Source organism: Rhinolophus hipposideros (genome assembly GCF_964194185.1).
Source record: "Rhinolophus hipposideros genome assembly, chromosome: 9".
NCBI classification, from domain to species: domain Eukaryota; kingdom Metazoa; phylum Chordata; class Mammalia; order Chiroptera; family Rhinolophidae; genus Rhinolophus; species Rhinolophus hipposideros.
In genome coordinates, this window is record NC_138055.1 from 26,092,599 (window position 1) to 26,164,687 (window position 72,089).

A 72,089-nucleotide genomic window follows, 5' to 3' on the forward strand; every position below is an offset into this window, starting at 1 on the left:
TATTTATCCCAAAAATCTAGAGGGAAAAAAAGAGAAAAATAAGTAGGCACTCAGAGACTTTTGAAGCAGTATCAAGAAAACCAACATCGGTGTAAATATACACTGAGAACAAGAAGAGAGACAGACATAGAAAAACAACTTGGAGACATTATGAATAAACAACTTTTAAAATTTAATTTTAAAATTTTGTAGGCATATGCGATTCAGAAAACTATAAATAGAAACAGAAAGTAGAAATCTAATTCTCAAAATATTATAATCAAATGGACTGAAAAACATTGAAGACACAGACAAAGAAATAATTATGAGGAAAAATGTAGGAGCATTATGTACCTTGAGTCCCTGTGAAAATGAGGGAACGGGGGCCATATTTCCCAACTTCAGCAGCACCTGGACCACATATCACACCCAGAATAAACATTTGTCATGCACCCTATTCCAGATGAGGGAGATAAGTAGCTAATAGGAGTATATAGAAAATCTCTGTCTCGTCTCAATTTTGCTATAACCTAAAGTACTCTAAGAAAATCAGTCTGTGTCTTTTTTTCAAATTGGTAATGATAAATTTTATCTTAAGGTTTTTTTTGCTACAATATAAATGTAAGATAAAGCAAAAAATAAGAAAAAGAGGTAACCTTGAAATAAGCAAAAGAGAACTTACCCATTATATATAGGAAACAACAATATGATTAATAGATGAGTTCTAAAAAGAAAGAAAATAGAATAGAAACGGGAGTGACATATTCAAATTGCTGAGAGTACTGGGGGGGGGGGGGACAACAAAACCTGTCAAACAAGCATTCTTAATTCAGCAAAACAGTCCTTCAAAAAAGAAGTTGCAATAAGGACCTTACAACATACACATAAACAAAACGGAGAATTACTTATTAGCAGACCTGCCCTCCAAAAATGTTCTTCAAGCTAAAAGTAAATGATACTAGATAGTATCTCATAGCCACAGGAAGGAAGAGCAGTAGAAATGGTACATATGTGGGTAAACTTAATCATCTGTGTTTCTGTTCTTGTGATTGCTTTTAAAAATGAGATTATTTAAGGCAATAATTCTGACACTGGGTCTCTATGATTGGGTCTCTATGATTGCAACTTTGTGCTGGAAAATGGGAACCTTGATCAGGGTCAGGGGAAAAAACCTTATTTGTTAGCATACATTTATTTTTGTTTTGCAAAAATCCCTAAAATGATTAATTTCAAGTCATCTTTGTGTAAATCATGAATGCCAGGTCACAAAGGATGTGCATTACTGTTTGTTCACAAACCAGTGCTGGCTGACTGGGTACAACATTGTTAGAAGGAATAGTAAGACCCCAAAAGACAAGAGAGGAAATGGAGCTATATTGATGCTAAGTTTCTATATTTCACTGGAATTTAGTCAGAATTAACTTGAAGTAGACAGTGATGAGCTAAGGATATATGTCTTATATCTACAACAATTAATAAAAAAGTATATATCCAAACCATCAATAGAGAATTAAAATGGAACACTATAATAATACATGTTTAAGACAAAAGATGTCGGGAATTACGGAACAAAAACCTAAAGACATATACACTAGAACAAAGAGCAAAACAGCAGACCTAAATCCACTATACAAATAATTATATTAAATGTGAATAAAATACATACTTTAATCAAAAGATAAAAATTGTCATACTGAGGGAAAATGTAAGATCCACCTATATGCTGTCTATCATAAATGCATTTTATATTCAAAGGTCCAAAAATGAAAGTAAAATGGTGAAAAAATGATATACCCTATGAACTATAATTATAGGGGAGCTGAACGGGCCACTCTAATATCGGACAAAATAACTGTTAAAACAAGAAATATTATTAGAAATAAAAAGAAACAATTCAAAATATTAATGATATCATTACAAGAAATACATAAAACCATTGTAAACATGTGACCACTTAACAACAGAACCCTCAAACACATGAATAGAAACTGACAACATTAAAAGGAGATACAAACACTTCAATTATTATAGTTGGACATTTAAAAGCTCCAATATCATTCCAACCACAATAAGATATCACTTCACACCAGTTAGAATGGCTATCATCAACAAGACTAACAACAACAAGTATTGGAGGGGCTGTGGAGAAAAAGGAACCTTCATATACTGTTGGTGGGAGTGCAGATTGGTGCAACTGCTATGGGAGATAGTGTGGAACTTTTTCAAAAAATTAAGAATAGAATTACCATATGACCCAGCAATCCCTCTCCTGGGTATCTACCCAAAAAACCTAAAAACATTTATTCATAAAGCTATATGTGCTCTGAAGTTCATTGCAGTTTTATTTATGGTTGGCTTTGATAGATGATTATATAAAGAAGTCATGGTAAATATACACAATGGAATACTATTCTGCCATAAGATGAAATAGTATTACTTGCAACAACATGATGAAACTTGAGTGAAATAAGTCAGACAGAAAAAGTCGAGAACCATATGACTTCACTGATATGTGGCATGTTAAACTGAAAGGAACAATAGAACAAGACAAACAAATAAAGAAACAAAAACTCATAGACAAACACAACAGCTCAGTGGTTACCAGAGATTAAAGGGGAGTGTGGATGGTAGAAGAGGTAAAAGGGGTCAAATATGTGATGAGGGAAGGAGAGCTGATCTGGGTGGTGAACGCACATTGTGATATATAGATGATGTATTTACAGAATTGTACACCTGAAACCTATGTAACTTTATTAACCATTGTCACCCCAATAAATTTTAATTTTAAAAAAGGAATTCATTGAATACCAATGGAAAAAAATAGCTCCAATGTCACTCCAATAAATTTAATAAAAATGTTTTAAAAGACATAAGGGTGACAAATAAGTACATGAAAAGATTCTCAAGACCATTAGTATTAAGAAAATTAAAGAAAAACTGCTACAGATCAGACTTTTTATTCTGGTAAGATGAAGGTGGATATTCTTTATTTCTCCCACTAAATACAGCTAAAACCCCTGGACATTATACATAAAAAAAACTCCAAAGATTAAAAGATTCAAAACTGTGATGAGAAAGATGACAGAGCTGGGAACTGAGGACCTGAGGAAAGAGATGGCAGTAAGCTCCCTGGAATTCTTTTTTCCCTCATTTATCCTGGACTGGATGCTGCAGAGGCCAGAAAACCACAACACCAGAGGGCAGACAAAAGTCCCAAGGAAAGGCTTTTTTCTCCAGTCAAAGGATCGGGAAAGCAGCAGGCTAGAAAGACAGAAAGCTTTCGGTGCTAACTGCCTTATTCCAACCAAAAAGCATAGAGAACTGCAGGGAAAATACCACTCAGGAATGAAGGGGAAATCAAGACATTCTCTGATAAAGAAAAAGTAAGAAAACATTTCAGCATGGGGCCCACACTAATAGAATAGCTAAAGGGAATTATCTAAGCAGAAATTAAAAGATAAAAGAGGGACTCTTGGATCATCAGGAAGGAAAAGATAACAAAGTATAAAAATCTTATTGGATATATAGACTATTCACTTCTTTTGTTTTCTAAATTGTTTGATAGTTGAGGAAAAATTATAAATTGAAGCAAATTATAACTTTCTGCTACGTGATTTTATATGTACATTGATAAAATATTTAAGAAAATTATATTATAAATGGACACAGTAAAAGAACAAAAAAAAAGTTTTCTCCATGTTACTCAAACTGCTGTAGACTGTGTAGACTGTGATTTACATACAGTAGTGCCCCTTTATCTGCGATTTCATTTACCTTTTTTCAGATACCCATGGCCAACCAGTGTCCAAAAGTATTAAAAGGAAAATTCCAAAATTTAAAAATTCAAGTTTAAGTTGTATGTACTTCTAAGTGTCGTGATGAAACTCCTCCTGTCTCACACTCCCTTCCGCCCAGGATATAAAGAATATCTTTGTGCAGTATATCTACACTGTATATCCTCCCCTTCCCTGATTGTTAGTCACAAGTTGCTCTTGGTTATCAGATCAGCTGTAGCAGGATCTTAGTGCTTGTGTCAAGTCTCCTTTATTTTCCTTAGTAATGGTGCTAAAGCATGAGACTAGTGATACTGGCAATTGAATATACTAAACAGAGGCTGTAAAGTAATTCCTGTACGTGAAAAGGTGAAAGTTCTTGATTTACTAAAGAAAGACAAAAAAGTCTTCTGCAGAAACAGCTAAAATCTACAGTAAGAAATCATGCTCTATCTGTGAAATTATGGAGGAGAAACAAATCTGTGCTACTTTTGCTGTCATACCTCAAACTGGGTGGGTATAGGAAACAGATATTTTAAGAGAGAAATACGAGAGAGCCCACATTTACATAACGTTTATTACAGTCTATTTATATAATTGTCCTATTTTATTATTGGTTAATGTTCTTAATCTCTCGCTCTGCGAAATTTATAAATTAAACTCTATCATATGTACTTATGTACAAGAAAAACCATTGTATATATAAGGTTCAGTACTATCAGTGATTTCAGGCATCCACTGGGGTCTTGAAACATACTCCCCACAGATAAGAGGAGAACTATTGTGTGTATGCTTATGTATATACATATAATATTATATACATTATCATCTATATAAAGATATATAATACCTACTAACTATATAAAGCAGATTAGCTCATATGTATATATATAGAATTATATGTTCATATATAGTTATTTACGAAAAGATAATCTTTGCTATATATTATGATCCATCAATGAGATAATGATAATAAAGGAAAACAATAAAGTCTAGAGAGTAATGTAGGGGATTATCTTCATGAACTTTGACTGATTTCAGAAGTAGTCCAAAATGATCATAACACCCAAAATGATATAGTAAACTCTGCTAACATTAATAAATTCTGGTCATTAAAAGACTCTAATATGAGAATAAGAATGTAAGTCACAGAGTCAAAGAAACTACTTGTATCTCCTAAATTAAAAAATGAGCTTATATCCAAAATATAACAAGTACTTCTTGTACTGGTTAAGGAAAGGAAAATGACAGACAACATATAGGAGAAATGGTAAGATAAAAAATTATAACATTAAATTCCTGATAGTAGTACGTTTAAATCAAAGGACTATTGGTAAAATGTGTATTTACTCAATAAACCAAAAAAATAATGGAATCATTTAATAAATTTGACATACACATATGTTTATGGCCCTGTAATTTTATTTGAAAATATAGAAGACTAGTTATATTATAATTACACTCATATACAATTATAATCATATAACTTTATCTGTAAGCTATTATAAATATTGTATCTATATTATATAAAAACAATATGATCTACATTACATGTATGTATAATATATTAATTTAAATATATTGTAATAATTTGGAAAAAGATGTACACTAGGATTTCCATAAAATATTATTCATAATACGCACATTAAAACAACTGTATTCTGAATGGTGTAGATTAAAAATGTCATGTACATGTAATACATCAGCAAAAATTAACTACAGATAAATGCAACAGTGTGGATGAATTGCAAAAATATCATATGTGAATGAAACGAAACATAAAATGCACACTGAATGATCCCTATCATATGAAGCTCAAATTTAAGCAAAGATAATTTGGAATATTAAAAATCAGAATAGTGATTAAGTGTGGGAGGGAAAATTGAGAGAATACACAGGAGTGAGCTCTCGTGGACTGGAAACTTCCTTTTCATGATCTGATTTGTAATTACATGGGTCCTTCCAATTTATAAACAATCTGCACAAACATGATGTTTAGTTTCTTTGACATAATTTAAAATTGCATAGCAAAATTAAATAGCAAAACTTATTTTAGACAAAAGGTATGTATAGAAGCATGGTTGTCTATGGAAAGTAAGAACTAGAAATTATTAAATGTGCATTAATGACATGAAATATAAATAAAAGATTAAAGAGTTAAACAATAGAATATTAATAGACTTTAAAACAAACTACAAATGTATACAAAATTATGAATGAATACTGCAATCATAATATAGACCAAAATAATCTTTCAATAAAATGTTGGAAACATTTAAAATCTTACCACTTCTTCTTTGTTATCGATATAAAGCACGTGTGAGTTCTTAGAAGCACAGGCCATCTGACTCTCACTCCATGTTTTTCTTTCAGTGCTGATGTAATAGCAGTTGTTGGAATACATAATCCACTCCTTTGGACAACGACCACGATGATATGCTGAAGAAACTATGAAAAAACAATTTGAATTAAAAAACAAAAATAAATTTACATATTTGCATAATTATAAACATATATGCATAACATTTCTATGCACCCTCACTGGCTGGTACATATAAAATAAAATGCAATTACACACACTCACTGAGAATGGTCAGCCTCTCACCCCTTAATTTATGTGCCCAAACATGAAAAAACACAAACATAAATTTCTATTTTAATGCAAGTCATGACAAGTCAATGAATAAAACCACTTTTTTAGAAAACAAAATTGTTTGTCTCATAGCATAGCAGGAGAAATGTAAGCCAGTCAGTGACAATGGGTACAGTGATTTAAAATGAACACTTCTTCATATTCTTCCATAAGAAGGACCATTCTCGTAAAATCATTATTTATGAACATTTATTGCCCAATGTTATAATTATATATTCCAAAAAAATGTAATATTATTTTTGCCTATCTTGAGATACAAACTATAAACTGTACCAATATCAGAACTTTGAAAATTCTTCTGTACCTTTCTGGACCCCTGTTGTCAAGGTGTAATTATTCTGCTCTGGTTTTTCAGTAGCTAGGAAAAAGGAGTAATTCTTATTAAAAAGTTAATATTGATCTGCATAAATCATAATACTTTGGTTTCTTACTTTGACATTTGGTGTAATGTTTAGGATTAGAATAATCTGAAATAAAACTGATTTTACAAGAAAAATTAATGAATTAATGAACAGTTAAGGAAACATATTGCTAAAGCATAATGGATCAAATTCCACTACAGTATTTGATTTAATCAATCTCAAGAATTAGTTTGTATTTCTCAGATAGGTCATTAGATGATCATTAGAGTGGAAAGTTCCCTTACATTCTTTCAAAAATGTACTTACTGGGAATAAAATGTATCATTCTTACTGCAGTGTACATCAGGATGACACAAAGGACTCCCAGGATCCTAGCAATGAGCTTATCTGGAGGTGATCCTGAATCTGCAGAAAGAGAAATAGAAACAGTGAGAAGGAGAGATGGAGACAATTGTTCAGACAGTTTAAACACGTGGAATCATATATACATATATATATAACTTGAACTCCAAACCCATGTCTACCATTGTAATCTTTCAGAGTAAGCCATTGCATTTTCAAGAAATATAATACTTCATGAATTGTTGTTCAAAGATTGCACCTTACCATGTCGCCTGCATAAATTAGTCCCCAGATTTCATATTAGAATATTGTATTCCAACTTCAACCTCTGATCCTCACTTTGCATTAAAAATGTGTGAGCTTATTCCCTGTTGTTTCCCCACATCTCTACACCCAGCTGCACATCCTATAGAACATTTATACTCTGGGTCTATTTAATGCTTTACCTTTGCAGTTGTCCTTCTTGTCATTCCCTTGATGATCTTGACAAGCATTTTGAAGGTTTAATTCTTCATAGGATGTTTGCTGTTCGATTCGTAAAACGGAGCTTTTCGTGCCCTTGCCTTTTGGTTGCTGTCTCCTTGAGTCCTCAGCCAGATTCCATTCTGAGTAGTTTTCTAGTTGGATATCCATGTCTGCAGCTGAGTAATGTCAGGTATGGTGCCTGTGATAACTTTACTTAAACAATTAACAAATGGTGTAAATAATAGCAAGATTCTTAGGATAGTCAATGTGGGTGGAGTGTGAGATAAGTAACAGTGCTCATTCTGCAGTTAACCAATGTGAGGTCGTTTCCTAATATACTAGGGCTTTAAATAAGTTTTTCACTACAGAAGAATAGTTCTTAACATGATATTCTATGTTTGACCCAATATTATTGGTTAAAGCAATGAAAAGTAGTAAATTAGGAATAAAGAGGTTCATGAAAACTAACATCTTTATTAAAGTCAGATTCCACTGAAACATTTTAACACCGTAAGAATAACTGTGTGCAAATTAAATTGTTGCATAGGAAAGAAAGTCATGCCTTTATGACAATTTTTAAACCCACTAATGGTTAAAGATTGAGTGTTCTAAAGTTAGAGGAATAGTAGTGCTAGCATATATAGTAATTCCCTACACCAGATTACTTTTATTTAGTCACTTACATTTATAGTAAAAGGGCAGTTGAGGTATGTGCTCAATGATATTGTATTTTGAATATATGGAATTCTGACATCATTAAAATGTTAAAAAATATTTAATATGTAGAAAAATGTTACATGACATTAAAGTTATGCAAAACTTAATAAACAATAAAAACAATAACACATAAAAAGATTTTTTGAAATAGTTATTTTACACAAGTAATTTGCAATTTACTTAATGGCTGAAATTTGAAATCATAAAATGATAAATCAATGTGTAGATCTTTTATGGAGGAACTGTTTGGATCCAAAGTTCCCAAAAGGTCTTATGGTTTTCAAAGTCAGTGAGGGTAGCTTTAGTTGTGTAAGCAAGTGCAATAAACCAGAGCATAATATAATAATTCAGTCAATGGGCTTTGCCTTCAATGAGAACTAGAATAAATTCAGGCTTTAAAACTTATAATGTATGACCTTTAAAAGTTACCTACATCTAGCAACCTAGTTTACTAATCTAAAGTGGGAATAAAAATATGTAAGATACAATGCATGTAATACACAAGACAATCGCATTTATAAACTCTCGGTAATATGTTACATATTTTAATTATTACTTTAATACATTTTCCATGTTACTATTTCTGATTCATGTCAGTTAGACAATGTTTCATAATTCATTAGACAGGAGTCTCTGACCACTGTGAAATCTGTTTTTCAATGTTTTGTTCAATGTTTTATAAGTCTTTTGATTGTTTAAAATTAAGTTTAAATAAGGATTTTATGCATGATATCTCATCCTGATTTTTATTGCAAGTCAACTACTTTTATTTAATCAAAATACATCTATGAGGAATTAAGTTGACCTTCATGATATGACGAATTCATTTTACGAATCTATTTTTAAAGGCTGAATAAATATAAAATAACACACAGATATAACTGTATCTATTAATTACAAAATCCAAAGTTAACTGTCCCACATCGTGATGCTTATAAGATTTCATTTTAAGTTATATTGATTTACAAAACCAATTATGCGTGTGTGTATGGTCATTAGTAATTTTGTACAAGCCCACACTTGAATATTTGAAGCTATCCTCCAACATATTTCATATTTTATTCTTGTTTTTTGCGCAAATTTTACAAACCAGGATACCAATTTTTTTATTTGATTGCCTATTAATTATACTTCAGTTGCATCACACCTAGCATCTGTAATCTCCCACTTCATGATATGAGCTAACAGAGAGGCAGGAGAGTAGAGACACATACCTTGTTTAGGCCAGAAACTTGTGGATTCTTTAGTGGAAGAATAGGTTACTACTGCAACAAACAATATCTGTGGTCTTCACAGGCTGCATGTGAAGTCTGAGAGTGAAGCAAAAGTGGACAAAGTAGATATTTCACCACTGTGTCACTTAAAGTTTGAACAGGAAATTCTTATACTTTGGCTATTTTGAAGACAGTTTATCTTATCACATACCATCACAATATAGGAGACTGAGCTTGTGGTATGTCATTTAAATATCCATTGGCCAGTGCCTCTGAGAAGTTGTTTGCATATTCTAAAAGATTTCTGGGGACAACAGACTTGATAACTCATGTTGTTGATTCCATCTTAATCATAGGCACTGAAAACTTGGGCTTTATTAAGAGTATCTTAGATGTTTAAGTTCTCTTAGACAAGGTTGCTAAATACTGGCATTACCTACTTTTTTCTCTATATTTATGATGTCATTTCATTATAATGAAAAAATCTGAAATCATAACCCAATTAAATAGGTATTTAGTAATATTTGTTCCTGTTGTTCTGAACAATTACTGCAGTTTCAACTTTAACTGTTACAATTATCAATTCCCAAACTTGTCGTCTCAATTTCTCTGCCCTAGTTTTTTAAATTGCTGCATTTAATTATATTATTTATTTGTAAGTTATTTAGATTCCCCAGTTAAAAATTAATGTCTGTTTGAAGAACAAAAGATGAAACACTATTTAACTATATCACAACGCAAGAGATAGAAACATTAAATTACTACTCACTATATTATCCATTGATTCATCTTCCAAACATAATTAGTTGTCAGTATATTAATAGATACATTTGTTGTAAATGAAAAAAAACTCAAGCCTAACTATGCAGGAGGAAAATAAATGGGACTATATGAAACTTAAAAGCTTCTGCACAGCAAAAAATACCATCGGCAAAATAAAGAGGCAACCAACTGAATGAGAGAAGATTTTTGCAAACAGTGCCTCCGATAAGGAGCTAATATCCAAAATATACAAGGAACTCATGAAACTCAAAAACAAAGAACAAACAATCCAATTGAAAAATGGGCAGAGGACCTGAAGAGACATTTCTCCAAAGAGCACATACAAATGGTAAATAAACATATGAAAAAATGCTCAACATCACTAATCATCAGAACAATGCAAATAAAAACCACAATGAGATATCACCTCACACAAGTAAGAATGGCTATCATCAACAAGACAAATAGTAACAAGTGTTGGAGAGGCTGTGGAGAAAAAGGAACCCTCATACACTGTTGGTGGGAATGCAGATTGGTGCAGTCTTTATGGAAGGCAGTGTGGAGGTTCCTCAAAAATTTACGAATAGAATTACTATATGACCCAGCCATCCCTCTCCTGAGTATCTACCCAAAAAATCTGAAAACATTTATTCATAAAGACTCGTATGCTCCAATGTTTATTGCAGCTTTGTTTATGGTGGCCAAGACATGGAAACACCCAAAATGTCCTTCAATAGATGAATGGATAAAGAAGTTGTGGTATATATATACAATGGAATACTATTTGGCGGTAAGAAAAGATGATATAGGAACATTTGTGATAACATGGATGGATCTTGAGAGTATAATGCTAAGTGAAATAAGTCAGACAGAAAAAGCAGAGAACCATATGATTTCACTGATATGTGGTTTATAAACAAAAAACAACAAAAGAACAAGACAAACAAATGAGAAACAAAAACTCATGACAGAGACAATAGTTTAGTGGTTACCAGAGGGTAGGGGGGTGTGGAGGGTGGAAGATGAGGGTAAGGGGTATCAAATATATGGTGATGGAAGGAGAACTGATTCTGGGTGGTGAACACTCAATGGGATTTATAGGTGATATAATACAGAATTATAAACCTGAAATCTATGTAATTTTACTAACAAATGTCTCCCCAATAAGATTAAAAAAAAAATTGCTCACACACACACACACACACACACACACAAAATTTCACTTGACCAAAAAGGAGGATGGTGGAAAACGTGGACTTTGAAAACATACGTTAATTGATGCATTAATATCAAAAGAAATGAAACATTAAATCTAAATTATCTCCTGTGTATCTTTTCATTCTTCCCATCTTGTATCAAGAAATGGGGTGATGCTCATACATCATTCCTAAATAAATTAAAACTAGGAGTAAAACTTGATCCAGGAATCCTATTTGTGGGTATATATATACAAAGAAAATGACACAAATATCTCAAAGAAATATCTGCATTCCCATGTTTATTGCAGCATTATTTACAATAACTAAGGTGTGGAAGCAACCTAACTATCTGCAATAGATAACTGGATAAATAATGTTACATATATATATATATATATATATGCATATATATATGTATATATATATGTATTATATATACATTTATATATTTATATATACCAATATATTATATTTCAATGAGTGTACATATAATGCAATGAGTGTATATATGAATATATATATTTTAAATATTTTTAATACCAACTTTAATAATTATTTTAAAATAATTTTTATTGGTTAGTTACAGTTGACATACAATATTATATTAGTTTCATGTGTACAACATTGTGATTAGACATTTATATGTTTTACCAATTGATCACCCAGGTAAATCTAGTACCCATATGACACCATATAGAGTTATTACAATATTATTGACTATATTGTATATGCTATGCTTTACATCCCCATGATTATTTTGTAACTATCAATTTGTATTTTTTAATTTTTCAGTTTTTTCACCCATTCTACCTACACCTGTCCCATTTGTCAACCATCAAAATGTTCTCTGTATTTAACAGTGTGCTTCTGTTTTGTTTGTTTATTCATTATGGTCTTTAGATTTCACATGTAAGTGAAATCATATGGCATTTATCCTTCTCTGCCTGACCTACTCCACCAGCACCATACCCTCCAGGACCGTCCAAGTTACCAGATGGCAAGATTTCATTCATTTTTATGGCTAATATTCCATTGTATATACATACTGCCTCTTTTTTTTTTTTGTTCTGGCTTTTTTTTTTTATTTATTAGTTTCAGGTGTACAAGACAAGGTAATACTTAGACGTTCATCATTTATATCCCTCACACTGTGAACCCCCCTCCCCCCATCCACTATCCCTCCGACCTCACACTGAACCATCACATTATATATATAAAATTATAGTTCATACTGCCTCTTTTTATCTATACATCCATTGATGGGCACCCAGGATGCCTCCATATCTTTACTTTTGTAAATAATGCTACAATGAACATATGTCTTTTCAAAGTAGTGTTTTGAATTTCCTCATATAAATACCCTCAAGTGGGATTACAGGGTCCTTCTTTGTCTCTTATTATAGCTTTTGATTTAAAGTTTATTTTCTCTGGTGTAAGTATTGGTACCCCAGCCTTCTGTTTGTTTGTTTGTTTCCATTTTCATGAAATATATTTTTCCACCTCTTTACTTTCATTCTCTGTGTGTCTTTCAACGAACTGAGTCTCTTGTAGGCAGCATATGTAAGGGTTTTCTTTTCGTATCCACTTAGCCGCCCTATGTCTTCTGATTGGAACATAAACCATTTACATTGAAATTGTCGGTTCCATGATGTAATGGTTAGCACTCTGGACTCTGAAATTAATTGTTGATAGAGGTGTAATTTTGCCATTTTTTAATTCATATTTTTGATCTTTTTTTTTTTCTTCTTAAAGAAGTCACTTTAATATTTCCTTAATACTGACTTGGTGGTGATGATTGCCTTTAGCTTTTTAGTTTTTTCTGGTTGGATGCGCATTAGGTGTCCTTAGATTCTAAATGATAGATTTGCTGGAAAGAATAGTCTTGATTGGATGTGCTTGCTTTTTATCACTTTGAGTATTTAGTGCCAATTCTTTCTAGCCTGCAAAATTTGTTTTGAGAAATCAGCTAACAATTTTATGGAGTTACTTGTAGGTAACTAATAGCTATTCTCTTGCTGCTTTTAAGATTCTCTCTTTGTTTTTAATTTTGATGTTTTAATTATGATGGGTCTTGGTGTGGGCTTTTTTGGTTTCATCTTGTTTGGGACTCTCTGCACTTCCTCAGGTTGTATGTCAATTTCCTTTGCCAGGTTATGGCAGTTTCCCATCATTATTTCTTCAAATTGGTTTTCAATTCCTTGCTCTCTCTTTTCTCCTTTTGGTATCCTTATGATGAGGGCTGTAGGCTAGAGAAGGTAAAGCAGGCAGGGAATGTGGAGCTTCCCGTTTCTGCCTCTGCTCCGGAGGAAGGAGAGGAGGGGGAGGGAGCTCCGATATACAATAATGAACCTACTTATCAGGAAGTGCCGGATGAGCTATGGGAAGAATTAGATCTGCAAGATCAGGAAGGTTTGGAAGAGGCTGCAGCTAAGGTTGATAGGGGAAAATGTCCCCCAGTAGTGGCTGCAGCTCAAGAAAGTAGACAGCACACTGATCCAATTTATACACTTTCTCAGCAAATAAAAATTCTTCAGGGACAGCTTGTGAGGCTTAAGGTCAACAAAGAGGGAGAGAGTCGTCTCGGACCTCCCCAGGTGCCTTATACTGGAAAAAGCGTTTCCAGACCTCCCCTGATTGCTTACACCGGTCCATGGAATCCCGGGGGTAGGGATCCCCCTGTGAATAATTTCACTGCACCGCCTCCTGAGGAATCTCGCATATGGGATCCCCCATTCACCTACAGTGGTGATAATTCAACAAACTGACTTGGTAGAGTGGCTGTTTCTACCTAATAATTTTATCAAATCACTCCCAACTTATTTGGAATTAATTTCAAAGCTTGTTTTATGAGCTCACACTTAAGTTCTTTATTTAAACGGAATCTAAACTGATAAGATAGTAGTCCCGTTTAAAAAACAACAAATTATACACTTAAATACCCATTCTAAAATCTGGCAAGTTGCTATTTATGGATATTTTGAAATTATTGATAATCACTATCCAAAAAATAAATTGTTTCAATTCCTTCTAAAGACCAGTTGGATTCTCCCTAAGAGATTAAGTCCAGCTCCAATTTCAAAAGCTGTAACAGTTTTTACTGATGGGTCTAGTAACGACAGGGCAGCGATAATAAGTAAAATAAATCAACAAGTCATTCAAACTAATTGCACCTCTGCACAGAGAGCAGAGTTACTTGCTGTATTAACTGCCTTATAGGATTATACTAAACCTTTAAATATTGTCTCTGATTCAGCTTATGTAGTTCACACAGTAAAAAACATTGAGACAGCGTTACTGTCTAATAACTCAAGCCCGTCTCTCCAGTTTCTTTTTAATGAGCTTCAACAGGTGGTCAAAAACCGACAACATCCATTCTTCATTACTCATATACGTGCCCACACCTCCCTACCGGGACCACTGACGCGTGGCAATGCTGTTGCTGATTCATTGATTGCTAATGTTCTAATTACTGAGGCAACTGAGTTTCATTCTTTAACCCATACAAATGCTGCTGGCCTTCAAGCTCGTTTTCCTATTCTTTACAAACAGGCCAGACATATAGTTCAAACTTGCCCAACCTGCCAAATTGTTAATGCTTCTCAAGAGTGCAACAGATCGCTTTTGGCATCCTTCTACCGGCCCTCAGGCCTTGGTTAAATGGAAGGACCCACTTACGGGTTCGTGGCAAGGCCCAGACCCGGTCCTCATATGGGGCCGAGGGTATGTTTGTGTTTTTCCACAGGATGCAGACAGCCCTCGGTGGCTGCCAAAAAGATTGGTGCGACATGTGGACCCTCTACCTACTGACGATGCTGATGACCCTCAGCAATGCAACAGCTGATGGACACATGAAAATAAGAGACTGGGATTGAACACAGAGACTGTTCCATGGAAAGACTGTCCAGGCAATGCTTCCTTTCGTTATGACATTCCTGGAACGGACAGATATATTATTGACTGGTCAAGGAACAATCAGCCAGGATGGGCTCGGGACTTGATTGCTGGACTCTGGATTTTGATGCACAATATCAGCAAAATTCTTTATGGAAACTGATGGGAGTAATGGATGAGGTTGTTCAAATGGTTGAGTTTTGTAAATCAGGTACTCCTTGTACTCCTGTAACTGTTTTAAAAGATGGAACTAGAGACTGGTCTAATATTACTAAAACTGTTAATGTATCTGCTTGTGTTCCTTCTCCTTATGCATTATTAATTAGACATGTTAATGTAAATTTTATGAAAAATCAGTTTCATGTATCTTGCAATAATTGTTCTCTTGCAAATTGTATTTCTTGGGTACCTCAGGGAACTCAAGTTATGGTTCTTAAACAACCTTCATTTGTTATGCTTCCTGTTAATATTTCTGGACCTTGGTATACAGAAAGAAGTTTGCAAGTTTTTAAAAAAATTGAGTATGCCTTAAGTAGACAAAAATGGTTTGTTGGACTTTTGATTGCAAGAATTACGGCTTTGGTTACTATTATTGCAACTGCTGCTTCAGCAGCTGTAGCTCTTTCTCAAACTATTCAAAATGCTCATTATGTTAATACTCTTACAAAAAATGTTACTTTGGCTTTAGGGATTCAAAAAAATGTTGATGTAAAATTAAAACAAAAGGTAAATGCCCTTTATGATACAGTTCAATATATGGGAGATGTGATCCAGAGTTTAAAAGTTAGATCTCATTTGGAGTGTCATTCAAAATATCATTGGATATGTGTCACTTCTAAAAGGTATAATCAAAGTCAATATAATTGAAATCGGGTTCGTTTACATCTCCAAGGAATTTGGCATGATGCTAATGTGTCTCTAGATATGCTTCAGCTTCATAATGAAATTAAAATTATAAAAGAAGCTGAGCCATTGAAATTTGATGCTGCCCAGGCTGCTTCAAAATTTATTGATGTTCTTAACAATGCTATGCCTTCTATGCCAAATCTCACTTATTCTATTTTGATTTTTCTAACATTAAGCATCTGTGTCTCTGTGATTCTGTGCCTACTTCCCATCCTCATTAAGCATTTCATTAATCAAATGCTGGAGTTGCGAGCTGACATTTATCAACTGAAACTTAAAACAAGACCTTGATTCCCTCTTCCCCCTGTACCTAATGGGACGGGTTAGCCAAAGACGGGTAAGTCTTAAAGAGCCTTTCAACACCTAAGACAGGGCTTGTATTGCACAATACAAGCGCCAATGACGGGCAAGTTGATAAGGTTATCCTGAGACGCCTAAGCCAGGCGCCGTCACCCTGCCTTTTTGCTGTATAAAAATTTTTACACCTTTAAAATAAAAAAGGGGGATATGTGGGGAGCCATGATTTCTTGTTTCTCAGAAACCTTGTGAGCTGGCTAATATATAGTTAACTTGTCTTAGCTTCTAAGGTAAAAAACCTTGAGAATGTTTACAAGTTGCTAAGGAATGAGATGGAACTGGCCAGTTTCCCAGACACAGATAACTGGTGGCTATCATGACATTTTAGTAGTCTCTTTTCTATAATAATTATGACTAGGAAACTTTGTGATGATTCTGTAGTTTCTGTGTAAAAGTTAAAAATTTATTTTGCTTAAGGTAATGCACCCATGTTATTGTTAAACTGCACGTACCCATAGGGTATATATATTGGTAAAGGTGATTAAATCATCGCTCCAGCATCACTGGAGACCTCCAGCATCACTGGAGACCTGCAGCATCATCATATGTGTGTGTGTCTCTTTTTTCATTCCCGCTCCCCCTTCCAGGGACTGTTCGTCTCGTCGGCAGGCTCCGACACCATTTATATTCTAAGAAGTATAATTGCATTCAGAAAATTATGGAATGAAAGTATGCGGTCTTAAAACATGTACTTCATTAACACAAAAGTAATGAAAAGCCACCAAAAACAACTTTGCCTAAGTGATTGATATGCTTGTTCATCAGAAAGAACGATCAGCAAAAATTTTCCTATCTTCAGAGAAAAGTGCAGAAATACTTCAAATTATAAGCTTGATTTTCATGTCATGAGGTTTTAATTTTCTTAACTAATAAAATGAAGAAATGGTTATGGTATGAAGGAGATTATTTCCATTACAGAACTGGAGAGACAAACAATAATCTGACTGATGTTTTTACTCTTTAACCAATTGGCTTAGCTGGGAAAATTAGTCTAAAATGAGTAATCTGGGATGTGTTCATTAAAAAGAAAATTATCTAGTATTAGATGCCATGTTAGAGAGTGTGCATTTTACTATTCTTTTTCAAGTTATTTTTTCTCTCCTGTGCTGTTTCATTCTGGGCCTAAACTATCAGAATCAATAAATATTACTGGGTAGTGGAAATATGGCCTTCTAAACTCTGAAACTTATACAGGTAAAGCATTTCCATTTGGTCTCTCCACTTCTGATGGACTTAGTACAAAAGCCAATTTTAAACAGATTTTATGGTTGACCAGTGCTGAATGTTGTGAAGACACTAGGAGAAGACTAGTAGGACATCTTAAGCAAGTAATAAAACAAACACATTGTATACTATGTAAATTGTGGGTTTACATCTCTAAAAAGTGAGGCATTTTAAAGATAAGGTTAGTCTCCAAATTAAATTAAAATCTTGACAATTTCTAACCTGAGAGGATTCAAGTTAAGGAAATCAGTCTGGTTAAGGTAATTCATTTTCCATTCTTTTGCATGTACCATTAAACAACTAGAAATCTCTATACAGATGAGATCGTATGATTTTACATAATCTGACCCATATCTTGTGGATTTTTCCACCCTTTCATAAAAGAAATTCTAGTTAACCGGGCTCTATTACCATTCATCTTTTGCAATACTCTTTTATATTTGTCGGTCATTTAAATTTTATGTACACCGTCTCATTGACCCCAAAAAGAATAAAACAGTTTTATTTGTGAAAGGGAAAACACACAGCACTGATAAACTAAAGAAGTTTAAGTGTCATTCAAAATTTGACATGTGGATACCTGAGTATGAGCTAATTATTCCCAAATAATAATGATTACTTCTACTAAAACTAATTTATTAGGTTTCTTTTGTTTGTTGGTTTCTTTTTTCTTTTTTTCTTTTTTTTTTGGATTGTGATAATTTAAAGTGTTAAGAGTGTTTAAAGCAGGGGTGTCCAAATTTTTTTCAACGTTTTTTACCAAGGGCCATATGTGGCAAAATACACAAACAGTCAGGCAACTCACTCGAGGTAAAGTAGGTATGACCTCACCTGTTTATTTAAGTAAACTAAATACATTTTTGGAATTTACTGAGGGCCAATTAAAAATGTGGGCCGTAGTTTGGACACCCCTGGTTTAAAGGTATGAAATGTCATGGCGACATGAATACTAAGTGAACTGTTGCTTTCCATTTATTGCCAGGATATTTTCTTCCCTCTCTTCTGAGATCCTTCACATCACTCTACCAACCTTTAATGTATACATGGTGGGAATCCAGTTTTCACAAACACCGAAATGAATGCAATTTTCAGTTACTACTATACCCAGATAAAAAGTTGGACATTAATCTGCCATTTTTGTTCATTTTCTGTATGTTACATTTTATTGAATAGTGTCACACTCCCATGTGCTCCCCCAAATAGATATCCACCCAAACCTATGAATGTGACCTTATTTGGGAATAGAGTCTTTGCAAATGTAATCAAATTAATATGATGGTCAACATCAGTGGTCATACTGATGTAGGGTGGGCCCTTAATTAGTACAACTGATATAATATAAGAAGAGGGATTTTTAGATGCAAAGACAGACCCACACGGAGAGCAATGAGATGACAGAGGCAGAGCTTGGAGTAATGTGCCTGTAAGCCAAGGCCTGGGGGCTACACTAAAAGCTCAGAGAAAGACAAGGAACATAGCCTCCCAAGAGTCTTCAAAGTGAGGACAGCCCTGTTGACACTTTCATTTCAGACTTCCAGCCTCCAGAACTATGATAGAATACTTGTTGTTTAAACTAGAAAAAAACATTTGAAATGTATAGTGTGTTAGAAGTCAAAAAAAAAATAAAAAAAAAATGTTGTATGAAAGCATTTTGAAGAGAGTAAGTGGAATTGAGAATGCCAAGTGTTGAGGAAATTGAAATTCCATTGTAATTCATTAAAAGTGTAGTATTTTGAGAAAGATATAAATTTGGTGAGAAAACTAGAATAGCAGATAAATGGAGAAGGCCATTTGAAATTGAGCATACAATTAATGAATTTTCCTAATGAAGAAACATGTCTGAATATTTGAGGATCAGCGAGGAGGCTGACATGGGTGGAGCAGAGTGAGTGAAGGGAGCAGCGTTAGCTCATGCATTCTCAACAGGGGTGATACGTTCACAAGTGGACAAAAACTGATTTTTGAGGGAAGTGAAAATATCTCACTTTGTGTATAAAATGCAGATATATATAAAGCACATAAAGAAAAAAATGCAATATATTGGTGATTTTTAATTTTCATGGAGATGGACAGGGAAATCATCTCTCTGAAAGCTCCTCTCTGGCTTGAAGTTGAGGGATAAAATGAAAAAAAAAAAAAAGGTGAAGGAACACTGTATTAGAGGACAAGATGTAAGAGGTAACAGGGCTCACATCATCCAGACTTTGTGAGGCTCCAGCTTCAAGGTGAAGTATGGAGAGCCACTCCTACAGGTAAAAAGATGAGGAGTTGTGTTAGTTCTTTACATATTTCAGATATTGCCCCAAAATCACAGCTTCTGTTTGCAAATATCTCATGCCTTTCTGTTCGTTGCCTCTTTGTTTTGTTGATGGTTTCTTTTGCAGTGCAGAAGCTTTTTAGTTTGATAGATAGTACCATCACTTGTTTTAGCTTTTACTTTCCTTGACTTTGAGGTCAAATTCCTAAAATCCTCTCAGAACCCAAGGTCCACCAGGTTAGTACCTATGCTTTCTTCATTGCAATATATTCTTTCAGGTCTTATGTTCAAGACTTTGATCCATTTTGTGTTAATTTTGGTATAGGGTGACACATAGAGTTTAGTTTCATTCTTTTGCACATGGCTTTCCAAATTCCCAGCACCATTTATTAAAAAGATTTTTTTTCTTCCATTGCATGTTTTTGGCTCCTTTGTTGAAAATTACCTGCCAGAAATATGTGGGTTTATTTCTGGGTTCTCAGTTCTATTTCATTGGTCTGTGTGTCTGTTTTTCTGCCAAATTCATGCTGTTTTGCTTGTTGTCACTTAGTAGTATAAAGTCAAGGAGTGTGATAACTCCACTCTCGTTCATTTTTTAGGATTGCTGCTGCTATTCAGGCTTGTAAGGAAGATGATGAAGAAAATTTGCCTTCATTGGTTGATGTGAGCTTTTGTCCATAGCTTTTATTTGTTCTTGTATGTGAGGTGATTTCTGTACTATGATCAGGAGTTGAGTAAATTCCTCCTATGGTCTCATTCTCCCGAGCAGGGGACATTTGAGATGATGTTGCTGTCTGGGTCTCATTCTCCTGAGCAGGGGATATATGGGATGAGGCTGCTTTTCTTTCCCCTTTGGTCTTATTTTTCCTAGCAGGGGAGACATTAGATGAAGCTTTCTGTTAAGTGTCATGCTCTCGAGTAGGGGAGTTATGAAATGATGTTTGTTGTTCTCTGTGTTGTGCGATGATGGTGAGCTTAGGGTTAAAGAAATTCTTGATCATGGAGTTGAGAGAATTCCCTCTTTGTTCTGCCTGTTTCACCCACATCAGCAGATGAAGTGAAGACGTAGCTAATTTATATCAGGACAATATAACACGTTGCCAGGCTTTGGAAAACCTTGGGCTGATGGTCCCAAGGAGGAACAGTAGATATTGCTTAAATGGATGAATTGGCCCTTTGGCCAGATGGTCAACATTCATATCAGTAACTGCCAGACCCTCCCAGAACTGGCCATTTCGGGAGTGGGAGGCAGGAACAAGAAACTTGGCTCTAAGTTACATCTGAAAAAATATATATAAGACAGACCTCAGTTGGCAGTGTTAATTATTAATTATTATTTCATCATTTAGTCATTTGTCATTGGTGATGTTTCATCATTCTAAAATTGTGAAGACTTCCAGCAACATGCAGCTTACAACACCAGGGAATATCCTGACTTTCAGCTGTGAACCTGGTGAGGTCTGGCTGGTTCCCGGCCTCTCCAGTGTTGTTCCCACGGTTTTCCTTCTTGAGAACTTTTCAGCATCTAGAAAATTTGTATGCAGCTTGCTGTTTAAACATCAGAAGATGCCCTAACTTCTAACAACAACAACAACAACAACAGCAACATTCTTCAGATTGTTAACACCTTAAAAACTTACATGCAGCTTGCAGTTTATAACATCAGAAGACACCTTGAATTCTAACAACAACAACACCAACAACAAAGACAACAGCAGCAGCATTCTTGGGAACGAACAAGCAGCGGTGTGGGAGACGCCCGGGTTTCTCTCAGCTACAGACCTGACAAAGTTTTGATTCACGATTTTTCCAGTGCTGTTCTCCCCCAGTTTGATGAGCTTTTGACATCTACTGTAACAGTTACTATCCTATAGAGCTTATTATTGCTTTTGGATACTCCTTACTGATGTTATTTGTGTATTTAGCCAAGTGATTTTTGATCAATAGTAAACATATGTTGGGGTCTCTTAAACTTATATGTATGTGTACTCCTTTGACGTGACATTAGTATCAATGTATATAGTTTAGTCTTAACCACATTTACTTTCTGTCATTAGCACATTCTATTAATTGTCTTTGTCTGTTCTATTGCATATTGCTAAGTAAATTAATCAGATATTGATAAATAAATTCATTAGCCCCACTCTAGCATGTGGTCCTCCTCCGTCTTTTCCCTGATCATTATTACAAGGCTCTTTTATAATTTCATACAAATCTGATGATTCTCCCTCTCCTGCATATATACACAAAAATCTGATAACATTTATCCATAAAGATATATGTACTCCGATGTGCCTGCAGCTCTATTGACAGTGACCAAGACATGGAAACAACCAAAGTGTCCTTCTATAGATGATTGGATAAAGAAGATGTGATATATATACACAATGGAATACTACTAATCTGCCATAAGAAAATACAATATTGTGCCATTTGTGACAACACAGATGGATCTTGAAATTATTATTCTAAGTGAAATAAAGCAGACAGAATAAGTCGAGAACTAAATGATTTCACTGATATGTGGTATATAAACCAAAAACAACAAGAGAACAAGACAAATAAATGAGAAACAAAAACTCATAGAGACAGACAATAGTTTAGTGGTTACCAGAAGGTAAGGGGGGTGGGGGGTGGGAGATGAGGGTAAAAGGGATCAAATATGTGGTGATGGAAGGAGAACTGACTCTGGGTGGTGAACACACAATGTGATATATAAATGATGTATTACAGAATTGTACACTTGAAATCTATGTAACTTTACTAACCATTGTCACCACAATAAACTAAAACAAAAAATAATACAAAATGTTAAAAAAAAGAGTTGTACAGTTGAAACCAATGAAATTTTATGAAATTTTACTAAATAAACCTCAATAAACTTAATTTTTAAAAACAAAATGAATATCCAAGATGAAAAAAAATTAAAAACAAAAATTTTCATTAAGATTTTGATGTGAATTTCATTAAATCTATACAGCGCTTTGGGTAACATTGTAATTTCAACTTTGTTGATTCTTCCAAGGCACGAACTCAGGATACCTTTCCATTTCTCTGTGTCATCTTGAATTTCTTTTAATAATGTCTCATAGTTTTCACTGTATAGGTCCTTCACATCCTTTGTTAAATTTAGTCCTAAGTATTTCATTCTTTTTTACTGCAATTGCAAAAGAAACATTATTTTTTTTTATTTCTTTTTCTGAAATTGCATTGTTGTATGTAGAAATGCATGGATTTTTGTACGTTGATTTTGTATACTGCAAATTTACTGTATTTGTTTACTGTTTCTAATAGTTTTTTGGTGGAGTCTTTAGGCTTTTCTACACAAAGAATTATGTCATGTACCAACTTTGTAGTTCTTGCACAGTATTCTCAAGGGTTGATCAACAATTTATTAATCTCAGCTCCAAATCTGTCCTCATGGCCCTTTTGACATAATGGAGATAGATTCAATAACTTTTTCTCCCTTGTGATGTCATGTGATGTTGTTTAGCCAGATAAAGGCACTAAGAAGACACTGCCAGAGACAGGACTATTGTTCCTGGTTTCACGGTGCTTTCTCCCCATTGGCTCTGTGGCGGGGTTGCCAGTTGCATGCATGCAGGAAGTCCTGTGGTGTTCACCCTCCAGCAGTTTTTGTGGCCAGTCCTAGTCATAGTTCTCTCTTTTCCAACCTCTGCCTGAGGACACCACGATAGGGAGGTCTTCCTGCTTGCCAGTCACAGCCTGAGATCCGTCCTCATCAATAACAACCAGCAGACTGTGGAACTGCTCTATCCAGAGTAACCCAGTGAACGTGTCAACTGTCAGAATGTCTGCAGCCACACTGTGTTCAGTGAAGTCTGAAACCCAACCTAAGTGAGTAGACCTGGCTTCCAAGTCATTCCACCTTTGGGTACTCTTCTTTAACCCTAGGGTATACTTTATAATTTTCTTTCATGTCCTGTTAGTAGGCGATCACCCCTACAAAATTCAATAGTTTTTTAAATCAAATTTCCTCTCCCTTTGACTCCACTAAGACTTATACACTATGCCAGCCTTTGCTGTTGAATCCTCATTTTCAACATTCGAACGCTATGACAAATTAACTAGTTTGAAAACATAAATGGAATTATTCACCACAATGAGGACTCAGAAATAACAGCTATTGATATTAAAATACATTATCTATTTTATTAACAGCAAAATCTTACAAAACATATAACACGTACTTGGGTATATTTTTTTTTAAAAAAATTAAAAATATAGATTTAAAAATAATTCTACAACAACACTGGGTAAGCCTCACATAAACTATGGATTTTAAGTGATTATGATGCATCAATGTAGATTCATTCTCAGTAGCAAATGACCATTTTGGTGAGTGATGTTGATCATGGAGGAAGCTCTGCATGTGTAGGGATAGGGGGAATATGGGAAATTTTAGTACCTATCATAATTTTGTTGTGAATGTAAAACTGTCATCATAATTGTATCATAAAAAATAATTACAAGAAAATTTATTGTATGAGTTTAAATAAATCAAAAATGTGTCCTTTACAGATTACCATTATACCAACTTCAGATACAGCGAAGTGTCTGGTGCTTACAAACATATCGTTTTTTTTTAAAACAGGAATCATAAAAAACTTGTTGTGAGCGAAACAACACAGATGTACAATTATTGCTCATCTCTGAAGATACTGAGAACCTGAAATACAGAGAATAATATATCATTAATCTGGTAATACATGACCTAATACTTTGATGAATAAATAGTTTACTTAGGCTAATACTTGTATACCTATATCTGAATAGTCCTTGTATAATTTTGTATGGAAATACTTAAACAATTATCTTCATATAATTGTTCAAATATTTCTTCTTCTTTCTATTTTTAATTACTTCAACGCATAAAATATAAGAGTTCTCATGAAACTTACGGTTTGGAAGAGAGAGTTGAGCTCTTTGGCCACACCAACAAGCTCTCCTTAGTTCTTAAGGAGAGGTCAATCCATGAATGAGAAAAGTAGGTGTTCAAAAAATTCTATGAGAAACAAATTTTATGAGAAAGCACAAAAAATGCTTTATACTAATAGGATTTCTAATGGAATACAAACTTTATTCTTTCTATTTTATTCAATTTAATTTTCATTTTTCTTTACATACTTACACTCTGAACACATTAGGAGAACGTGTTATTAGTGAAGAGGGTATTTGACACAAATAATTTCAAGGCTGCCACAATTTACCAAAAACTAATAATTACTTGTGACTTATTATTGGAAAAGCTCCTAGAAATTCAAGTAAGAATGGAGCAAATTTGTAGTCTTCTTGCCTGGGTCTGTTCCCATGTTGTCCCCCATCCCCACCTCAGCTCAGTGAGTCAGAATTGTAGTTTTTACAATTTGGAGAAGGCTGTCAAAATCAATGGTGATGTTGCCACACGGGAAACACTTGATTTGCAGTGGGGAAGGGGTGATAAATTGCCCGCTATTTTTTCATTCGAAGTGCCAAATTTACAACACTAAAAAGAGCAAAACCCACTCTTTTTCAAGTCTGAGCTTGAGGTCTCCTTTGTGTCCAGCCCGGTGCCAGCCACAAAAATAATGAAGATGAAATAAAAGGGAGAATTCACAAGAAGAGACAACATGAGCTCTCTACAAATTCTTGGCTGATGAAACAAATGTGCACTTGTGTAGAAGAGATAAAGATGATCCCAGTAAAAACAAAAGGCAAAGTGGACTTGAAAACTAATTGTCAAGTTATGAGGACTCCCCCTTACATGCATACACACACAAGTACAAGTAACAGACTATGGAAATGCTATTGACTGGAGGTATTTGAATTCTTTAAAAATATATAATCATCTGTTGTCAACCAAGCTATGAAAACACAAGGGGAATCCCTAGGAAGCCAGACTGAAAATAAAAATAAATAGTTAGAATTTTAAAAACTGAGAAAAGATATAAGCAAGCACATTCTAAAGAGGAGATTCTGCAGTAAAAGTTTCGCAAGTTCAAAAATAATGAATCCAAGGAAAATGAAACAGAATTACAGTTTACTACACTATGTTATCAAAAATGCGTAATCATAATGATTAGAAAACATACAAAACACAATTTCTATATACAAGGTATACAGTCAAAATAATGTTTTAAGATAAGATGTTAGATTTATTATAAAAAATATTTTAGAGTAACTATTTTATATATATGTTCAAATAATTATATTTGAATATGATGGCAGTAATAAAATTGTGCCAAACAGAGGAAAAACACTACATAAATGAATCATATAGAAATTGTGAATTGAAAAACATTACTTGAAATGCAAATTTACTAAATGTATATAAAATTTGAGACACAGAGAGAGAATTAATGAAATTGAAGATGGTGTTTAAAACATTGTCTACCCCAGAAATAGAGAGAAAAAAAGAGAAAAATAAGTAGACACTCAGAGACTATTGAAGCAATATCAAGAAAACTAACATAGGTGTAAATATACACTGAGAACAAGAAGAGAGACAGATATAGGAAAACAACTGCAGACATAATGAATAAACAAAATTTAAATTTTTAAATTTAATTTTAAAATTTTGTAGGCATATGCGATTCAGCAAACTATACATAGAAACAGCACGTAGAAATCTAATTCTCAAAATATTATAATCAAATGACTGAAAAACATTGAAGACACAGACAAAGAAATAATTATGAGGAAAAATGTGGGAGCATGATGTACCTTGAGTCAGTGTGAAAATGAGGGAATGGGTGAGATATTTTTCAACTCCAGCAGCACATGGACCACATTATCTCACTCAGATTCAACATTTGTCCTGCACCCTACTCCAGATGAGGGAGATGAATACTTAATAGGGGTATATAGAAAACCTCTGTCTTGTCTCAATTTTGCTCTAAACCTAAACTACTCTAAGAAAATGAAGTCTGTGTCTTTTTTTAAAAATTGGTAATGATGAATCTTATCTTAAGTGTTTTTGCCATAATATAAAATGTAAAATAGAAAGCAAAATAAAAAGAGGTAAACTTGAAATAAGCAAAAGAAAACTTACCCATTACATGTAGGAAATAACAATATGATTAATAATTAGTTCTAATCAGAAAGAAAACAGAATAGAAAGCTGGAGTGACATATTTAAAGAGCTGAAAGAACTGGGGATGGGGGGAAACAACAAAACCTCTCAAACAAGAATTCTTAATTCAGCAAAACAGTCCTTCAAAAAAGAAGTCCTTCAACAAGAACCTTACAACATACACAAAAACAAAACAGAGAATTTTATATTAGCAGATCAGCCCTCCAAAAATATTCTTCAAGCTAAAAGTAAATGATACTTGATGGTAACTCATAGCCACAGGAAGGAAGAACAGTAGAAATGGTAAATATGTGGGTAAACTTAAGCATCTGTGTTTCTGTTCTTGTGATTACTCTTAAAAATGAGATTATTTAAGGCAATAATTCTGACACTGTATGATTGGGTCTCTATGATTGCAACTCTGTGTTGGAAAATGGGAACATTGTTTGGGGTTGGGGGGAAAAAACCTTATTTGTTAGCATATGTTTATTTTTGGTTTGCAAAAATCCCTAGAATGATCAATTTCAAGTCACCTTTGTGTAAATCATGAATGCCAGGTCACAAATGATGTGCATTACTGTTTGTTCACAAACCAGTGCTGGCTGACTGGGTACAACATTGTTAGAAAGAATAGTAAGACCCCAACAGACAAGAGAGAAAATGGAGCTATAGTGATGTTAAGTTTCTATATTTCACTGAAATTTAGTCAGAATTAACTTGAAGTAGACAGTGATGAGCTAAGGATATATGTCTAATATCTACAGCAACTAATAAAAAAGTATGTATCCAAACCATCAACACAGAATTAAAATGGAATGCTATAATAATACATATTTAAGACAAAAGATGTTGGGAATTATGGAAGAAAAACCTAAAGACATGGACATAGAACAAAGAGCAAAACAGGAGAGCTAAATCCAACAATACCAATAATTATATTAAATGTGAATAAAACACATATTTTAATCAAAAGATAGGGATTGTCATACTGAGGGAAAATGTTAGATCCATCAATATGATGTCTATCATAAACACATTTTATATTCAAAGGTACAAAAATGAAAGTAAAAGAGTGAAAAAATTATATACCCTATGTCCTGTAACCATAGGGGAGCTGAAATGGCCATTCTACTATCAGACAAAATAACTGTTAAAACAAGAAATATTATTTGAAATAAAAAGAAACAATTCAAAATGTTAACGATGTCATTACAAGAAGAATATAAAACAATTATAAACATGTGACCACCTAACAGCAGAACTCTCAAACACATGAGTAGAAACTGACAACGTTAAAAGGAGATATAAACACTTCAATGATTATAGTTGGACATTTAAAAGCTCCAATGTCATTCCAACCACAATAAGATATTACTTCACACCAGCTAGAATGGCTATCATCAACAAGACTAACAACAACAAGTATTGCAGAGGCTGTGGAGAAAAAGGAACCTTCATACACTGTTGGTGGGAATGCAGATTGGTGCAACTGCTATGAGAGGCAGCATGGAGTTTTCTCAAAAAAATAAGAATAGAATTACCATATGACCCAGTAATTCCTCTCCTGGGTATCTACCCAAAAAAACCTAAAAACATTTATCCATAAAGCTATATGTGCTCTGAAGTTCATTGCAGCTTTATTTATGGTGGCCAACACATGAAAACAACCAAAGTTTCCTTCGATAGATGATTATATAAAGAAGATGTGGTACATATACACAATGGAATTCTATTCTGCCATAAGAAAAAATGAAATAGTACCATTTGCAACAACATGGATGGAGCTTGAGATTAGTATGTGAGCGAAATAAGTCAGACAGAAAAAGTCGAGAACCATATGACTTCACTCATATGTGGGATATTAAACTGAAAGGAACAATAGAATAAGACAAACAAATAAAGAAACAAAAACTCATAGACACACATAACAGCTAAGTGGTTACCAGAGGGTAAAAGGGGAGTGTGGATGGTAGAAGAGGTAAAAGGGGTCAAATATGTGGTGATGGAAGGAGAGCTGATCTGGGTGGTAAACATACAATGTGATATATAGATGATGTATTTACAGAATTGTACACCTGAAACTTATGTAACTTTATTAACCACTGTCACCCCAATAAATTTTAATTTTGAAAAAGGAATTCATTGAATACCACTGGAAAAAAGTAGCTCCAATGTCACTCCAATAAATTTCATGAAAATGTTTTAAAAGATATAAGGGTGACATATAAGGACATGAAAAGAGTCTCAAGACCATTAGTCTTAAAAAAATTAAATTAAAACTGCTACAGATCACACTTCTTATTCTGGTAAGATGAAGGTGGATATTCTTTATTTCTCCCACTAAATACAGGTAAAACCCCTGGACATTTTACATAAAAAAAACCAAAGATTAAAAGATTCAAAACTGTGATGAGAAAGATGACAGAGCTGGGAACTGAGGACCTGAGGAAAGAGATGGCAGTAAGCTCCCTGGAATTCCTTTTTCCCTCATTTATCCTGGACTGGATGCTGCAGAGGCCAGAAAACCACAACACCCAAGGGCAGACAAAAGTCCCAAGGAAAGGCTTTTTTCTCCAGTCGAAGGATCGGGAAAGCAACAGCCTAGAAAGACAGAAAGCTTTCGGTGCTAACTGCCTTATTCCAACCAAAAAGCATAGAGAACTGCAGGGAAAATACCACTCAGGAATGAAGGGGAAATCAAGACATTCTCTGATAAAGAAAAACTAAGAAAACATTTCAGCATGGGACCCACTCTAATAGAATAGTGAAAGGGAATTATCTAAGCAGAAATTAAATGATGAAAGAGGGCTCTTCGATCATCAGGAAGGAAAATAAAACAAGAATAAAAATCTTACTGGATATATAGACTATCCATCTCCTCTTTTGTTTTCTAAATTGTGTGATAGTTGAGGCAAAATTATAAATTGAAGCAAATTATATCATTCTGTCATGTGATTTTATATGCATATTGATAAAATGTTTAAGACGATTATAAATGGACACAGTAAAAGAACAAAAAGGGAGATAAGTTTTCTCCATGTTACTCAAACTGCTGCAGACTGTGTAGACTGTGATTTATATACAGTAGTGCCCCCTTATCTGTGGTTTCAGGTACCTGCTCTTACAGATACGGACGGCCAACCAGTGTCCAAAAGTATTAAAAAGAAAACCCCAAAATTTAAAAATTCAAGTTTAAGTTGTTTGTAGTTCTGTATCCAGATGTAACTCCTCCTGTCCCACTTTCTTCTGACCAGGATATAAAGCATGTCTTTGCGCAGCATATCTACACTGTATATTCTCCCCTTCCCTGATTGTTAGTCGCAAGTTGCTCTTGGTTATCAGACCAACTGTCGCAGGATCTTAGTGCTTGTGTTCAAGTCTCCTTTATTTTCCTTAGTAATGGTGCTAAAGCATGAGACTAGTGATACTGGCAATCGAATATACTAAAGAGAGGTTGTAAAGTAATTCCTGTACGTGAAAAGGTGCAAGTTCTTGATTTACTAAAGAAAGACAAAAATTCTTCTGCAGAAATCGCTAAAATCTACAGTAAGAAATCATGCTCTATCTGTGAAATTATGGAGGAAAAACAAATCTGTGCTACTTTTCCTGTCATACCTCAAACTGGGTGGGTATAGGAAAATGAGATATTTTAAGAGAGAAATAAGAGAGCCCACATTTACATAACTTTTATTACAGTCTATTTATATAATTGTTCTATTTTATTATTGGTTAATGTTCTTAATCTCTCACTCTGCAAAATTTATAAATAAAACTTTATTATATATACTTATGTACAAGAAAAACCATTGTATATATAAGGTTCAGTATTATCAGTGATTTCAGGCATCCACTGGAGTCTTGAAACATACTCCCCACAGATAAGAGGAGAACTACTGTGTTTATGAATATGTATATACATATAAGATTATATACATTACCATCTATATAAAGATTATATATAATACCTACTATTCATATAAAGCAGATTAGCTCATATGTATATAAATATAGAATTATATGTTCATATATAGTTATTTACGAAAAGATAATCTTTGCTATGTATTATGATCCATCAATGAGATAATGATAATAAAGGAAAACAATAAAGTCTCGAGAGTAATGTAGGGGATTATCTTCATGAACCTTGACATTTAAGAAGTGGGTCCAAAATGATCAGTAACTCCCAAAATGATATAGTAGACTCTGCTAACAATAAATTCTGGTCATTAAAAGACTCCAATATGAGAATAAGAATGTAAGTCACAGGGTCAAAGAAACTACTTGTGTCTCCTAAATAAAAAAATGAGCTTATATCCAAAATATAACAAGTATTGCGAGGAAGGAAAATGACAGACAGCATATAGGAGAAATGGGCAAGAAACATGGCAGGTACTTGTCATTCTCACAGAAAAAATCTCATGATTAGTAGGCCAGAAGCATGTTTCCAACCAAATAGTAATCAGGAAAATGCCTATGAGTCTCATCATGATACTTTTCTATAAGATAAAAAATTGTAACATTAAATTCCTGATAGTACTACGTTTAAATCAAAGGACTATTGGTAAAATGTGGATTTACTTAATAAACCCAAAAAAATGATGGAATATTTAATAAATTTGACATACACATATATTTATGGTCCTGCAATTTTATTCGGAAACATAGAGGACTAGTTATATTATAATTACACCCATATACAATTATAATTATATAACTTTATCTGTAAACTATTATAAATATTATATCTATATTATATAAAAACAATATGTTCAACATAACGTGTATGTATAATATATTAATTTTAAATATATTGTAATATTTGGGAAAAAGATGTACACAGGACAAGGATTTTCATAAAATATTATTTATAATACACACATTAAAATAACTGTATTCTGAATGGTGTAGATTAAAAATGTCATGTACATGTAATACAACAGCAAAAATTCACTACAGATAAATGCAACAGTGTGAATGAATTGCAAAAATATCATATGGGGATGAAAGGAGACATAAAATGCACACTGAATGATCCCTATTATATGAAGCTCAAATTTAAGCAAAGATCATTTAGAATATTAAAAATTAGAATAGTGGTTAAGTGGAGGAGGGAAAGTTGAGAGAATACAGAGGAGTGAGCTCTCGTGGACTGGAAACTTCCTTTTCATGATCTGATTTGTAATTACATGGGTCCTTCTAATTTATAAACAATCTGCACAACCATGATGTTTAGTATCCTTGACATAATTTAAAATTGTATAGGAAAATTAAATAGCAAAACTTATTTTAGACAAAAGGTATGTATAGAAGCATAGTTTTCTATGGAAAGTATGAACTGGAAATTATTAAATGTGCATTAATGACATGAAATATAAATAAAAGATTAAAGAGTTAAACAATAGAATATTAATAGACTTTGAAACAAACCACAAATGTATACAAAAATATGAATGAACACTACAATCATAATGTAGACCAAAATAATCTTTAAATAAAATGTTGGAAACATTTCAATCTTACCACTTCTTCTTTATTATCGATATAAAGCAGGTGTGAGTTCTTAGAAGCACAGGCCATCAGACTCTCACTCCTTGTTTTTCTTTCAGTGCTAATGAAATAGCAGTTGTTGGAATATGTGATCCACTCCTTTAAACAAGGACCACGATAACATGCTGCAGAAATCATGAAAAAGCAATTTGAATTAAAAAACAAAAACAAATGTACATATTTCCATAACTATAGACAAATATATACATAACATTTCTATGCACCCTCACTGGCTGGTACATGTAAAATAAAATGCAATTACACACACTCACTGAGAAGGGTCAGCCTCTCACCCCCTAATATACGTGCCCAAACAACGAAAACACACAAACATAAATTTCTATTCTAATGCAAGTCATGAAAGTCAATGAATAAAACCACTTTTTTAGAAAACAAAATTGTTTGTCTCATAGCATAGCAGGGGGAAATGTAAGCCAGTCAGTGACAATGGGTATGGTGATTTAAAATGAACACTTCATATTGTTCCATAGGAAGGACCATTCTCGTAAAATTATTATTTATGAACATTTATTGCCCAATGTTATAATTTATATATTCCAAAAAAATGTAATATTATTTTTGATATCCTGAGATACAAACTATAAACTGTACTAATATTAGAACTTTGAAAATTCTTCTGTACCTTTCTGGATCCCTGTTGTCAAGGTGTAATTATTCTGCTCTGGTTTTTCAGTAGCTAGGAAAAAGGAGTAATTCTTATTTAAAAATTAATATTGATCTGCATAAATCATAATACTTTGGTTTCTTACTTTGACATTTGGTGTAATGTTTAGTATTAGAATAATCTGAAATGAAATTGATTTTACAGAGGAAATTAATGAATTAATGAACATTTAAGAAAATATATTGCAAAAGCTTAAAGGATCGAATTCTCTACTACAGTAGTTGATTTAACCAATCTCAAGAATTAGTTTGTATATCTCAATAAGGTCTTTTAGCCTTCTAAAGCATGTCTTTGAGTTATGAAATCAGAATTTAAATGTATATATGCACATATGTTTGTAAAATGCTGCCTGCGATCATTCTGATATTTAATCTTCGACAAATTTGTCACCCCTTCACATTTACTCCTACTACATATGTTAAAATTAGCGGCCTAGTCCATAATATTAAGAAATATTTACAGGCACTGGCAATCAATCATTAAAGAGAAAAATTCCCTTGCAATTTTTCAAAACTTGACTTACAAGTAGTAACAGCTATCGTTACCACAGTGGACACCAAGGCAACAGTGATGAATCCCAGGATCCCAGCAATGAGCTTCTCTGGTGATGGAAAATCTACAGGGAGGGAAAGGGAAACACTGAGGAATGAGATGGAGATAAATGCTTAGACAATTTACACGCAAGGAACCTTCCTGAACAGGGAATCATATACATAAACTAGAACCCCTGACCCATATCTACCATTGCAAACTTTTCTCAGAATATATCATTGCATTGTCAGGAAACACAATGCTCCATTAGTTGTTGATCAAAGACTACACATTACAACGATGCCTGAGTAAAATTAGTCCTCAGATTTCACATTAGAATACTGTATTCCAAATTCAAGCTCTGATCCCAACAAACAAAAAGTGTTTCTCCACATATTTCCTACTGTTCCCCACATCTCTGCACCCCAACAGCACATCCTAGAACAGTTATACTGTGATTCTATTAAATATTTTACCTTTGCAGTGGTAGTTCTTGTCATTCTCTTGACGATGGTGAGAAGCATTTTGAAGATTTAATTCTGCATAGGTTATTTCCTGCTCAGTTACTGAAATGGAACTCTTAGTGCTTTTAGGTTTTACTTGCTGTCTCCTTGAGTCCTTAGTCAAATTCAGTTCTGCATAGGTTACTCTTTGGTTATTCATCTCTGCAGCTGAGTGGTGTCAGAGACTGTACTCTAAGGTAAGGGTACTTACTTAACAATGAATGGTTTTAATATATGCAATGATGAGGTCTCTTACTGTAAAAGTGGGTGGGGTAGACGATGAGCTGGGTTCATTTTGTAGTGGAAGAATCTAAAGATTTTGTTTTAAATGCTTTAGGGCTTAAATAAGTGTCTCATGGTTAAAAAAATTTTAAGGTATTCTGAATTTAATAATATACTTTTGGCCAGAGCAATGAAAAATGATAGATAAATTAATGAGAAATAAAGAAGTTCATAAACAATAATAGCTTCAATTTAACTCAGATTACAGAGAAGTGTTTTTAACATCATTAGGAGGTCTGTATTAGTAAAAGGTCTATATTAGTAAAAGGTCTGTATAAGTAAAAAGTAAAATTCTGTATCAAAAATGACTCACAAAATTATTTATGATAATTTTGAAATACAATAAGTTTAAATACTGAGTGCTCAAAGATGGCAAATTAGTAGTGTTGGCATATATAGTAATTTCCTGTACTAAATTAATTTCATTTAGTGCCTTACATTTATTTAGTAAAGGGAATGAGTTGTTATCAAATGATCTTTTATTTTGAATGATTGTGAATTTATGAGAAATTATTACAAATTTAAAGAAATATTTCACATGTTGTAAAATGCTACAGACACTAAACTTATTGAAAACCTAAAAAATATTAACAACAACATTTTTAAAGTACTTATGTAATAGAATACATAGGTATTGATTTAATGGTAAAGATATAATAGTATATAACGTTAAATACACACATAAATCATTTATAAAAGAACTATGTTGTTTTAAACTCCCAAAAAGTTCCTATAACCTTCAAAGTCAATGAGGCTAGCTTTAGTTATGTAAGCAAAATAATGCATTAAACCATGTAATTTAATAATTCAATCAATGGGCTCTGTGGTCAGTGAATTCTAGAATTAAAGCTGACTTGAAATTTGTAATATATGACTTTGAAATACTTTCTTAGCGTCTAGCAACTAGTTTACTAATGAAAGTGGGAATAAAAACAGGTAGATATAATGCATGTAAAACGCTTAATATTCAATCTGGCTTTTATAAACTCTCAATGATATGTTAGTTATGTGAATTATTATTTTAATATATTTAACATGTCATTATTTCTTACTTATGTCAGTTAGACTCTAACATAATTCATTAGACAAGCATTTCTTTATCAGTGTGATTTTTCTTGTAATTTTTCGTTAAATTTTTCAAAAAATCTTATCATTGTTTATAATTAAGCTTAAATTAGCATTTTACAGGATCTACCTCCTCTTAATTTTTACTAAAAGCCAACTGCTTTTATTTAATCTAAGTAATTGTATGAAGAATTATGTTTAACCTTCACAATTCAAAGAATTCATTTTAAGAATCTAATTTTAAAGACTTGCTTAAACATCAAATATAATACACAATTGTTTATTAATTAACAAAAATCCAGAAATAACTGTTCTTTGTCATGATTGCTCTGGGATTTTACCCTATATGTTTTTATTTTCAAGCCCAATTATGCATATGTATATACATTTGAGTAGTTTTCCACAGGCAAGAACTTAAGAAGTTTAAGGAAATGTTTTACCCTGAATTACTTAAATAAAGATACCAATGTTCTCTTTTATTATCTTATTAATTATACCTCAGTTTCATCACACCTAGCATCTGTAATCTCCCACTACATAGGATGGGCCGGTAGAGAGACAGGAGAGTAGAGACACGTACCTTCTTCAGGCCAGAAAGGTGAGCATCCTTCCGTGGGAGACCATGTTACTCTTGTAAACAAACAACATCTGTGGTCTTCACAAGCAGCCCAGGGAAAGCTCAGAGTGAAGCAAGAGTGTTAAAAGCAGATTTCTCATTAATATGTCACTTAAATTTGAATATGAAATCCTTACACTTGGGGTATTTTGAAGACGGTTTATCTCATCACACACCTTCAGAATATAGGATACTTTGGGTTGGTAGTGTGTCATTTAGTTTGCCCATTGGCAAGTGCCTCTGCAAAATTATTTTCTTATTTTAAAAGATTTCTGGGGACAAAAGTCTTGACCACCCATGCAGTTAACTTGCTTCCATCTTAATCACAAACACTAACAATTTAGGCCTTATTAAGAGTATCTTAGATGTTTAAATTCTGCTCTTAGGCAGGGTTGCTAAATTCTGGCATTACATACTTTTCCATATACTCTCAATATGTCATTTCTTTTATAATGGGGGAAAATGTGAAATCCTAATCCCATCAACAATAAGTATTTAATGATATTTGTCGCTAATATTCTGAAGAATTACTATGTTTTCAATTTATGGTGACTGTCACAATGATCATCAATTCCTGAACTTATCTTCTCAATTTCTCTGCCGTAGTTCTTAAAATTCCTTCATTCATTTTATTGTTCTTATATAAGTTATTTATATTTCTTCTGGTAAAAATAATATCTCTGTGAAGGATAAAACATGAAACAATATTGAACAATATCACCATGGCAGATATTTAAGTATTATATAACTACTAATTATATTTTTTGTTGATTCATCTTCCAGTCCTAACGGTCTTCTTTTAATAAAAATATTTGCTGTAAATGACAAAAGTCGAAGTCTTGCTATGTAGGAGTAAAACAAATTAACTAATTTTTTCTTTTACCAAAAACATGGGAAGAGCAGAAAAAGATAGATATTTATTTTTATTTTTCAATTACAGTTGACATTCAATATTATATTAGTTACAAGTGTACAGCTTAGTGGTTAGACATTTATGTAACTTATGAAGTGATCCCCCAATAATAGTACACCCTTGATACTATACATGTTTATTACAATATTACTGACTGTATTGCTTGCTGTACTCTATATCCCTGTGACTAGTTTGTAACTGCCAATTTGTAGTTCTTAATCCCTTAATCCCCATTTACAATGCTCTTCCAAAAGCATTTGGCAAAAAAATCTTTTAACTATTGAGGATTCCTAACCATTGCCATTGTCTGCTCCTACTGATCAACCATCGACATTGTCTATTCTTGATGATCCAGCATCGTAATAAGCAGATGATCCGCTTTGTGACATATTGACAGACGGTCAATAGTAGACTACTGCTACTATGTCACAAAACCAACATGGGTCACCGCATATCATGTAGGCATTTTATTATTTCCCTTCATCACAAGAAACAGGAAGGTGAGTACTGTACAATAAGACGTTTTGAAAGAAATCATATTCACAGAATTTTAATTACACTATATTCTTATAATTGTTCTATTTTATTATTAGTTATTGCTGTTAATCTACTACTGTGTTAATTTATAAGTTAAATTTCATCTTAGGTATATAATTATATTAAAATAATACACAATATATATAGGGTTCAACACCATTCATGGTATCAGGAGTCCATCGCGGGTCTTGTAAAGTATCCCCTGCATAAATGGGGGAGCTACTGCATATAATGCATCAATGTCAGCTATAGCCATTATGTTGTACACTACATTCTAGTACTCATTTATTTTGTAGCCGGACTTTGTACCTATTGATGACCTTTTCCAATCCTCCCACCAATCCTCCACCTTTGGTAACCACAAGTCTGATTAGTTTTTTATGAGTTTCTTCTTTGTTGTTGTTTTTAGATTCTGCATATGAGATCATACCATATTTGATGACAATAGCTTTATAGGAAAGCTTGAAATCAGAAAGTGTGATGTCAACTGCTTTGTTCTTTGTTTCTTGAATTTTTTTGGCTTTCAAGGTCTTTTTTGTTCCATATAAGTTTAGGAACATTTTTTTCTACTTCCATAAAATATGCCATTGTAGTCTTGATAAGGATTGCATGGAATCTATACATAGCTTTTGCTAGTGTTGACAACTTAGCAGTATTAATTCTTCCAATATGTGAACAAGGGATACCTTTCCATTTATTTTTCTCTTCAATTTCTTTCATCAATGTCTTGCAGTTAGGGTTAGGACAAGTCAACTAATATAAAAATATAAATGGAATTATTCACCATATTGAGAACTTAGAAATAACAACTCTAGATATTAAAATTTGTAATTTATACATGATTTATTTTAATAAATAGCAAATGTTTAAGATACATAGAACATGTACTTGATGTGTATTTTAAAAATAAATAAAAACAGATTTAAAAATAATTCTCCAACACCAAGGATGAACTCTCACGTGATTATGATGCATCAATGTAGATTCATTCTCAGTAGCAAATGTATCATTTTGGTGGGTGATGTTGACCATGGGGGAAGCTCTGCATGTGTAGGGATGGGGGGAATATGGGAAATCTCAGTACCTGCCTGAGGGACTTTCTAGGGACTTATTTTGAAAAGCGAGATCATTTTGCTTGAAACATGAAGGAAAGATTGAAAAAGGTCTAGAGTGGTACATGAGAGACCTTTTGGGAGCCTCTTGCAATAATCTTGAAGAAAACAGATGGACGGCAATCAAAAAGGAGAGAAGTAGGTTGGTTTGAGCATATTATGCTTTGAGATTATTTGAATATGTTATAATGGGAAAGCATGATGATTTGAACTTTACCTTGACATTTTAAGATTTGACAATGGGGTGGCTAAGCACTGCCATATTCAATCTTCTTAATTTTGGTCAACTTCTGCCCAAAGTGCCTCCTAACTATAAATATACATACATATACATATATATGTAAATATATATAAATACATACATACATATGCACACACTTATAGATACAGATATGGGTATGGTTATAGGTATAGATAGGTAGATATAGATATGGTTATAGGTATATATATCTAGATACATATAGATATAGATGATATAGATATAGATATAGATATAGATATACATATATATACATATACATATACAAGTCTTGCCAATTCAGTTTACGAACTCATGTTAGAAAAAGTGCACCATAACCTCATTGCTGAATATCACTATGGTCTCCTTTGAAGTACTCCCCTTGGAAAACTATGCACTAACGCCAGCGACTAGTCCATCCTTCAAAGCAATTTTGGAACTCTTTTTCTGGAATGGACATTAGAGCTGTCATCATATTACACTTGTTGTCCTGAATGTCATCCAAATACCTTCCTTTCAATATCTCCTTTATCTTTGGGTAAAGAAAGAAGTCAGTGGGGGCCAGACCATGTGACTAGGGAGAGTGTTTCAATACAGTTATTTGTTTACTGGCTAAAAACTTTCTCACAGTCAGTGCCCTGTGAGCTGGTGCATTGTCATGATGCAAGAGCCATGAATTGGTGAAAAGTTCGGGTCATTTTCATCTACCTTTTGATGCACCCTTTTTAGCACTTTAAAATAGTAAACGTGGTTAACACTTTGTGTAGTTGGTACAAAACGATAATAAACAATCCCTCTGATATCAGAAAAGTTTAGCATCACTGTTTTGCTCTTGATTTGGACTAATGGACCTATCTTGTTCTTGGCGAATAGGTTGACTTCCATTGTGCACTTTGATGCTTTGTTTCAGGGTTACATTAGTGTTTTATCATGAATGATAACACAACCCTAAACATCATCTTGCCTCTCCAAAAGGTCTTTGCAAACTTTGACTCTCCTTTGTTTTGTTCATCAGTGAGATCCTTTGGGACCATTTTTGCACACATCTTTCTCAAATCAACATTTTCAGTTAAGATTTTCCTGTTTCTATATTAATGTTTACTTTGCTATGCTTCTCACAATCAGCCAACGATTTTTACGCACAGTTTGACGAATTTTTGCAATGCTTACATCAGTTAGGCTCGTTACTGGCCACCCTGACCTCTCTTCACCAGTGACGCATTCACTCCCCTCAGAAAATCATTTAATCCATTTGTTCCCTGCTATTTTCTTCATGGCATTATCCCCATAAACTTGGACTAACCCTGTCCCTGATTTGACTTCCATTTTTGCCAAGTTTAACAAAAAAATTAATGTTTGTTCGTTGCTCTAATTCAAGCTCAGGCATTCTTCCAATGGTACACGGAGGCATACAACAATACTGAACTCCACTCAGCAAGACACCGCCACACATGGACACGAACACAGCTGTGAGACACGATACACCAAGGTTCTGAAACCTTACCGAGATGTTTGTATGTGCTGCCAATGTAAGCACATGGTGGCAAGTTCGCAATCCTAATTGTCATATCTTGTATACCTGATATGAGCTAATTATTCCTAAATAAATATCATTACTCTCTACTAAAACTAGTTTATTTCTATTCTTTTATTGTGATATTTTAAAGTGTTAAGAGTGTTTAAAGGTATGAAATGTCATGGCAACATGAACACTAAGTGAGCTGTTGCTTCTGATTTTATTCCAGAATGTTTTTTTTCCCTCTCTTCTAAGATCCTTCACATCACTCTGCCAACCATTAATGTATACATGGTTGGAAATGAGTTTTCACAAACACTGAGACAAATAGTATTTCTAATTACAATGACAGCCAGATAAAAGATTTGGACTTTGACCTGCTATTTTTGGTCATTTTCTGTATTTCACATTTTACTGAATAGTGTCACACTCTGATACTCTCCCCCAAATTAATATCCACCCAGAGCCTATAAATGTGACCTTATTTGGGAATAGAGTCTTTGCAAATGTAATCAGGTTAATGTGTGGTCATACCAATGTAGATGTAGGGTAAGCCCTTAATTAGTGCAACTGATATTCTATAAAAGAGGGATATTTGGACAGAGACACACAGACAGAGCATTGAGATGATAGAGGCAGAGCTTGGAGTAATATGTCTATATGTCTGTAAGCCAAGGACTGGGGGCTACACCAAAAACACAGAGAAAGGCATGGAACATAGTTTCCCCTCGGGTCTTCAAGGAGAGGATAGCCCTGTTGACACCTTCATTTCAGACTTCAAGCCTCCAGAACTGTGATAGAATATTTGTTGTTTGAACCAGAAAAAAAAAAAAAAGGGAAATACATAATATTAGAAAGTAAAAAAAAAAAAAAAAAAAAAAGTTGTATGCAAGCATTTAGAAAAGAGTAAGTGGAATTTGGAGTGCCAATTGTAAGAGGGAACTGAAATTCCATTGGGATTCTTTGGGAATATAGTATTTGGACAAAGACAAGAATTTGGTAAGAAAATTATGACAGCAGATAAATGGAGATCATTTGAAATTGAGCAAACAACTAATGAAATTTCCTATTGAAGAAACATGTCTGAATATTTGAGGATCAGCGAGGAGGCTGACATGGCTGGAGCAGAGTAAGTGAAGGGAGCAGCGTTAGCTCATGCATTCTCAACAGAGGTGATATGTTGACAAGTGGACAAAAACTGATTTTTGACGGTAGTGAAAAAAGTCTCACTTCATGTATAAAGTACAGATATACATAAAATACATAAATAAAAGTGTAATTATTTGTGGTTTTGAAATTTTATGGTGATGGACTGAGAAAGCTTATCTGTGAAAGCTCCTTAAGGGCTTTGTCACCCCAGTAAATTTTTTTAAAAAGTTTAAATTATCTATGTATCAGATGGAATTCTTTTCATGTTTCACATCTTGCATCAAGAAAACAGGCAATGTCTATCCATCATTCCTAAGGAAATTAAAATTGGAAATACCACGTGATCCAGCAATCCCACTTCTGGGTATACATACAAAGAAAATGACAGAATTATTTTGAAGAAATATCTTCATTCCCGTGTTCACTGCAGCATTATTTACCATAACTAATGTCTTCAATGGATGACTGAATAAAGAAAATATTTCATATATATATATGTATATATATATATACATATATATATACATATATATAGCATATAATTACTTATATAAAAAGCATATATACATTAATTGGATTATTATATAAATATAATAAAGCAGTGAGTGTTTATATAATAATCCAATAAGTGTAGGAGTTATGACAATTAAATTCGTGAATTTGTCACAATTATGTTGCAAACCTTTTTTTATATCAGAGGGATTATCCGTTATGAATTTGTACCACTGGACAAACATTAACCAAGTTTACTATTTGGAAGAGCTGAAAAGCCTGCATGAAAAAGACGACCTGAGATTTTCCCAACAATTTATGTCTCTTGCCTCACGACAAGGCACCAGCTCACAGGACACTGTCTGTGAGAAAGTTCTTGCCAATAAACAAAATAACTGTGTTGGAACACCCTCCCTACTCACCTGATCTGGCCCCCAATGACTTCTTTCTTTACCCAAAGGTAAAGGAAATACTGAAAAAAAGACATTTTGATGACACTGAGGACAGCAAGAGTAATACAAGGACACCTCTGATGGTCATTCCAGAAAAGAGTTCCAAAATTGCTTTGAAGGGTGGACTAGGTACCATCGTACGTGCATACCTTCCCAAGGGGAGCACTTCGAAGGTGACCATAGTGATATTCAGCAATGAGGTATATAGCACTTTTTCTAGGATGAGTTTGTAAACATAATTGTGTGTATATATATATATGTATATATATATTATATTAAATAATTATAATAAATTTAATTATTTTAAAAATAATTTTTATTATTCAACTACAGTTGACATACAATGTCATAATAGTTTCACTTGTACAACACAGTGATTAGACATTTATGCAATTTATGAAGTGATCTTTCAAATAAATCTAGTACCCATCTAAGACCATACATAGTTATTACAATATTATTGACTATATTATTTGTGCTATGCTTTACATCCCATGACTATTTTGTAACTACCAATTTGTACTTCTTAATCCCTCTGTTTTTTCACCCATCCACGCTACACCCCTCCCGTTTGTCAACCATCAAAATGTTCTCTGTATCTATGAGTTTTCTTTTATTTTGTTTGTTCATTCATTTTGTTCTTTAGATTCCACATATAAGTGAAAGTATATGACATTTGTCTTTCTCTACCTGATCTATGGCATCAGCACAATACCTTCTAGGGTCCTCCATGTTGTTGCAGATGGCAAGATTTCATTTTATTTTTTGGCTAATATTCCATTAGAGGATATTAGCCATATACGTACTACCCGTTTTTTATTCATTCATTCATTGATGGACACCAGGTTGCCTCTCTATCTTGGCTATTGTGAATAATGCTACAATGAACATATGGATGCAGATGTCTTTTCAAGGCAGTGTTTGGGATTCTTTGGATGAATACTCAGAAGTGAGGATACAGAATCCTTCTTTGTCTGTTGTTATAGCCTTTGTTTTAAAGTTTATTTTGTTTGGTATAAGTATTGCTACCCTAGCCTTTTGATTGTTTCCATTTTCATAAAATAACATTTTCAATCTCTTTATTTCAGTCTCTGTGTGAGTCACTTGTAGCAGCATATGTAAGGTTTTTCTTTGTTTTTCCTTTTCCACTCAGCCACCCTATATCTTCTGATGGAGCATTTAAACTATTTACATTAAAATTAATTGTTGCTGGAGATGTAATTATTGCAGTTTTATTATTCATATTTTCTTATTTTTTGATTCTTCTTGAAGAAGTCACTTTAACATTTCTTTTAAAACTGGTTTGGTGGTGATGAATTCCTTTAGCTTTTTCACGTCTAGGATGCTCTTTAGGTGTTTAGACTATAAATGATAGCTTTACGGGATTGAGTAATCTTGGTTGGACACCCTTGCTTTTCTTCACTTTGAGTATTTTGTGCCAATCCCTTCTTGCCTGCAAAGTTTGTGTTGAGAAATCAGCTGACAATTTTATGAGAGTTCCTTGTAGGTAACCAATAGCTCTCCTCTTGTTGTTTTTAAGGTTCTCTCTTTGTCTCTCATCTTTGGTATTTTAATTATTTTGTATTTTGGAGTGGGCCTCTTTGGGTTCATCTAGTTTGGGACTCCCTGCACTTCCTTGTCACCTATTTCCTTCACCAGGTTAGGGAACTATTCCATCATTATTTCTTCAAATAGTTTTTCAATTTCTTGCTCCTTCTCTTCTCCTTCTGGTACCCCATAAATGTGAATGTTGGTATGCTTGGTATTGTCTCAGAGGCTCCTTAAACTGTCTTCATTTTTTGGATACTTTTTCTCTTTTTGCTGCTTTTATTCAGTGTTTTCTTCTATCTTATCTCCAATTAACTGAGTCAATTCTCTGTTTCTTCTAATCTACTGTTGATTCCCTCTAATGTAGTCTTTATTTCAGTATTATATTTTTCATTTCTACCTGTTTCTATTTTGTTTTCTAACTCCATTTTTGTTTCCTATCTCTTTGCTGATATTCTCCCTGAGATCATTGAACATCCTTACAATGAGTGTTTTGAGTTCTGCATCTGATAGATTGCTTGTCTCAAGTTTGTTTAGTTCTTTTTTGGAGGTTTGTTGTATTCTTTCAATTGGGTCATGTTTCTTTGTCTCCCCATTTTGACTGCACTCTTGCATTTATATCTATGTATTAGACAGATCTGCTGTGCCTCCTGGTCTTGATAGATTGACCTTATGCTGTAGGTGTCCTGTGGGACAAGTGGTGTATTCTCCCTGGTCTCCTGAGCCTGGTGCTATAGGTGTGTGACTTGTGTTTGCCTCCTGTTACAGTTGAACCTTGGATGCTGTTTGTATGTCAGTGGGAGACATTGACTCACAGGCTCAAATATTGTGTGGACTGGCTGTGACTATAGTGGAGGAGCATTGAGCAGGGGTGACCCTATGGAGCGGGACTCATTTTAGTGGGGCTTTGGTTCCTACCCAGTCTTCCCTTAAGATATATTATCTATGGAGGATAACAGTTAGTACTTTTGTGCTATTCAAAGCCAGCCACCGGTTGTGCCAGCTCTGGGGCCTCGTGGGAAAGGCCCCAATGTAGGCTAGTTCAACCTCCACTTGTGCTCTGCCCAGAGCCACCTGGCATGAGCCACAAAGCAATCTGTGGATGCTTCAACCCACACTGCACTTGAAAATGCGTAGGAGAGGCTAAGCTGTGAAGTGAGGCTGACTGCCACTTGGGGATACTTAGCAAAAGGTATGGGGTACACTGAGACTAGATGTGGCTTATTTACTGTTTGTGAACCTTTGAGACATTTAGGAACATCAGAAGCATGAGTCAAGACAGTCTGATTGTATGGAAAAACCACTGGAAGCAGCTTGGGTGGGTGAAGCAGGGTCTCAGGGAATCACCAGGGCAGGGCTAATGGAGTTAGCCAGGTTGGTGGAGACTCAGATACTAAGGCTGCGTGTATCTACATGCTAGTGGGGAGAGGGCTCAACAAAGGAACAATGGCTCCTGCCAACACTACCGTCTAGGAGAAAGATGCCCCTCCAGTACTTGTCTTAAAGTCAGACAATTCAGCTTCTCTCCTTATGGTACCCTAGAGCTGCGACCCCAGTGCTGGAACTCAGAATGAATGAATCCATCAGAGAGTAAGTCTGTTTCATGTGTCTTTTCAGAGAAATGCCTGGGACTCTCCGTGTCACTCAACCACAGTCTTCAATGGTTTCACAGCCAGTTGTCGGGACTGCTCTTCCTGGCACTGGAACCTAGGGTTAGGGAGCCTGGTGTAGGCTTTGGTCCCCTCACTGTTCAGGAGGGACTTTCATAGCTGTGATATCCCTCCTAATTTTTATCTGCTACACGTAGTATGGGTCAGCCCATTATATGTCACTGCCCCTTCTACCAGTGTCTACATGGCTTTTCCTGTATATTCTCAGTTATACAACTGCTATTAAGTCAGACTTCAGGCGATCCTCAATGATGGTTGTTCTGTAATTTAGTTGTAATTTTGATGTGGTTATAAAAGAATGGAAGCATAGCATATAACTACTCCACCATCTTGTCTAAAAACTATACTCATTAGATTATTATTCAGCTATGAGAAAAAGACATTTCTTTCATTTGTGACAAGGATGAACCTGGAAGTCATTATGCTAAGTAAATAAGCTAGAAAGAGAAAGATAAATACTGCATGGTATCATTTATATGTGGAATTAAAAAGAAATAAAATTCATAGAAATAGAGTAGAAAAGTGGTTGCCAGGGACTGAGGGTAGGGAAAATAAGCAAAGATTGGTAAATGGTATCAACTTTCAGATATAAGATGAGTAAATACTGAGGATCTAATGTATTACATGGTGACTGTAGTCAATTACACTGTGATGCATAGTTGAAATTTACTAAGAGAGTAAAATTTAAATGTTTTCAGTGAAAAAAACTAAATCACTATATTTAAAGTATTCTAACTGATATGCAACCCACCTGAATATAAAAAGTTTTACAAGAAAATTACACAATATGCTTTCATTCCATTCTTTAAGGGTAACTTTGTAAAGTACTTTGAACAGCATAATTACTTATATCTGTTACCTTCTAAGAGGTATAATTGAGATAAGGAAATTATGGGATGAAAGTATGTGATCTTAAAATATGTACTTCATTAACACAAAAGAAAAGAAAAGCCATCAAAAATAATTTTGCCTAAGTGAATGATATGCTTGTTCATTGGGAAGAAACGTAGTAAAAGTTTTCCTGTTTTCAGAGAAAGGGCTCAATTACTTAAAGTCATAAGCTTGATTTTCATGCCATCAGTTTTTAATTTTCTCAAATAATAAAATGCAGAAATGGTTATGACAGTAAGGAGGTTATTTCCATTACAGCGCTGCAGAGACAAACAATAATCTGACTGATGTTTTCACTCCTTAACCAATTGGCTTAGCTGGATAAATTAATCTAAAATGACTTATCTGGAAAATGTTCATTAAAAAGATAATTATCTAGTGTCACATTTAATGCTTATTCATCATGTATTTTCTAATTATTTTTTCTCTCCTCTGCCTTTTCATTCTGATCCTAAACTATCAGAATCAATAAATACTATTGAACAGTGGAAATAAAGCCTTCTATACTCTGAAGCTTAAATAGGCAAAGAATTACCATTTGGTCTGGTGTCTCTGCTTCTGGTGGAGTTAGTACAAAAGCCACTTTTAAACAGATCTTCTTCTTGACAAGTGCTGCATGTTATAAAGAAACTCAAAAAAGACCAGTTGGGCATGTTAAGCAGGTAATAAAACAAACACATGGTAAACTATATAAATTATGGGTCTAAGGCTTTAAAAAATGAGGTATTTTAAAGATAAGATTTGTCTCTAAATTAAATTAAAATTTTGACCATTTCTAACTTGAGATGATTCAAGTTAAGGAAATCACAGTCTGGTTAAGGCAATTCATATTGCATTCTTTTGTACTAACCATAGAACAACTGGACAATCTCTATGCAGGTGAGATCCTGTGATTTTATATCATCAGGCCCAATCTTTTGATATTTGCCACCTTTTCATAGAAGACAGTCTATCACCATTCGTATTTTGCAACACTGTTTTATATTTATCTGTCATTTAAATTTTATGTGCTCTGTCTTATTGATCCGAAAATCAAGTGAAATGTTACTTCTGATTTTATGCCAGGATATTTTCTCCCCCTCTTCTGATAGCCTTCACATCACTCTGCCAACCTTTAATTTACACATGGTGGGAATTGAGTTTTCATAAACACCAAACAAAATACTGTTCCCAGTTACCATGAAACCAGTTACAATGACACCCATGACACGATTTGGACATTGACCTGCCATTTTTGCTCATTTTCTGTATTTCACATTTAACGAATAGTGTCACACTCCCATGCTCTCCCCCAAATTAATATCCACCCAGAGCCTATGAATGTGACCTTTATTGGGAATAGAGTCCATGCAAATGTAATCAACTTAATATGTGGTCATAGTGATACATAGTTGGCCTTTAATTAATACAACTGATATTCTAAAAGAAGAGAAATTTGGACACAAAGACAGAGACACACAGGGAGAACAATGAGATGACAGAAGCAGAGCTTGGCGTATTATGTCTGTGAGCCAAGGAATGTCAAGACTGGGGGCTACACCAAAAGCTCAGTGAAAGCCATGGAACATAGTCTCCTCTATAGTCTTCAAAGTGAGAACACCCCTGTTGACACCTTCATTTCTGTAGTCTAGCCTTCAGAAAATTGGTTGTTTAAACCATAAAGAAGTTGAAATAGATGATACAATAAGTTAGAAGGTAAAAAAATGTTGTATGAAGCATTTTGAATAGAGTAGGCAGAATTGGGGGTGCCACTTGTGAGTTGGAACTGAAATTCCATTGGGATTCATTGGGAAAGTAGTATTTGGAGAAAGATATGAATTTAGTGAGAAAAGTAGGGTAGCAGATAAATGGAATAGACCATTTGAAATTGAGAAAATATCTAATGAAATTTTCTATTGAAGAAGCATTTCTAAATATTTGAGGTTTAGCAAGGAGGATGATATAAAGTGAGTGAATAGAAAGTGTTAGCTCATGCATTCTCAAGAGAGGTGATATCCTCAAGTGGACAAAAACTGATTTTTGATGGTAGTGAAAAAAATCTCACTTTATGTACAAAGTACAGATATACATAAAGTACACAAAGAAAGTACATAAAGTACATAAAGAAGAGTCTAATATATTGTGGTTTTGAATTTTCATGGGGGCGGACTAAGAAAACATCTCTGTGAAAGCTCCTTAGTGGCTTGAGGTTGAGGGAGGGAGAAAAAAAAAGGTTGAGAAACATTGTATTACAGGATAAGATGCAAGAGGTAACAGGGCTCAGATCCTTTGCTTCCTTCATCACGAAGCATGGAGAGACACTCATAGATTTTAAAAGATGAGGAGTTGTATGAAATCTTTACATATATGTTGGTGCAAAAGGAATTGCAATTTTTGCAATTATTTTTCACCTTTTAAATGCAGTTACTATTGCACCAACCTAATAAATTGGATATTGGCCCAAAACAATGGCACGGATTGTTTGCAATTATCTCCTGTCATTCTGTTTGTTCCCTCTTTGTTTTCTTGATGGATTTGTTTGCTGTGCAGAATCTTTTTTGTTTGATATACGGTACCATCATTCATTTTTTATTTTACTTCCCTTGACTTTGATGTCAGTTCATTACACCCCCTCTGAACCTAAGGTCCATAAGTTTAGTACATATGCTTTCTTCTATGCAATTTATTGTTTTATGTCTCATGTTTAGGACTTTGATCCATGTTGTGTTAATTTTGGTATACAGAGATTAATTGCATTCTAGGTACATTCTTTTGCATGTGGTTTTCCAATTTTCCCCGCGCCGTTTATTGAAAAGGCTTTCTTTCCTCCATTGTATGTTTTTGGCTCCTTTGTTGAAAATTATCTGCCCCTATGTATGTGGGTTTATTTTTGGATTCTCAATTCTAATCCATTGCTGTGCATGTCTGTTTTTCTTACAAATCCATGCTGTTTTGATTATTGTCACTTTGTAGTATAAATTGAAGTCAAGGAGGGTGGTACATCCAGCTTTGTTCTTTTTTAGGATTGCTTTGCCTATCCAGGCTCTTTTGTAATTCCACACAAATCTGATGATTATCCCTCTCCTGGGTATATACACAAAAATCTGAAAACATTTATCCATAAATATATATGTACTCCCATGTTCATTGCAGCTTTGTTTACAGTGGCCAAGACATGGAAACAAAAGAAGCGTCCTTCTGTAGATGATTGGATAAAGATGTTTTGGTACATATACATAATGGAACACTACTATTCTGCCATAAGAAAATATGACATACTGTCATTTGCAACAGCATGGACGGATCTTGAGATTATTCTGCTAAACAAAATAACTCAAACGGAGAAAGTAGAAAACCATATGTCTTTACTCATATGTGGGATATAAAACTGAAAGCAACAAAGGAACAAGACAAACAAATAAAGAAAGAAAAACTCATAGACACAGACAATAGTTTAGTGATTACCAGAGGGCAAGGGGGATGATGGTAGAAGAGGGTAAAGGTGGTCAAACATATGGTGATGGACTCTGGGTGGTGAGCACACCATGTGATATATAGATGAAATGTTATAGAATTGTACACATGAAACCCATGTAATTTTACTAACCATTGTCACCCTGAATAAATGTAATTTAAAAGAAAAATAAATGATGGTTCAAGACAAGAAAAAATTACAATAATAAAAATTTTCACTGGGATTTTGATGGGAATTGCATTAAATCAGTATAGTGCTTTCGGTAGTATGGCAATTTTAACTATGTTGATTCTGCCAATCCATGAACACAGAATACCTTTTAATTTCTTTGTATCTTCTTCCAATCTTTTAATAATGTCTTACTGTTTCAGTGTATAGGTCCTTTCATCCTTTCTTAAGTTTATTCCTAGGTATTTTATTCTTTATTTGTTGCAATTGTAAAAGAAATGTTGTTGTTGTTGTTTTCCATTTTTCTTCTGAAATTTCAGTGTGAGTTTGTAGGAATGCATCGATTTTTGTACATTGGTTTTGTATACTGCAACTTTACTGTATTTGTTTACTGTTTCAAATAGATTTTGGTGGAGACTTTAGGGTTTTCTATATAAAGAATTACGTCATATACTAACTGTGTAGTTCTTGGATAGTAATCTTGGGGCCGATCAACAATTTATTAATCTCAGCTCCAAATCTATACTTCATAGCCCTCTCTTTGAAAATGGAGGTAATTCCTATAACTTTTTCAACCTTGTCAGCTGATGTGATTTTTTTTGCCTGAAAAAGGCAATGGAGAGAATGCCAGAGAAATGACTCTTGTTCCTGGTTTCATGGTGTTTTCTCTCCTTTGGCTTCTGTGGTGGGGTTGCCATTGCTTGCAAGCAAGAAATCCTGTAGCATTCACCCTCCAGCAATTTTTGTGGCCAATCATAATTGTTGTTCCTTCTTTTCCAACCTCTGTCTGCAGTCACTGTGGTAGGGAGGTCTTCCTGCTTGCCAATCACAACCAGAAATCCGTCCTCACCAATAACAGCCAGCAGACTGTGGAACTGCTCTATCCAGAGCAACCCGGTGAATGTGTCAGCCGACAGGTTTGTCTGCAGCCACACTGTGTTCAGTGAAGTCTACAACCCAGCGTCAGGGTAGAAACCTCGCTTCCAAGTCATATCACCTTTGGATACTCTTCTTTAACCCTAGGGTATACTTTACAATTTTCTTTTATCTCCTGTTTGTAGACGATCATCCCTACAAAATTTAATAATTCTTTAAATCAAATTTCCTTTCCATTTTGACTTTTGACTCCAGTATGACTTATACACTATGCCAGCCTGTGTTGTTCAATCCTCATTTTCAACATTTAAAGGCTAGGACAAATCAACTAATTTGAAAATATAAATAAAATTATTCACCATATTGAGGACTTAGAAATAACAGCTCTTGACATTAAAATACATTATCTATCTTAATAAACAGCAACATCTTATGAAACATATGACAAGTACTTGAGTATACATTTAAAAAAATAATTTAAAAAGATAGATTTAAAAATAATTCTCCAACACCAAGAGTTAAGCCTCACATAAACTATGGATGTTAAGTGATTATGATGCATCAATGTAGAATCATTCTCAGTAGCAAATGACCATTTTGGTGAGTGATGTTGATCATGGGGGAAGCTCTGCATGTGTAGGGATGGGGGGAATATGGGAAATCCGAGTACCTATCATAATTTTGTTGTGAATCTAAAACTGCCCTCAAAATTGTATCATAAGAAATAATTATAACAAAATTTATTGTATGAGTTTTAAATAAGTTAAAAATGTGAACTTTACAGATTAGCATTATACCAACTTCAGATATGGCAAAGTGTCTGGTGCTTACAAACATATTGTTTTTTTTCTAAACAGGAATCATAAAAAAGCCGGTGTGAGCGAAACAACACAAATGCACAATTATTGCTCATCTCTGAGGCTATTGAGAACCTGAAATACAGAGAATAATATATCATTAATTTGGCAATACATGACCTAATACTTTGATGAATAAATAATTTACTTAGGCTAATACTTATATACTTATATCTGAATAGTTCTTGTATAATTTTGTATAGAAATACTTAAATAATTGTCTTCATATAATTGTTCAAATATTGCTTTTTTCTTTCTAAGGTTCATTACTTCAAGACATAAAATGTAAGAGTTCGCATGAAACTTACAGTTTGGAAGAGAGAGCTGAGCCTTTTGGCCACACCAGCAAACTTATATTGGTTCTTAAGGAGATGTCAATCCATGAATGAGAACAGAAAGTGTTCAAAAAATTCTAGGAGAAACAAATTTTATGAGACAGAAAAAAAATGCTTTATACTAATATGAATTTCTAATGTAATATAAAGTTCATTCTTTCTATTTTATTCAATTTAATTTTCATTTTACATTATATACCTATACTCTGAACGCATTAGGAAAACGGGTTATTACTGAAGAGGGTAGTTGACACGAATAATTTCAAAGATGCACCAATTTCCAAAGACTAATAATAACTTGTGACTTATTATTGGATAAGTGCCTAGATTCAAGTAAGAATGAAGCAAATTGGTAGTCTTCCTGCCTAGGACCACTCCCATGTCACCCCCGACCCCACCTCAGCTCAGTGAGTATGAAGAACTGTAGTTTTTACAATGTGGAGAAGGCTGCCAAAATCAATGGTGTTGTTGCCACAGGGGCACACTTGATTAGCAGAGGGGAGGGATGCTAAATTGCGCACTATTTTTTCAGCTCAAAGTGCTGAATTTACAAGGTTAAAAAGAGCAAAACCCACCCTCTTTCTAGTCTGAGCTTTTAGTCTCTTTTGTGTCCAGAGCAGTGCCAGCCACAAATATAATGAAGAGGAAATAAAAGGGAGAATTCACAAGAAGCGAAGACATTAGCTCTCTCTACACATGCTTGACTGATGAAACAAAGGTGCACTTGTGTAGAAGAGATTAAGATCCCAGTAAAAATAAAAGGCAAAGTGGACTTGAAAACTAATTGCAAAGTTATGAGGACTCGCCCTTACACGCATACATTCACAAGTACAAATAACAGACTATGGAAATCCTATTGACTGCACCTATTTGGATTCTTTAAAATTATATAATCATTGGTTGTCAACCAAGTTATGAATACACAAGGGGAATCCCTAGGAAGACAGACTAAAAAAAAAATAAATAATTAGAATTTTAAAAACTGAGAAGAGATAAAAGCAAGCACACACTAAAAAGAAGATTCTGCAGTAAAAGTTTCGCAAATCACAAAAAACAATGAATCCAAGGAAAATGAAACAGAATTACTGTTTACTACACAATGTTATCAAAAATATGTAATCATAATGATTAGAAAACATACAAAACACACTTTCTATACACAAGGAATATAGTCAAAATAATCTTTTGAGATAAGATGTTAGATTTATTATAAAAATATTTTAGAATAATTACTTTATGTATGTGTTCAAATAATTATATTTGAATATGATGGCAGTGATAAAATTGAACCAAGTAGACGAAAAACACTACATAAATGAATCACATAGAAATTGTGAATTGAAAAACATTACCTGAAATGCAAATTTACTAAATTTATATAAAATTTGATACACAGAAAGAGATTTACTAAAATTGAAGATGGTGGTTAAAAAATTATTTATCCCAAAATACTAGAGAGAAAAAAAGAGAAAAATAAATGGGCACTCAGAGACTTTTGAAGCAGTACCAAGAAAACCAACATCGGTGTAAATATACACTGCGAATAAGAAGAGACACATAGAAAAACAACTTGGAGACATTATGAATAAACAACTTTTTAAATTTAATTTTAAAATTTTGTAGGCATATGCGATTCAGAAAACTATAAATAGAAACAAAGTAGAAATCTAATTCTCAAAATATTGTAATCAAATAGACTGAAAAACATTGAAGACACAGACAAAGAAATAATTATGAGGAAAAATGTGGGAGCATGATGTACCTTGAGTCCCTGTGAAAATGAGGGAATGGGTGAGATATTTTTCAACTTCAGCAGCACATGGACCACATTATCTCACCCAGAATCCACATTTGTCCTGCACCCTACTCCAGATGAGGGAGATGAATACTTAATAGGGGTATATAGAAAATCTCTGTCTCGTCTCAATTTTGCTATACCCTAAACTACTCTAAGAAAATCAGTCTGTGTCTTTTTTTTTAAATTGGTAATGATAAATTTTATCTTAAGTGTTTTTTTGCCACAATATAAAATGTAAAATAGAAAGCAAAAAATAAGAAAAAGAGGTAACCTTGAAATAAGCAAAAGAAAACTTACCCATTATATATAGGAAATAACAATATGATTAATAGATGAGTTCTAAAAAGAAAGAAAATAGAATAGAAAGCGGGAGTGACATATTCAAAGAGCTGAGAGTACTGGGGGGGGGGGGCAAAACAAAACCTGTCAAACAAGCATTCTTAATTCAGCAAAACAGTCCTTCAAAAAAGAAGTTGCAATAAGGACCTTACAACATACACATAAACAAAACGGAGAATTACTTATTAGCAGACCTGCCCTCCAAAAATGTTCTTCAAGCTAAAAGTAAATGATACAGGATAGTATCTCATAGCCACAGGAAGGAAGAGCAGTAGAAATGGTACATATGTGAGTAAACTTAATCATCTGTGTTTCTGTTCTTGTGATTGCTTTTAAAAATGAGATTATTTTAGGCAATAATTCTGACACTGGGTCTCTATGATTGGGTCTCTATGATTGCAACTCTGTGCTGGAAAATGGGAACCTTCTTCAGGGTCAGGGGAAAAAACCTTATTTGTTAGCATACGTTTATTTTTGTTTGCAAAAATCCCTAGAATGATTAATTTCAAGTCATCTTTGTGTAAATCATGAATGCCAGGTCACAAAGGATGTGCATTACTGTTTCTTCTCAAACCAGTGCTGGCTGACACGATACAACATTGTTAGAAGGAATAGTAAGACCCCAAAAGACAAGAGAGGAAGTGGAGTCATATTGATGCTAAGTTTCTATATTTCACTGGAATTCAGAATTAACTTGAAGTAGACAGTGATGAGCTAAGGATATATGTCTAATATTTACAACAACTAATAAAAAAGTATATATCCAAACCATCAACAGAGAATTAAAATAGAATGCTATAATAATACATGATTAAGACAAAAGATGTTGGGAATTATGGAAGAAAAACCTAAAGACATGGACAATAGAACAAAGAGCAAAACAGCAGACCTAAATCCACTATACCAATAATTATATTAAATGTGAATAAAATACATACTTTAATCAAAAGATAGAAATTGTCATACTGAGGGAAAATGTAAGATCCACCTATATGCTGTCTATCATAAATGCACTTTATATTCAAAGGTCCAAAAATGAAAGTAAAAGAGTGAAAAAATGATATACCCTATGAACTATAATTATAGGGGAGCTGAACGGGCCACTCTAGTATCGGACAAAATAACTGTTAAAACAAGAAACATTATTAGAAATAAAAAGAAACAATTCAAAATATTAATGATGTCATTACAAGAAGTACATAAAACAATTGTAAACATGTGACCACTTAACAACAGAACCCTCAAACACATGAATAGAAACTGACAACATTAAAAGGAGATACAAACACTTCAATGATTACAGTTGAACATTTAAATGCTCCAATATCATTCCAACCACAATAAGATATCACTTCACACCAGTAAGAATGGCTATCATCAATAAGACTAACAACAACAAGTATTGGAGAGGCTGTGGAGAAAAAGGAACCTTCATATACTGTTGGTGGGAATGCAGATTGATGCAACCGCTATGGGAGATAGTGTGGAACTTTTTCAAAAAATTAAGAATAGAATTACCATATGACCCAGCAATCCCTCTCCTGGGTATCTACCCAAAAAACCTAAAAACATTTATTCATAAAGCTATATGTGCTCTGAAGTTCATTGCAGCTTTATTTATGGTTGGCTTTGATAGATGATTATATAAAGAAGTTGTGGGATATATACACAATGGAATACTATTCTGCCATAAGAAAAGATGAAATAGTATTACTTGCAACAACATGGATGAAACTTGAGTGAAATAAGTCAGACAGAAAAAGTCGAGAACCATATGACTTCACTGATATGTGGCATGTTAAACTGAAAGGAACAATAGAACAAGACAAACAAATAAAGAAACAAAAACTCATAGACAAACACAACAGCTCAGTGGTTACCAGAGATTAAAGGGGAGTGTGGATGGTAGAAGAGGTAAAAGGGGTCAAATATGTGGTGATTGAAGGAGAGCTGATCTGGGTGGTGAACGCACAATGTGATATATAGATGATGTATTTACAGAATTGTACACCTGAAACCTATGTAACTTTATTAACCATTGTCACCCCAATAAATTTTAATTTTGAAAAAAGGAATTCATTGAATACCAATGGAAAAACATGGCTCCAATAACACTCCAATAAATTTAATAAAAATGTCTTAAAAGATATAAGGGTGACAAATAAGTACATGAAAAGAGTCTCAAGACCATTAGTATTAAGAAAATTAAAGAAAAACTGCTACAGATCAGACTTTTTATTCTGGTAAGATGAAGGTGGATATTCTTTATTTCTCCCACTAAATACAGGTAAAACCCTTGAACATTATACATAAAAAAAAAAAACCCAAAGATTAAAGATTCAAAACTGTGATGAGAAAGATGACAGAGCTGGGAACTGAGGACCTGAGGAAAGAGATGGCAGTAAGCTCCCTGGAATTCCTTTTTCCCTCATTTATCCTGGACTGGATGCTGCAGAGGCCAGAAAACCACAAACACCCGAGGGCAGACAAGAAAGGCTTTTTTCTCCAGTCGAAGGAACAGGAAAGCAGCAGGCTAGAAAAACAGAAAACTTTAGGTGCTAACTGCCTTATTCCAACCAAAAAGCATAGAGAACTGCAGGGAAAATATCACTCAGGAATAAAGGGGAAATCAACACATTCTCAGATAAAGAAAAACTAAGAAAACATTTCGCCATGGGGCCAACTCTAATAGAATAAAGGGAATTATCTAAGCAGAAATTAAATGATAAAAGAGGGATTCTTGGATAATCAGGAAGCAAAGGTAACAAAGTATAAAAATCTTATTGGATATATAGACTATTCATTTCTTTTGTTTTCTAAATTGTTTGATAGTTGAGGAAAAATTATAAATTGAAGCAAATTTCAACTTTCTGCTATGTGATTTTATATGTATATTGATAAAATATTTAAGACAATTATAAATTGACACAGTAAAAGAACAAAAAGGGAGATAAGAGTTCTCCATGGTACTCAAACTGCTGTAGACTGTGTAGACTGTGATTTACGTACAGTAGTGCCCCCTTATCTGTGGTTTCAGTAACCTGCTTTCAGATACCAACAGCCAACCAGTGTCCAAAAGTATTAAAAGGAAAATTCCAAAATTTAAAAATTCATGTTTAAGTTCTGTGTACTTCTAAGTATCGTGATGAAACTCCTCCTGTCCCACTCCCTTTGCCCAGGATATAAAGCATGTCTTTGCGCAGCATATCTACACTGTATATGCTCCCCTTCCCTGATTGTTAGTCACAAGTTGCTCTTGGTTATCAGATCAGCTGTAGCAGGATTTTAGTGCTTGTGTTGAAGTCACCTTTATTTTCTATAGTAATGGTGCTAACGCCTGAGACTAGTGATAGTGGCAATCGAATATACTAAACAGAGGCTGTAAAGTAATTTCTGGAAGAGAAAAGGTGAAAGTTCTTGATTTAATAAGGAAAGACAAAAAATCTTCTGCAGAAATTGCTAAAATCTACAGTAAGAAACCATGCTCTATCTGTGAAATTGTGGAGGAAAAACAAATCTGTGCTACTTTTGCTGTCATACCTCAAACTGGGTGGGTATAGGAAAATGAGATATTTTAAGAGAGAAATAAGAGAGATCCCACATTTACATAACTTTTATTATAGTCTATTTATATAATTGTTCTATTTTATTATTGGTTAATGTTCTTAATCTCTCACTCTGCGTAATTTATAAATTAAACTTTATTATATGTACTTATGTGCAAGAAAAACCATAGTATATATAAGGTTCAGTACTATCAGTGATTTCAGGCATTCACTGGGGTCTTGAAACATACTCCCCACAGATAAGAGAACTACTGTGTGTATGAATATGTGTATACATATAATATTATATACATTATCATCTATATAAAGATATATATAATACCTACTAACTATATAAAGCAGATTAGCTCATATGTATATATATATAGAATTATATGTTCATATATAGTTATTTACGTAAAGATAATCTTTGCTATAAATTATGATCCTTCAATTAGATAATGATAATAAAGGAAAACAATAAAGTCTAGAAGTAATGTAGGGGATTATCTTCATGAACCTTGACTGATTTCAGAAGTAGTCCAAAATGATCAGTAACACCCAAAATGATATAGTAGACTCTGCTAACATTAATAAATTCTGGTCATTAAAAAACTCCAATATGAGAATAAGAATGTAAGTCACAGAGTCAAAGAACCTACTTGTATCTCCTAAATTAAAAAGTGAGCTTATATCCAAAATATAACAAGTACTGCTTGTACTGGTTAAGGAAAGGAAAATGACAGACAACATATAGGAGAAATAGGCAAGATAAAAAATTATAACATTAAATTCCTGATAGTACTACGTTTAAATCAAAGGACTATTGGTAAAATGTGTATTTACTCAATAAACCAAAAAAATGATGGAATCATTTAATAAATTTGATATACACATATATTTATGACCTGAAATTTCATTTTGACACACAGAAGAATAATTATATTATAATTACACCCATATACAATTATAATCATATAACTTTATCTGTAAACTATTATAAATATTGTATCTATATTATATAAAAACAATATGATCTACATAACATGTATGTATAATATATTAATTTCAAATAATATTTGGAAAAGATGTACACAAGGGTTTCCATAAAACATTATTTACAATACACACATTAAAAGAACTGTATTCTGAATGGTGTAGATTAAAAATGTCATGTACATGTAGTACATCAGCAAAAATTAACTACAGATAAATGCAACAGTGTGGATGAATTGCAAAAATATCATATGTGAATGAAACGAAACATAAAATGCACACTGAATGATCCCTATCATATGAAGCTCAAATTTAAGCAAAGATAATTTGGAATATTAAAAATCAGAATAGTGATTAAGTGTGGGAGGGAAAGTTGAGAGAATACACAGGAGTGAGCTCTCGTGGACTGGAAACTTCCTTTTCATGATCTGATTTGTAATTACATGGGTCCTTCCAATTTATAAACAATCTGCACAAACATGATGTTTAGTTTCTTTGACATAATTTAAAATTGCATAGCAAAATTAAATAGCAAAACTTATTTTAGACAAAAGGTATGTATAGAAGCATGGTTGTCTATGGAAAGTAAGAACTAGAAATTATTAAATGTGCATTAATGACATGAAATATAAATAAAAGATTAAAGAGTTAAACAATAGAATATTAATAGACTTTAAAACAAACTACAAATGTATACAAAATTATGAATGAATACTGCAATCATAATATAGACCAAAATAATCTTTCAATAAAATGTTGGAAACATTTAAAATCTTACCACTTCTTCTTTGTTATCGATATAAAGCAGGTGTGAGTTCTTAGAAGCACAGGCCATCTGACTCTCAGTGCATGTTTTTCTTTCAGTGCTGATGTAATAGCAGTTGTTGGAATATGTAATCCACTCCTTTGGACAACGACCACGATGATATGCTGAAGAAATTATGAAAAAACAATTTGAATTAAAAAATGGAAATAAATTTACATATTTGCATAATTATAAACATATATATGCATAACATTTCTATGCACCCTCACTGGCTGGTACATGTAAAATAAAATGCAATTACACACACTCACTGAGAATGGTCAGTGTCTCACCCCCTAATTTATGTGCCTAAACAACGAAAAACACAAACATAAATTTCTATTCTAACGCAAATCATGAAAGTCAATGAATAAAACCACTGTTTTAGAAAACAAAATTGTTTGTCTCATACCATAGCAGGGGGAAATGTAAGCCAGTCAGTGACAATGGGTATGGTGATTTAAAATGAATGAACACTTCTTCATATTGTTCCATAAGAAGGACCATTCTTGTAAAATTATTATTTATGAACATTTATTGCCCAATGTTATAATTTATATATTCCCCCAAAAAATGTAATATTATTTTTGCCTATCCTGAGATACAAACTATAAGCTGTACTAATATTAGAACTTTGAAAATTCTTCTGTACCTTTCTGGATCCCTGTTGTCAAGGTGTAATTATTCTGCTCTGGTTTTTCGGTAGCTAGGAAAAAGGAGTAATTCTTATTAAAAAATTAATATTGATCTGCATAAATCATAATATTTTGGTTTGTTACTTTGACATTTGGTGTAATGTTTAGGATAAGAATGATCTGAAATAAAATTGATTTTACAAGAAAAATTAATGAATTAATGAACATTTAAGAAAATATATTTCAAAAGCCTAAAGGATCGAATTCTACTACAGTAGTTGATTTAACCAATCTCAGAATTAGTTTGTATATCTCAATAAGGTATTTTAGCCTTCTAAAGCATGTCTTTGAGTTATGAAATCAGAATTTATATTTATATATGTACATATATTTGTAAAATGTTGCCTGCAATCATTCTGATATTTAATCTTCAACAAATTCATCACCCTTTCACATTTACTTTAACTGCATACGTTAAAATTAGAGGCCTAGTCCACAATATTAAGAAATATTTACAGGCACTGGCAATCAATCATTAAAGTGAAAAGTTCCCTTATAATCTTTCAAAACTTGACTTACAGGTAGTAACAGCTATCGTTACCACAGTGGACAGCAAGACCACACAGATGACTCCCAGGATCCCAGCAATGAGCTTCTCTGGAGGTGATGGAAAATCTACAGGAAGATAAAGGGAAACACTGAAGAATGAGATGGAGATAAATATTTAGACAATTTACATGCAGGGAACCTTCCTGAACAGGGAATCATATATATAAACTAGAACCCCTGACCCATATCTACCATTGCAAACTTTTCTCAGAATATATCATTGCATTGTCAGGAAACACAATGCTCCATAAGTTCCTGATCAAAGACTACACATTACAACGATGCCTGAGTAAAATTAGTCCTCGGATTTCACATTAGAATACTGTATTCCAAATTCAAGCTCTGATCCAAACAAATAAAAAGTGTTCCTCCACATATTTCCTACTGTTCCCCACATCTCTGCACCCCAACAGCACATCTTAGAGCAGTTATACTGTGATTCTATTAAATATTTTACCTTTGCAGTGGTACTTCTTGTCATTCTCTTGAAGATGGTGAGAAGCATTTTGAAGATATAATTCTGCACAGGTTATTTCCTGCTCAGTTACTGAAATGGAACTCTTAGTGCTCTTAGGTTTTACTTGCTGTCTACTGGAGTCCTTAGCCAGATTCAGTTCTGCATAGGTTACTCTTTGGTTATTCATCTGTGCAGCTGAGTGGTGTCACAGACTGTGCTCTAAGGTAAGCGTACCTAACAATGAATGGTATCAATATATGCAATGATGAGATCTCTTACTGTAAAAGTGGGTGGGGTAGAGGGTGAGCTGGGCTCATATTGCAGTAGAAGAATCTAAAGATCTTGTTTTAAATGCTTTAGAGCTTTAAATAAGTGTCTCATGGTTAAATACATTTTAAAGATATTCTGAATTTGATAATATGTTTTTTGATCTGAGCCATGAAAAGTGATAAATTAGTGAGGAATAAAGAAGTTCATAAACAATAATACCCTCAATTTAAGTCAGACTACAGAGAAATGTTTTTAACATCATTAGAAGGTCTGTATTAAAAATTAAAATTCTGTATTAAAAATTACTCACAAAATTATTTATGATAATTTTGAAATACAATAAGGTTAAAGACTGAGTGCTCAAAGATGGCAAATTAGTAGTGTTGGCATATATAGTAATTTCCTGCACTAAATTAATTTCATTTAGTGCCTTACATTTATTTAGTAAAGGGAATGAGTTGTTATCAAATGATCTTTTATTTTGAATGATTGTGAAGTTATGAGAAATTATTACAAATGTAAAGAAATATTTCACATGTTGTAAAATGCTACAGACACTAAACTTATTGAAAACCTAAAAAATATTAACAACATTTTTAAAGTACTTATGTAATAGAATACATAGGTATTGATTTAATGGTAAAGATATAATAGTATATAACGATAAATACATACAAAAATCATTTATAAAAGAACTATGTTGTTTTAAACTCCCAAAAAGTTCCTATAACTTTCAAAGTCAATGGGGGTAGCTTTAGTTATTTAAGCAAAGTAATGAATTAAACCATGTAATTTAATAATTCAATCAATGGTCTCTGTGGTCAGTGAGTTCTAGAATTCAAGCTGACTCGAAATTTGTAATATATGACTTTGAAATACTTAGCGTCTAGCAACCTAGATTACTAATGAAAGTGGGAATAAAAACAGGTAGATATAATGCATGTAAAACGCTTAATATTCAATCTGGCTTTTATAAACTCTCAATGATATTGTAGTTATGTGAATTATTATTTTAATATATTTAACATGTCATTATTTCTTACTTATGTCAGTTAGACTCTAACATAATTCATTAGACAAGCATTTCTTTATCAGTGTGATTTTTCTTGTAATGTTTCGTTAAATTTTTCAAAAAATCTTATAATTGTTTATAATTAAGCTTAAATTAGCATTTTACAGGAGCTACCTCCTCTTAATTTTTACTAAAAGCCAACTGCTTTTATTTAATCTAAGTAATTGTATGAAGAATTATGTTTAACCTTCACAATTCAAAGAATTCATTTTAAGAATCTATGTTTAAAGGCTGGCATAAACATCAAATATAATATATAATTATGTCTTTATTAATAAAAAAAAATCCAAAAATAACTGTTCTTTGTCATGATTCCTCTGGGATTTTACCCTATATGTTTTTATTTTCAAGCCCAATTATGCATATGTATATACACTTGAGTAATTCTCCACAGGCAAGAACTTAAGAAGTTTAAGGAAATGTTTTACCCTGAATTACTTAAATAAAGATACCAATGTTCTCTTTTATTAGCTTATTAATTATACCTCAGTTGCATCACACCTAGCATCTGTAATCTCCCACTACATAGGACGGGCCGGTAGAGAGACAGGAGAGTAGAGACACGTACCTTCTTCAGGCCAGAAAGGTGAGCATCCTTCAGTGGGAGACCATGTTACTCTTGTAAACATACAACATCTGTGGTCTTCACACGCTCCCCAGTGAAAGCTCAGAGTGAAGCAAGGTGAAAAAAGCAGATTTCTCATTAATGTGTCACTTAAAGTTTGAACATGAAATCCTTACACTTGGGGTATTTTGAAGACAGTTTATCTCTTCACACACCTTCAGAATATAGGATACTTTGGGTTGGTAGTGTGTCATTTAGTTTGCCCATTGGCAAGTGCCTCTGAGAAATTATTTTCTTATTTTAAAAGATTTCTGGGGACAAAAGTCTTGACCACCCATGCAGTTAACTTGCTTCCATCTTCATCACAAACACTAACAACTTAGGCCTTATTAAGAGTATCTTAGGTGTGTAAATTCTGCTCTTAAGCAGGGTTGCTAAATTCTGGCATTACATACTTTTCCTTATACTCTCAATATGTCATTTCTATTATACTGGGGAAAAATGTGAAATCCTAATCCCATCAACAATAAGTATTTAATGATGTTTGTCACTAATATTCTGAAGAATTACTATGTTTTCAATTTATGGTGACTGTCACAATGATCATCATATCCTGAACTTCTCTTCTCAATTTCTCTGCCCTAATTCTTAAAATTCCTTCATTCATTTTATTATTCTTATATAAGTTATTTATATTTTTTCTGATAAAAATAATATCTCTGTGAAGGATAAAACATGAAACAATATTGAACAATATCACCATGGCAGACATTGAAGTATTATATAACTACTAATTATATTTTTTGTTGATTCATCTTCCAGTCCTAACGGTCTTTCTTTTAATAGAAATATTTGTTGTAAATGACAATAGTCGAAGTCTTGCTATGCAGGAGTAAAACAAATTAACTAATTTTTTTACCTAACTAAAAAAATGGGAAGAGCAGAAAAAGTAGATATTTATTTGTGTATTTATTTTTCAATTACAGTTGACATTCAATATTATGTTAGTTACAAGTGTACAGCTTAGTGGTTAGACATTTATGTAATTTATGAAGTGATCCCCCAATAATAGTACACCCTTGACACCATACATAGTTATTACAATATTATTGACTGTATTGCTTGCTGTACTCTACATTCCTGTGACTAGTTTGTAACTGCCAATTTGTAGTTCTTAATCCCTTTATCTTTTTTCCCAACCTTCACCCACAACCCCGCCCTTCAGGCAAACATCAGTTCATTCCCTGTATGGATGAGATTTTCCGTTTTTTTTCTGTTTATTTGTTTGTTTGTTTTTCAGATTCCACATATAAGTGAAATCATATGGTATTTGTCTTTCTCTGGCTTATCTGAAAAAATAGTAGACTTTCAGAATACAATTAAACAACACATGAGCAATAAAGGAAACTAAATTTACAGCGTATTGGTTTTATTCACATATATTCTGAAATGATTACCACAATAGGTTCAGTTAATATCCACCTTCTCATATAGGTAAGTTAAAAAGAAAATAAAGATGAAAAGAGTAAAGGGAAACAAAAATTATCCTCGTAATTAGAACTGAAGATTTAGTCTCTTTCCAACTTTAATATACAATCGTCTCCCCTTATCTCAGCTTTGTCTTCAGTTATAAATGAACAACCACAGATCCAAAGTATTAACTGAAAAATGCTAGACATATCGATTTATTAGTTTTAAATTGCGTATGCTCCTTGTTACAAGATGAAATCTCACACCATCCTGCTTAGTTGGGCCCAGGACTCAATCATCCCTTTTTCCAGCATATCCACACTGTGTTGCTGCCCACCGTGTTTGTCACATAGTAGCCATTTTGGTCATGAGAGACTGCTGTGGTTCACAGTTCTCATGTTCCAATAACCCTTATTTTATAAAAATTATAAATATGATCATCAGACAGAATGCAGCACTCAAGCCACCTGTGTAATACCAAACATTTACAACCACTGCAACAATACTTTGATGAGATTAAACGACAAAGAAACCTCCACTTCAATTCACATGAAAGTATTAAAAAAGACATTGTATTTTCATATTTCCAAAAATACTAATATAAAATATAAGCTCTGCAGTGTCACTGCAATAGCCCCTAGCCAAGCCTGGCCAGTGGACACTTGAAATGTGACTATTAAAATTTAAATTTTAATTAATTAAAAATAAGTAAAATTTAAGATAGGTCTCTCAGTCACACTAGCCACATTTGAATAGATCCACAGATTTCTCTTTTCACTGTAAATTCTCGAACTAGATTATACCAAAAATATGAATCAATAATCAAAACTTTAAAAATCTTTTTTTTCAGTCCATTTGTCTTTTTCTCTTATGTTCAGTGTTTCAAATACAGTTTGTATTTAAAGATTTTAAAATACCAAAACTGTAACTAAGTACAGTGGATTATTTTCTGGTACGTTTTTAATATTATACAATGAAACTTATAAAGTGTGGTCAATTTGATCATTGACACATATACTATGTTTACAAATAAACTGTGGTGTTGTTCAAGTAAAAAATTCTTTATATGATTTTAAATTCAGTAATAAATTTCTAAATAACATGTTTGCCAATTAAGTGATCACAATGAAGAATCACAAGTTTTGTATGAATTACAGGGAAAATATAACAGCAAAACTCTGTCTTGTAAAATACTAAATGCCTTAAATTTGTATCTTACAAATAAAGGATAAAATAAATACAAGCATGCACCTCAAAAAAACTAAAACTAGAAAAGATGAAATTATGTGAAATTAAATCACAATGAAGAAGAAAAAAATATAGAAAAGAAAGAAAATTAAGACAAAGAGCAAAATTCCAGTAGAGAGGATCAACAAGGCCAAAGTTATATGTCCGGGGCCGGCCTGCCCGGACCCGCACAGACATGCCCGGGCTTGTCTGCACCTGGCTGCCCCTGGGCCACGCTTAAAGTTTCGATTCTATTGTTTAAGTTTAAGTTTCGATTTCCCAAACAGCCCGCCATGACGAAGTAACCTCTGATTGGTCGGTCCCCATATTGGGAGACCGGGTGTTTCTTTGATGTGCCTAAATCTATATATACAAGCTGTTACCTTCAATAAAGAGAGACTTGATCAGATTCCTGTCTTGTCTCCATTTCTCGCGTACCCCTGTCCCCCCGAGCCCCTATTTCTCCCCCAGGTCTTCCGTTGTCGATCCTGCAGGTCGGGACAACGTGGCGCCCAACGTGGGGCCTGGGTACGAGAAAATCCCTAGAGGGAGAGGACGCCTCATCAAGGCCGGCGAATCGAAAGTAAACCGTTCTGCCGCCGCGGGAGCCTGCCGCGCCGAGACAGAAGGTAAGAGGATAAGCGTCCGAAATGGGACAGGAATTAAGTCATCATGAGGTCTATGTTAAGCAGTTAAAAGATGCACTCAGGACGCGAGGAGTAAAGGTTAAGAGTCAGGATCTTTTTAAGTTTTTTGACTTTGTTAAGGAGACATGCCCTTGGTTTCCTCAGGAAGGCACCATTGACTGTAGACGATGGAGGAGAGTAGGGGATGCACTCAATGATTATTATAAGGTCTTTGGACCTGAAAAAATTCCTGTAACTGCTTTCTCATATTGGAATTTAATTGGTGAAATGATAGGAAAAAGGGAAGGTTGTCCGGAGGTTGAAAACACTATTCATCATACTGAAAAATTGCTAAAGGAGGGCCCCAGAAACGATCCAGGTGAAACCTCGGTAAAAGCCGAGGAAGACCTGATCTCCTTAGAAAGTGATACAGAGGGGGCAAAAGCCAACCCTCCTCCTAGTAAAGATACCCCGCCAGTGGATGTTAGACCCAAACTTTACCCCCCTTTAAAGACTATCGCTAATGATTCAGAGGAGGAAGTAAAGAGGTCAGGGGCATACAAGACTAAAACAAACTTACAGGATTCCTCCTCTTCTGATGATGAAAAAAGACAAAAGAGACATTCCCATAAGACAAAAATCCGTAGACAACAAAATAAAGAGAAGAGGATAAGCAATTGCCTCAGACATTCCTAGCACGGGAGGTAGATCCCGACCCTTCTGATGTAGATTGGGATGATTTGGCTGATAGAGCAGCAAAAAATAATGACCTTGACTGGCTGCTCCACCCTCCCTCCTACAATGAGGCTTCTGCCCCGCCTGCGGCCCCGATGGATCCTAATCGAGATCTAAAAACCCAGATTGTAGCCTTGGAAGAAAGGGTCCGCCTCCAAGCCAGGCGCCAGTCCTTAGTGGCACAGCTGAGAGGGATGAATCTAAAAGATCATAACAATGCTAGACAGGTTACAGCCTGTAATCAGGCCATCACCATCCTGCCTCCTTTTGTACCTCCTACACCCGATGCGATGCCCCCGTCTCGAGCATCTTTGAGAGACAGTCCTGCACGCTGGGAGGCGTCGACGCCTTCCCGGTTGTTGAAGCTCAAGATGCTCAGGGACAGCCCCAACGCTACCACCAACCACATAACTACCAGCACCTGAAGGAATTAAAATCAGCCGTCTCTCAGTACGGTGCCAGTGCCCCTTTTACCCTTACCATTTTAGACTCTATTGCTGAACAATGGCTGACTCCCCAAGATTGGCAGAACTTAGTAAAGGCCGTGCTCGCTGGAGGTGATCACCTCCTGTGGAGAACAGAGTTCCAAGACCTTTGCCGAGATTTAGCCCGAGCCAATGCTAGGGCAGGCACCCCCTGGACTTTTGAAATGCTCACTGGTACTGGAATTTATGCCACCATAAATGCCCAGCTTCAGGCTGACCCAGGGCTTTTTGCACAAATCTCATCTGCAGCCACGAGGGCCTGGAGAAAACTCCCCTCCAAGGAGAACGCTGGAGTTTCTCTTGTTAAGATTAGACAGGGATCCAACGAGGCCTTCTCTGATTTCGTTGATAGATTACAGACTGCGGCAGAGCGGTCCCTCGGCACCACCGCTGCCGCCATGGACTTGGTCCGAGAGCTGGCTTTTGAAAATGCTAACCCGGCTTGCCAAGCCGCTATCAGGCCTTTCAAAAAGAGAACAACTGATGTAACTGAGTTTGTTCGTATTTGCTCTGAGATTGATCCTTCTTACCAACAAGGGCTTGCCATGGCAGCTGCATTTAGCAGCCAATCGGTTACAGAGTACATAAAAAATAAGACAGAAACTAAAAGAGGCTGTTACAAGTGTGGAAAACTGGGTCATTATTCTAAAGAATGCCCATCAAGCAATGAATCTTCCCCTGATACAGCCCCCACTAAGCTCCCTGGCCTCTGCCCCCGATGCAAGCGGGGAAAACATTGGGCTCGAGATTGTAAATCCAAGACCGACGCCCAAGGTCAGCCTTTGCCACAGCAGTCGGGAAACGGGAGGAGGGGCCAGCCTCAGGCCCCGAAACAAGCTTATGGGGCAGTCAGCTTTGTTCCAGCAACACCCAACAATCCTTTTCAGGACTTAGTAGAGCAACCCCAGGGAGTGCAGGACTGGACCTCTGTTCCACCTCCCACACAGTATTAACCCCCGAAATGGGAACACAAGCCTTAAACACAGGCGTATATGGCCCCTTACCACCTGAAACATTTGGATTAATTCTAGGAAGGAGCAGTGTTACCATGAGAGGCCTCCAAATTTACCCAGGAGTTATTGATAATGATTATACTGGGGAAATTAAGATCATGGCTAAAAATGACAGTAATATTCTCTCTATCCCACGTGGGGAAAGAATTGCCCAGCTAGTCTTGTTGCCTTTGGTCAAGACGGCCCACAAAAGCCAACGTCCCAAAAGAGAAACAGGTAGTTTTGGGTCATCTGATGTCTATTGGATACAACCAATTACAAGTCAAAAGCCCTCTTTGATATTATGGCTAGATGATAAACCCTTCACTGGTCTAATAGACACAGGGGCTGATGTAACTATTATTAGATCAGAGGATTGGCCCTCCCATTGGCCCACCTCAGAGACATTAACTAATTTGAGAGGAATTGGACAAAGTAACAATCCTCGACAAAGCTCCAAATATCTCGTTTGGAAAAATAGAGAAGGCAATTCAGGCCTCATAAAGCCCTTCATCATTCCTCAACTGCCCGTCAGTCTCTGGGGTAGAGACTTGCTTTCCCAAATGAAAGTTATGATGTGTAGTCCCAATGAAGTTGTTACTGCACAAATGCTAGCACAGGGGTTTAGCCCTGGTAAGGGGCAGGGTCTGTGAAACTCTTACACCACACAATAATCCTTCATTCCAAATCCCAAAGCAACCGATGCATACCATCCCCCAAATGACCAAGGTGTGGTACATACAAGTCTCACAAGATAAGATTATCCCATGAGCCTAATAGGAGGGGCAAGATGCTATTGTTCTAATGAGTCCATTACACCTGAGGGTAAAGGACAACAGTTGAGGCATGCGTCAGCAGCTTCTAAGAAGAGGAGGGGCACAGCTACCTCCTAACTTTACATTAGCTCATGGGGGTCCTAGGGGGGTCCTGTCTGGCTTAGGTTGTTTCTCCCGTGAGAAATCTTACCCGCCTTTGACTGCAGACCCTGCTTACAAGGACCGAACATGGAGACTTAGGGTAGCATAAACTCAACCCCAATGAGGGACAATCCCACAGGGTCACCTTTCCCTAAGGAAAGATTGGAGGGGACAGACTGCTAGGTTGCTGTGTGACTACAACTTACAATCTGCTTAACACCTCTAATTCGGCCCTTGCACAAGAGTGCTGGCTTTGCATGCAGATGGGGTACCCTGTTCCCCTTGCCATACCCAGCCTCCCTGGAAACTATTCCATAAACGGCAGTTGCCCACTCACTGCCCCTCTTTTAGTCCAACCGGTCCAGTTCCATGACTCCACTTGCTTTAGTTCCCCCTCCTCTAATGATTCCTTTACGCTGGATGTAGGGTTCGTAGCTTTCACTAACTGCATAAAAACAATCAATATATCTATGTCCTTGTGTGCTCCTAATGGTTCAGTTTTTGTCTGTGGAAATAATAGAGCTTATTCGCAGCTACCTCGCAACTGGACAGGATTATGTGTATTAGCCTCCCTTCTACCTGACATAGACATCATCCCTGGGGAAGAGCCAGTCCCGATTCCAGCCATAGATCACATGTTTGGGAGATCCAAACGGGCTGTACAAATTATCCCCTTGCTTGTAGGCCTGGGAGTTAGTACAGCTGTAGCCTCTGGGACTGCTGGCCTGGGGGTCTCCTTAACCCAGTACACCAAAATATCTAGACAACTTATCTCAGAGATCCAGACCTTATCTAGTACCGTTCAGGACCTTCAAGACCAGGTAGATTCCTTAGCAGAAGTAACCTTACAAAATAGAAGGGGTTTAGATCTATTAACTGCCCAACAGGGAGGCATCTGTTTAGCATTACAGGAGAAATGCTGTTTCTACGTGAATAAATCCGGGATTGTCAGAGACAAGATCAGACAGCTGCAAGATGACCTAGAGCAAAGAAGAAAAGAATTGGCTGCCAATCCACTATGGACGGGATTGAATGGACTATTGCCATATCTCCTCCCCTTTTTGGGCCCGTTACTATCCCTATTGCTGATTGTCTCGCTTGGGCCTTTCTTATTTAACAAACTTATAGCCTTCATTAAACAACAGATCGAAACCATCCAGGCCAGACCCATACAGGTCCATTACCACCGTTTGGAAATGAGAAACAAGGGTGGCTCATATTTGTCATTAGACGATATATGATAAGACCCCCTTCCCCTGTGAGATGGACTGGACAGTCAACGACGGGTATGACCAGGAGTCGGGTTCACGGTGATGTCTGGTGACAGGGTCACATAAATGCTAAGATTCATGGTTGAATCACTGCTCACCCCACATCCTGGCAACCTAAGACAGACGCAGTCCCCGAGGGGCCATCTCTCTATTCCTCAAAACAAAATAAAAAAGGAGGACCTGTCCGGGGCCGGCCTGCCCGGACCCGCACAGACATGCCCGGGCTTGTCTGCACCTGGCTGCCCCTGGGCCACGCTTAAAGTTTCGATTCTATTGTTTAAGTTTAAGTTTCGATTTCCCAAACAGCCCGCCATGACGAAGTAACCTCTGATTGGTCGGTCCCCATATTGGGAGACCGGGTGTTTCTTTGATGTGCCTAAATCTATATATACAAGCTGTTACCTTCAATAAAGAGAGACTTGATCAGATTCCTGTCTTGTCTCCATTTCTCGCGTACCCCTGTCCCCCTGAGCCCCTATTTCTCCCCCAGGTCTTCCGTTGTCGATCCTGCAGGTCGGGACAGTTATATTCATTGAAAATACTTAATAAGATTGATAAAAGACTGTTGAAAAAAATTGAGAAGATGCAGGTTATTAATACCTAGAATAAACTCAGAAATAACATTATCATTTTTACAATATTATGCAGATAATAAACTCATTACG

At 34.5% G+C, this 72,089-nt stretch overlaps 2 protein-coding genes across 2 annotated transcripts; both read right to left on the reverse strand.

Annotated features, from left to right (window-relative positions):
• Positions 1-6,027: 6,027 nt before the first annotated feature.
• LOC308501850 (NKG2-A/NKG2-B type II integral membrane protein-like) lies at positions 6,028-34,599 on the reverse strand (the record flags this gene model as incomplete). The annotated part of the gene is made up of 4 exons (XM_081058942.1): positions 6,028-6,191; positions 33,364-33,417; positions 33,929-34,021; positions 34,413-34,599. The coding sequence occupies 4 exons, from the start codon at positions 34,597-34,599 to the stop codon at positions 6,028-6,030; spliced, it is 498 nt and encodes a 165-aa protein (XP_080915068.1).
• Positions 34,600-57,175: 22,576 nt separating this feature from the next.
• LOC308501851 (NKG2-A/NKG2-B type II integral membrane protein-like) lies at positions 57,176-61,981 on the reverse strand (the record flags this gene model as incomplete). Its single annotated transcript, XM_081058943.1, has 5 exons — positions 57,176-57,280; positions 60,067-60,218; positions 60,746-60,799; positions 61,308-61,403; positions 61,795-61,981. 5 exons carry the CDS (start codon positions 61,979-61,981, stop codon positions 57,176-57,178), a joined length of 594 nt encoding a protein of 197 aa, XP_080915069.1.
• Between the last annotated feature and the right edge of the window lie 10,108 nt (positions 61,982-72,089).